This window comes from Lygodium microphyllum, chromosome 6, assembly GCF_053477565.2.
Source record: "Lygodium microphyllum isolate KBCC chromosome 6, Lygodium_microphyllum_v1.1.10, whole genome shotgun sequence".
In the NCBI taxonomy this organism is placed as follows: Eukaryota; Viridiplantae; Streptophyta; class Polypodiopsida; order Schizaeales; family Lygodiaceae; genus Lygodium; species Lygodium microphyllum.
The window spans coordinates 58,704,461-58,776,549 of record NC_141140.1 but is presented as its reverse complement, the minus strand read 5'-3'; the positions used below and the strand labels follow the sequence as shown (position 1 = coordinate 58,776,549).

General features: G+C 37.3%; 1 protein-coding gene across 1 annotated transcript; it reads left to right on the top strand.

Annotated features, from left to right (window-relative positions):
• The first annotated feature begins 20,195 nt into the window (after positions 1 to 20,195).
• LOC148034607 (protein neprosin-like) lies at positions 20,196 to 52,148 on the top strand. Its single transcript, XM_087680686.1, has 3 exons — positions 20,196 to 20,402; positions 50,914 to 51,078; positions 51,768 to 52,148. Exons 1-3 carry the CDS (start codon positions 20,196 to 20,198, stop codon positions 52,146 to 52,148), a joined length of 753 nt encoding a protein of 250 aa, XP_087536812.1.
• Positions 52,149 to 72,089: the final 19,941 nt, after the last annotated feature.

The following is a 72,089-nucleotide window of genomic DNA, read 5'->3' as shown; positions in this document are numbered from 1 at the left end:
AGCGAGATTGGGGTCCCCAATTTCTATCTAGTTTTTTGAAGAGCCTTTGCAACCTCCTTGGAGTACAGGTTAAGTTATCCATAGCCAATCATCCGTAGATTGATGGTCAAACAGAAGGGGTAAATCAAGTCTTGGAAAAATATCTCAATTGCACCATCAACTACCATTAGAATGATTGGTTTGAGCTCTTGCCCTTTGTAGAGTTTGCTTATAGTAATAGTATCCATATATCTACCAAGCAAACTCCTTTATTTGCAAACTATGGCCAGCATCCAAGCATGGATGTATATCTCTCCAATGAAGTAAAGAATCCTGCTTCTCTTGAGATAAAGCTCAACACCTAGCAGATATATACCAAGAACTCAATCAACAAATCCAAAAGGCTCAGAATTAGTATAAGCACTATGCAGACTAGCATTGTCTCCAACATCCAGCATACAAAGTCAGTGATAATGTATGGTTCCTCAAGCATAATCTCCAAACAACAAGGCCCTCCACCAAGCTAGAACACCACAGATTTGGGCCCTTCACTATCAAAGCCCAGATCAACCCAATTTCTTACCGACTCCAGATCCCTAGCACCATGAAGACCCACCTAGTCTTCCATTTTTCCTTGCTCGAGCCATACCATAGCTCACCAATGAGGGGGGAGACATCTAATCCCCCACCACCTATCTAGATTGAAGATCATGAAGAATTTCAGGTAGTCAAAAGCATGTCTTAGACTCGAAGATCTCCAAAGGTTGATTGGAATAGCTTATTTAGTGAAAAGGATATGACATCAATGATCACACATGGGAACCTGTAGAATATCTCCAAAGAGCACCCCTCAAAGTTAAAGAATTTCACAAGAGGAATCCAATAAAACTTAGACCAAACCACCAAGCCTTTTCTCATGGAACTCGGTGCTAAAGGAGGGGGTGATGCCATGAACATGTCGTGATCAAATATACAGATTGATTCTTGCTCATGCCGTATGAATCCACACCCCATGCGAACACACCCTTACCATGTCATCATAGAACCTTCAAAGAACATATGCCATGCCATTGTGTGCATCATCAATGATATCATCATGGAACATCCTAGAAGATCTTTAGCTACCCTCCAACACCTATAGAAGGAGGGGCTTGCCATAAAGCTTCTTAATCTTGCCAATGCCAGTCTTCGAAGCTCAAGGAGCCGAGACTTCCAAGTAAGTAACTTTGAGTTCTAGTTCTAGTTCTTGGGTAGTCATGGTATATGGATTAATTCTTGCTCATGCCATATAAATTTACACCCTATGTGAGCACACCCTTACCATGTCACCATAGAACCTTCAAAGAACATATGCCATGTCATCGTGTGCATCATTGATGATGCCATCATGGAACATCCTAGAAGATCTTTAACTGTTCTCCAACACCTATAGAAGGAGGGGCTTGCCATAGAGCTCCTTAATCTTGCCAATGCAAGTCTTGGAAGCTCAAGGAGTCGAGACTTCCAAGTAAGTAACTTCGAGTTCTAGTTCTAGTTCTGGTATAGTCATAGTATCCATCATTGTCTTGTCTTCCATTATACTCATGTTGTCTTATCACCTTGTAATCTCATAGTACAAGATCTTGTCTAGTACTATCTTGTATCTTATTTGTCCCCATTGAGGGAGATCTTGTAATTCTAATATCTTGTATTCATGTCTATGGTGTTGGGTTGTTGGATCTTTCATATCCTATCAAACCCTATTGTCTATACATGTGGTCCTAGGTTGTGGGATTTTTCGAATCTTGTTAAGTTATCATTGTATATTGTGCCACTATGTGGAATTATCTTGTAATTAGAATTCTTGTAACAAATCTTGCATCTAGTCTAGTCTTGTGAGCATAGTCTAATGCTCCCATAACAAGGTCTTGATGAAGCAAGTTGAAGAGAACAATCAGAAGAAAGACAATAAAAAAAATTATCAATGAAATTTTGTTGTCTTATGATTAACTTATAATTAATAGCTTTGAATTCATTAAGTAATATGAGAAAAGCTTTAGATTGTTTTGGAATGGCATACTTTTCTTGAGTACGACTAATTAATGGATATAACTCAGTGTCTGTTAGTCCTTTAAGAAAAAACATTTTACCTTTGTGTTAAATATGCATCAAATGCATGTCATAATTAATATTAGGATAAATTGATACTACCAAAGGTATACCTAAAATTACATCTACAGATTGTAACGGTGCTACTAGAAATTTTTATTTTTCTCTAAAAGATCCAATGGAAATTTCTAATCATGTACTTCTTTAGTTTCGTTATATCATCGCCCTAAAAATGCAACCTTAATTTTATAAGTAGATGGAACAATTTTAAGTTACAATTTTCTAACTATCTTTTTTGAAACAAAGTCAAGCATACTTTTCTCATCATGCAAAATAGTGATTTCATAATTAGGTATTTTACATCTCATTTTTAATAAAGCATGGATAGAAATTTTACTAGCAGGTTCATCAATTTTGTTAGAGTTTTCTCCCAAACACAATATTAGTGAGTTTGGGAATCTCCCAATTCCCATTTTTTGAATACTAAAAAGGTGGCACCCAGATAACATGCCCATAAGTTTCTCAAAACCATATGATGTGACCTATCATTGGAAAGCGCTTGAAAAATGGAATCTATTGAGCTATAAAGTGCTTGATTTGGAGTTATAGTGTTCAAGTTATGACAAATCCAAAGATTTGGCCACGTGTCCCAAACTTATGGGAAATTCCCATATTCCCCAATATGGTGTTCCCATAAGTGTGTCTTAATCAAAAGCAAACATCACTTCAAGGTCTTTGGTTTCTTCATGTAAGCTCCAAGATAATTTAAATGTATAGTGGGCTTTTTCAGTCACAAGTGTTACCCATAGGACAATGACTCACAATATGGCAAGAACAATTGCTTTTATAACAATTTACATTCTTAGAATTAGTATTTGAGACACTTGAATTAACATTTTTTGGTTCAAATGACTTAGGCAAAGTAGAAAGCATATGAGAATTATTGGGATTAGGTGAGCTCACATTATTATACAAATTTCTCATTCAAGTCGATAATTAGGATGATTCTTTCCAAATTGAAAGTTAGATGCACCAAAGAGATAGCCTCATTCAATATACTAGGTTTAAATATATTGACTTCAGCTTGAAAAAATAGAAGAAGGCCAAACATATATTTCCTTGGAAAAGTCGATTCAACTCTATAGGCTCAACCATTTGAAGTTGCAGCAAAGTATTTTAGAATCTTTTAGTGTACTAAGGAATGATCTCTCACTTTCGTTGCATAAAGACATCTCATTGTTGTTGCACACGAAGCTCGAATAGGGCAGGAAGAAAATTAGTAAGAACCTTCTATGGAATGCTTCCCACATAAGAGGATGATCACTATTCTTGCATGTGACATCCCACCATAAAGAAGCTTTGTTAATAAAATAATGCGAAGCACACTTGATTTTATCATTTTCAGCATAACTTTCATTATTAAAATATGTCTCGAATTGACTTAGCTAAGAGAGAACCTTACTACTATCTTTAATACCATCATAAGTATTAAATTTAAAAATACTTTTGCTTATCTTTGCCTCTTTGTGGTTGAATTGTGTTTCGAGGGTAGCATTGATGATGTAGACTATAGCATTGTTGTCAAAGAAAATTTGAGAGGATGGACATTGAGAGATTGCAACTCTTGTTTTCAATTGAACTCGATGTTGGCGCTCTTTATCTAGATTCATGGCCAATAAATCCATGCATTGCTCCATGGTTGGTTCAGGGAGCAGTGATGCGAAATCAAAATTTGTAGTGCTGAATAGTCCTTTAGAGACATAATGATTGCGGAAGGCTTGATGAAGATATCTAAATAATAAAGATGCCTTGAACAAACACTTTATCCATAATAATAAAACTTTGGCATGTAAGTATCAAAATAAAGAGTGGCTTCTTGGCAAAATAATAAGACGGAATAGGCAAGAAAGATAGGAATTTTGAATTATATTTTGATGAGGTTCTGTACCCCCGGAGTGACCACTAAAAAATAATCTCTTAGAGATTGAAAATGGTGTGCAGATCGGTCGCAGTATGCTCACTTAGTGAATCCCGGAAGGTCCCCAAGAACAATGAACTCTACCTTTTTGCACAAATTCCAATGTAAAAAGCATGAACGACAAGAGCAAGAGACCAATTGGGTTCAATCTCCCCCCATGCCTTGTGTGAGCGCTTCACAAAGCATGTATTTTATGTATATTTCCATCTTCATGCTCAATAATAGCCCAATTTACAAAAATATGACAAGCTTTTAGCTTTTGAGCTTGCTTTTACAAAAATAGAAAATAAAGCTAATGGATGGTGCCCATAGAGTCTGGCACGCCCAACACAATGTCCCAAATAGAAATAACATATCCGTGCGCATAGGCACATACAAAATAATAATCAATAATCGATGCCTCAATAGACATAACAAAATATAGGCGTGACGCCTATCAAAATATAATCCATAGGTCGAATACTCGCTAGACTCCAATGCTTTCCTCCGCCACTGCTGCTATCTCTACACATCAACTGAAGCATTCATAATCGTTAGTAAAATAATACAATTAAACCGACAAAAGTGAATACCTAGTAGTATTCAGCTACATAAATAAATCAACTGGTTAGAAATAAATCCTTACCTTAATTTATTACGAGTGCGCACTCTAAACTCATAAACGTTTATTAATTTAATATTTATTTTACGGAATCACCCGCTATGGAATCACCCATGTACACACTAAATTAATGAAATGCCCGAAAAGGACAGGCGTCCCCATCAACTTCTCGCACAAAGAATCCACTTTGTGTATGAGCCCCGGTCATCTAAGTTTACGGAATCCACCATAAAACCTCACGGAATCCACCTTGGCACGGAATCCACCGTGAAATATGCCTCCTGGCATCATACCCCCGGGGTGGGATAGCAATTGACCTCAATTGCTATTAGCTCAATGTGGAGCTAACAGAGTGGGGAAAGAATTTAAGTCTCTAGCGTGCATCCATTGTGCTTCCTCTACAGGATGGTTCTTAAATTTTACTAGATATCTAGAATACCTTCGGCCAGTTCTAGTGGTCATAAAGTCAGTGTCTATGATAGCTTCTGGTTCAAGTATTTTAGTCTCTTCCTCTAATAAAGGTGGGTTTTCATAAACAGGATGGACATGTAGTTGGCCTCTAAATGGTCTCAATAAACTAATGTGAAATGTATTGTGAATTTTCCAATGAGATGGCAATTCTAACTTGAATGCATTATCATTAATTTTATGAATGATTCTAAATGGTCCATAGAATCTAGGAGCTAGTTTGACAACTGGATGTCTATCTACACTTTGCAGTCTACGTTTTTCTATTCTCAGCCAAACATAATCATCAACTTTGAAATTCATGGCTTGTCTTTTCTTGTTGGCTTGTTTGGTATATGATTGTTGGGCTTTAGCAATCATATCTTTAACCTCATCAAAAATACTGTTATGCATACTAGTAATATCATCAGCACTCTGAATTCTATTAGACAAAGATGCAACAGGTGTAGATAATCTATATCCATAAATGACTTCAAACGGTGCTCTCTTTGTAGATATGTGCGGTGTATTATTATATGCAAACTGTAATAAATTCAAATGAGTGTTCCATGTCTGAGGTTTAGAGATAGTATATGCACGTAAAAGATCTAGAATAGTGTTGTTTGTGGCTTCTGTTTGTCCATTAGTTTCTGGATGAAATGCAGATGAGAAATCAATCTTTGTGCCTAGATTAGCAAACAGGGTAATCCAAAAATTGTTACAAAATCTAGAATCACGATCTGAAATGATAACTTTGGGCAATCCATGGTTAGTAAAAACAGTTTTCAAAAATAATTGTGCTGCTTGTGATGCTGTTAAAGTTTTCTTACATGGAATGAAATATGCTTGCTTACTAAATCTATCTACAACTGTCCAAATCATATCATGGTTAGATTTAGTATTTGGTAAACCAGTAATGAAATCCATAGAAATTTGTTCCCAAGGTTTAGATGGAATAGACAAAGGTATGAGTAATCCATACTGTTTACCATGATGTCTCTTAACTCTTTGACAAATCAAACATTCAGAAACGAAGTTAGATACATCTGCATCCATATGCGGCCAATAAAAATCTTCAGTTAACATACGTAATGTAGATATGATACCTCTATGACCTTGATATGGGGGACAATGAATTTCATTCAAAACAAAAGATCGGAATGGAATAGTAACACACAGTCTCTTTTCATAAAACATAAATCCATCATTATATGACAATGAATCAACAGGAATGAAATTATTTTGAACTAATTTATTCCAATCAAAATGAAAAGTAATATCTTGGTGATATGTATCTTTCATAGCAATCAAAGAATCAAAAGATATGATAGAAATATTATGAATTGCAGGTCTTCTACTCAATGCATCAGCCACTACATTTTCTTTTTCAGGTTGGTATTGAATGATAGGATGAAAACTTTGAATAAAGGAAGCCCATTTGATATGACGGTCAGAGATTTGGGGTTGGCTAAGTAAATGTCTAATACTTTGCTGGTCGGTCTTTATCATAAATTCTGAACCCATTAAGTAGTGTTTCCACTGTCTTAATGCTTGTACAACTGCTAATAGTTCTTTGTCATATGTGGAATATTTCAGCTCAGAGGGTTTCAGCTTACAACTAGAATATGCTATAGGATGATTGTCTTGCATAAGTACGGCTCCTATTCCTGATCCGCTAGCATCGGTCACTACTAGAAAGAATGGTCTATTAAAGTCAGGCAACTGTAGAACAGGGGCATTGGTTAATGCATGTTTCAATAAGTCAAAGGATTTCTGTTGATTTTCGGTCCATTGATAAACAATTCCTTTCTTGAGAAGTTTTGTTAATGGTAAAGCAAGTAATGAAAAATTACGTACAAACTTCCTATAGAAACTGGCAAGACCAAGGAATGAGCGTAACTCATGCACGTTTTTAGGAACATGCCAATTCAATATTGCATCAATTTTCTTAGGATCAACTTTAATTCCTTCAGATGTTACAATATGACCTAAATACTCAATTTCTGTCTTAAAGAATTCACTATTTTCAGGATTTGCAAAAAGCTGATTTTCTTTCAATAACTGAAAAACTAATGACAAATGCTCATAATGTTCTTTCTCATTTTGACTAAACACCAAAATATCATCAAAGAAAACAATTACACAATACTGATATTTCAAAAAGATACGGTTCATCATTCTACTAAAGGTAGCAGGTGCATTAGTCAATCCGAATGGCATGACCAAAAATTCGTAATGACCAAACTGTGTTCTGAATGCAGTCTTAAATATGTCAGATTTATCTAGCCTCACCTGATGATAACCAGACTTAAGGTCAATTTTACTAAATATGGAAGATCCTTGCAGTTTGTCCATAAGGTCATCAACTCTAGGTATAGGATACATATTCTTTACAGTGATCTTATTTAAAGCTCGGTAGTCAATACACATACGATAGATATTATTTTTTTTCTTGACTAAAAGTACAGGTGTACCGAATGGAGAACTGCTAGGTCGAATTAAACCTCTATTTAGTAATTCTTCAACTTGACTCTGGATTTCTTTTTGCTCTATCTGATTGTGCCTATATAGGGCTTTGCAAGGTGGTTGTGTGGTAGGAATCAAATCTATCTTATGGTCTTCTGGATGCGAAGGAGGTAAACCTGGTGGTAGGTCTTCTACAAAACAGTCCTTAAAATATGCAAGAAATTCCTTATGCCTAGGATGGATATGATTTTCCTTTACTTGCAATTCATTCATCTAAATGAGATATGATTTACTACTCTTGCGTAATGCACGTTTAGCTTGAGTATGCGAAAGCAGTGGAAAAATATTAGATGCATGCATACCATATAATGTAATAGATTTTCCTTGAAAATTAATATTCATAGTGTGTGTGGAATAATCTATATCTGGGTTATGCTGGTGTCGCCAAGGTATTCCTAAAATAATGTCACTCGACTGTAATGGAACAACTAAGAAGTTTCTTCTTTCAGTGTATAAACCAATTTGAATCTCTAAGTCTTGCACTTCTTGTGTACCATTATACCTAGTGCCTAAAAATGCATCTTTTATGCGATAATGCATAGGTACAGTCTGTAATTTCAATTCCTTTACCAATTTTGCTGAAATAAAATCATGAGTACTACCGTCATCATGCAAAATAGTCTTTTTTTTTCCATGCACCAAACATTTCATAGTCAATAATGAATGTAGAGTAGGCATACCTGGTAAAGTATCGGAAATAGTAGTAGTGTCGTCCTCATCTTCAGTGAAGTCAGGCATATCCTCATGTTCGTCTTCGTCCATGGCTCCAAGATAGTTGATATGAGCTGGTGGCTTCTTTGAATGACAATTTGCTGCGAGATGTCCAGGCTGGTGGCATTTATAGCATACTATTCGCTTGGCTTTGGTTACATTATTTGCAATGGCGGGAAGTCTACGTACATTTGGATTTGCTTGTGGAATAGGCTTAGGATTTGGATTGACATTGGATGGTAATGCAGGTGGTTTAGCCCAATTCTTGCGGAAAGATGATGAAGAGAAACGACATGGATTAAATATTCTAAAATTGAAATTGAATTGTTTAGATCCATAATTACTATTGGCTTGGAATTGCTGTGGCCGTCTGTCTCTACTATGTAACTTATCTTCAGTATCGTGAGCTAGTGAAATGGCGTCTTCAAGGGTAGCAGGCTTGAATATGTTCACTTCAGCGTAGTAATGCCCAAGAAGTCTAGACATATACTTCCGCTTATGTGTCGTCTCTGGTACGTCTTCAAGCATGCGTAGCTGTAGGAGTGCATTCCAAAAACGCTCTGTATACTGAGGAATAGGCTTACGATCCCGTTGTTGAAGTAGATCCCATTGCTTGATAGCCTTCTCATGAAATTACGGTGGAAGGAAATTCTGTATGAACTTCTTGAAATCTTCCCAAGTAGTAGGACATTCGATGCTCTTGCGTACTACAGTCCACCAAAGTTATGCTCTGTCTACCAAATGATTAGTAACACACTTGATTTTATCTTTTTGTGGATAGGTTTCCTTATGGAAATAGTCATCAAACTGACTAATGAATGATAAAACAGTCTTTCCTTCTCGTATGCCATTGAAAGTGCGAAATTTGAAACTTCGTTTACTTATCTTTGATTCCTTACGAATGGTTTGAGCTTCAAGAGTGGCGTCGATGGTACGTCGAATCAAATCTTCAGCTTGAGATTCTTCTTTGTCGGTAGACGCTCTTTGTAATTTTGTCAATTGTACTTGTAATGCTTGCCTAGCCCTTCGTTTTTCTTCCAATTGCATCATGATTAGGTCCGCTTTTGCTCCATTGTAGGCTCAGGTAGGTCATCTTCAGCCATAGGATTATCCATATGTGGTTCCGTTTTCCTGTAAAACTCAAAAGACCTTTCTCACTCAAAATCAGGTTAGCGGGATGAGCGTAGCTCAAATTCGGGGTTACAAGGCTATGTGTTTTTGGGTATTTCTTTCTCAATCTTCAGAAAATCTTCGATTTTTCATTCTTCGTATGCTGAAAATACTTCAGCGAACCTGTGTATGGATAGAATACCTTCCAACGAACAACTTTGCAGTTCGGAGTTTCTGCACAGGAACAACCCTTTTAGGAGTTTTGAGCACTAGTCAGTTTTGACTCCAGTTGACTAGTCCGACTTGCAGAGTTGCAGACTTAGGTGACTTGCAGAGTTGCAGACTTGCAGAACTAAGCTGACTTAGTGAACTTGCAGGACTTAGTCACAGTTGACTTGTAAAACTTGATTTCAGGAGTGCAGGACCTGGAGTTGCTGACTTGCTTGTCTTGTCTGACTTGATTAAGCTTAAGGAATTAAGCTTAATAGCTTAAGCTTGATAAGGGGGGCTTAATGAACCAAAAACGGTGCAGATCGTGAAGGGGCGGCAGCCGTTTTTTGACGTCGCGAAATTTTCGGACCTCTTCTTACAGCTCGATGACAGTTTTTTAAGCTTATGAAGCTTCCTTTAAGCTTTTAAGCTTTAATACTAAGCTTTTGAAGAAGTTAGATATGGAGGTTCCTTACTGTATATCCACGACTTGTTTATGGAGATGAGGGAGTGGTCCTCCGCCTGTACAGCTTGGTCCTTCGCGATCTGATAGCAGAAACAGGGGTTTTTGATCGCCAGAAGTCTGCTTGTATCGACGGTTCGCGACGAGATTGACCGTAGAGCCCGATCGTTCCAGGAGCTCCGCCTTCGCACGAGATGGGTAGTGATTGGAAGTTCTTGATCTGAGCTCCGCTCTGATACCACTGGTGCGCAGATCGGTCGTAGTATGCTCATGTAGTGAATCCCGGAAGGTCCCCAAGAACAATGAACTCTACCTTTTTGCACAAATTCCAATGTAAAAAGCATGAACGACAAGAGCAAGAGACCAATTGGGTTCAATCTCCCCCCATGCCTTGTATGAGCGCTTCACAAAGCATGTATTTTATGTATATTTCCATCTTCATGCTCAATAATAGCACAATTTACAAAAATATGACAAGCTTTTAGCTTTTGAATTTGCTTTTACAAAAATAAGAAATAAAGCTAATGGACGGTGCCCATAGAGTCTGGCACGCCCAACACAATGTCCCAAATAGAAATAACATATCCGTGCGCATAGGCGCATACAAAATAATAATCAATAATCGATGCCTCAATAGACATAACAAAATATAGGCGTGACGCCTATCAAAATATAATCCATAGGTCGAGTACTCGCTAGACTCCAATGCTTTCCTTCGCCACTGCTACTATCTCTACACATCAACTGAAGCATTCACAATCGTTAGTAAAATAATACAATTAAACCGACAAAAGTGAATACCTAGCAGTCTTCAGCTACATAAATAAATCAACTGGTTAGAAATAAATCCTAACCTTAATTTATTACGAGTGCGCACTCTAAACTCATAAACGTTTATTAATTTAATATGTATTTTGCGGAATCACCCGCTATGGAATCACCCATGTACACACTAAATTAATGAAACGCCCGAAAAGGACAGGCGTCCCCATCAACTTCTCGCACAAAGAATCCACTTTGTGTATGAGCCCCGGTCATCTAAGTTTACGGAATCCACCGTGGCACGGAATCCACCGTGAAATATGCCTCCTGGCATCAGAAAATCAATGGTAACTTGGATTGATCTGTGTAGTGTGTGAATGACTTGGAGTAAAGAGGCTTGAAGTTAACTAAGTTAAGAAAGAGTAAGCAAGGCTTATAGCCTTTAGCTAAAAACTTGATCTTTTTGGACAAGAATATGACAACAAATTACAGTCAAGGGTAAATACATCCCCTTCCCCTACAAATTGAAAAATCAAGCTTCAATAAGCCTGAAGATTAAACAAAGATTAAATTAAGAGCTTAATTAAGCTTCTATTAACCTCTCTTTTGCTTGAAACTTATAGATTGATGGCATCATGGAAGAGGGGATTGAATTTTTCAATCTTGACATGATTGTAGAATTTCTAAGTAGAGATAGAGTGGTTTGGGGTTTTGAAGCCCTAGGAATCTAGCTCTGTAGTCGGTTTGAGCTAAGACGGATCAAACCATAAAGAGTGATTACTCTAGAGAGCTTGCTTTCGTGCAAGATGATAGGCGATTAGAAGCCCCAAATGTAAGTTGAGCTCTGATACCACTATTGCGTAGATCGGATGTGAGACTTGCACATAGCTAACCAAAGAAGCTCTCCCTTACTCTCTTTTCTTATAAAAATTGAAAGCACTCATAAAACTCAAAATAGACTAAAAGAAGAATCAAGTAAATTTAAGCGATACACTATTGGATGTAATTTTTTCCTATACATAGAGTGGGCATCTCCTCCATATTATATATTTATAATATTAAAGTGAATCTTGCGTTGCCCAAAGATAGACCCTTTACAATCACTCTTTTCAAAAAAGAGTTTGAGTTAATTGAATTGATGGTTACAATTAGTTGTACAACCCACAACTACTATGAGCCATAAAATATTTCTAAAATATCTTCAATATATCTCCTGGAATCTCAAATATCAATAAATATTTACAAAGAGGATGTACACATGCCTTAGAATAAATGGTGGTGCATCTTATTTAATGATGAGGTCTTTGGAATAAATTACGCTTATCACGTGTATCCAATTCATCTTGCTCTACATGTTTGCTGTTAAAAATTACGCTTATCACGTGTATCCAATTCATCTTGCTCTACATGTTTGCTGTTAAAAATTCAGAAAATCATACTAAAAATAATTAACTAGATAAATAGAGCTAGCCATAATAAATAAATTAATCATTGGAATTCTATTAAATAATCAAATCACGTAGATATTAGCACTTGAGATATAAATAGTGTGGTATCACCCACCTATGGCTTCACCTGCGTTCACATCTACAAGTCTCACACCCGAAAAGGATAGGAATCCCCATCAATCTTCCACCCAAGACGAAAAGTAGTCCATTCTTAGGAACATGCCCCAAGCAGTAACAGAGAACCATTCAAGCAACGCATCGTGTTAACGTGCACACAAAAGATAACCATTGAAGGTGTTCATCTCCTCATATAGGTGCCATTTGGCTAATGGCTTGTGTTCAATGTGCCCTATTAAATGTTTTAGGATGAGTAGCCACCTTTAAAAAAGATCATGGTCAATAGATAAGATTCATCTTGAATGTGGAAATCAAAAGCACATTTTTTCAATGCCATCATAGGATGTGAGCCACCTCATCCAAATAGTGACGCAATAGATCCACGACATCCTGAATCTTTGGAACCATGTTCAAAATGCTCTCTTCTGATTCCAACTTTTGAACCTAGTATCGGAATTCCAAAATGCCACGGAACGAGACACTCAACCTCTACTGCTTTCCAGCATGCATTTTTTAATGCAAACCGACTGATAAGGAATACATCGTTAGAAGCCCGACTCTGTGTTCATTATTTTCTTGCGTAGAGACTCCATTAATAGCACCATACTCAATCATGGTATTTGCGACTTTGCCGATCATAACCTTATTGATGGCGGTGATGATGATATTAAGTGTTATGCTGAGGATGCTAACGATGATGATGATGGTGCTATCAGGCAGTTTGGTGCATGAGGCGCATGCTCGCGACGTCCCACTCAATCATACAGTCATTAGCATCAAAGTAAGCTCAGGACATTAAACATGATTGCTAAGTTGTCATAATGCTTTTCGCCCGAAGGCAGAACTACTATCCATCATTCATATATTTAGAGTTTTCGTGCGCGTAGCTAGCTACCAGGGACCTACGGTAACTAGAGGATTGCTTAAGTTAATGACATCACTGTTCGATAAGGTTGGAAATATAATATAATAGAATGCGCTCATCCAGAACTGATCGCTAGTCACTTAGTAAATCACTGATTAGATTGTATTTTGAACTCCACAAATCACTAATACTTGAATGCTAACGAGTTGACTGCTTTGCAGGGTCCGAGTGGACACATCATCGACTGCGTTTTGCGAGAGAAGCAGCCCGCGTTTGACCACCCTCTCCTCCGAAACCACACTTTCCAGGTCGGCGATCGCTCGCTCTCTCTCTCTCTCTCTCTCTCTACTAATGAACTGGGATATTTACAAAAGGCCTTTTGTCAACTAAAGAGGCAACACATGTAGAAAACAACCCATGGAACAAAAAGGCTACAAGAAACATTGGGTTACATAAATAGAAGAAAGGGATCACCAAGCTAACTGAAATCATCCATGGAGCAACCAACTCTCTAAGGATAACACGAGTTGAAACCATTGAACAAACTTGCCATAATAGCAATCCTTGGACACACTCCACATGATCATGGATACATGAGGTCAAGTGGAAAATAAATACATTATATGTCCACCAACTATGCCAAAGATCACTTCCATGGTATCAAAGGATTTAGTGCGAAAGGGTTGAAGACACCAAATCTCAAAAGTATTTTATTGTTCTTTCAGTGACATTTGAATAAAGGGAAGGCAAGTCACACAATGTGATTGTTAGAGTTCCCACATCTTGAGTCTCTCTCTCTTGCTCTCTTTCTCCATCCACCATAGCTCACACCTCTTGCTTCTACTTATTCATGCCTCCACTTGGGCTTCTCTCTTCTTTAGAGCCACCATGTTGGATCTGCAAGTGCTTCTTCTAAGTTGGCTCCTTGACTTCTCTCATAATCTTAGCCATCAAGGCCATATTGACTATGTGAACAGAAGCTCTCCTTTGCTCCTCTATTCTCTAAGACCTCCTTGGTTCATCAGCCTTCTCCTCAATAGATGTCGGCATAGGATTATTATGGTCATAGAGTTGCTTCACCCAACGCGACAATGGCTTTTTCAGTGGGGTGATGTTATGTGGTGAACTTTTTCCTCATCATTTGAAGATGATGCTTCCTCCTCCTTAAGGATAAGGACAGCTCTCGAGACAGGTTCATAGTGGACTACTTCTTCGCTTGATGATAAATTGGAAGAACTTGCCTTCTCCTCCTCCACTGTATGTAGCTGCTCCTTGAACGCCACATCACGGGTCGTGACGATCTTCTTTGCCTCTAATTGGTCATATAATTTGTATGCCTTGATGATAAATTGGAAGAACTTGCCTTCTCCTCCTCCACTGTATGTAGCTGCTCCTTGAACACCACATCACGGGTCATTACGATATTCTTTGCCTCTTGGTCATATAATTTGTATGCCTTTTGCTCATCACTATAACCCAAAAAGATACATTTTCTGCTTTTTGGTTGTAACTTATTTCTCTTCTCATATCGTATATGTGCATAACATTCATATCCAAAAATTCTGAAGTGTGAGACAGATGGTTTATTACCAGTGTAAGCCTCATGAGGTGTTTTTCCTTGGAGAGCCTTTGTGTAGCTCCAATTTAAAATGTAGACTGTAGTATTAACAACTTCAGTCCAAAAATAGTTAGTCAATCCCTTGCCCTTTAGCATGCATCTTGCTATCTTCACAATGGTGCGATTCTTGCGTTCCACAACACCATTCAACTGAGATGTGTGAGGCGTCGTCGATTGATGCTTGATCCCTTTACTCTCGCAAAAGTCTTTAAACTCCTTTGAGTTGAACTCACCACCACTATCTGTTCTAAATCTCTCACACCTTTCCCTATTCCATTCTCAACAAGTTTTAGCCATTCTTTAAACTACCAAAAGCTTGAACCTTATCACAAATAAAGTACACCCACATCTTTCTATTGTATTCGTCGACAATCAACATAAAATAAGAATATCCCTCCAAGGTCCATGTAGGCATCTTACCGCATAAGTCAGCATGCACCAACTCTAGAGAAGCTTGTGCTCTATTCTTGCTTTCCTGTGGAAATGCCTTTCTCTGTTGCTTGCTCATCACACAAGCTTCACATGGTTCCTTCAATTCAGTCATTGCAAGTAGGTGAGCAACCATATCTTGCTTGTGCATCTCCTTCAACACTGCAAATCCGATGTGTCCAAACCTTTCATGCCAAGGCTTACGTATGCCCACTCCAATGGTGGCTGCAAGAGCATTTAGCTCATATAGGTTGTTTCTTATTTCTTCTTTGCCAACAACTTTTCCATCACTATCAAGAATTTCTGCACTTGTTTTCTTGAATCTCACTTCATGACCAAGATCAGTTATGGCAGCAACTCATAACAGACTTCTCCTAATTTTGGGAACATACAACACATTTAGAAGCTTTTTGACATCACCATTTGCAATAAAAAATGAAATAGTACATGTATCCACAGCAGGGCATTTTGCATCATTTCCAATCGTCACAGTGATGGATTCTTGTAGAGGCTGTATAGAATTATATAGACCTTTCTTGTTGGTTATGTGACAAGAGGCCCCACTATCCAACATCCATGAGTTAATGGTAGATTGCAAATATTAGACACACAATGGTCACCTTTTTGCCATCCGATCACATAGACCTCATCTGATATACAAGTCAAGACTCAACCAATATTTGGGCTCACATTTGGCTTCTCCTCATAATGGGGGCCTTACAACTTTGAGGCACCATGGATCATTGGTGGCACCTTATGAGGGTGGGGCATTGAGCATATCTAATAATTGGTTGTAGTCGATCATAATAGCTTTGATACCATGTTGAGATGTAGAGAGAGAATATATGTAGAGACGTGAGACGGAGAGAAGAGACACACCATATACACTCCCAGAGACTACATCATATTGATCACAATCTACATATATATAGGTGAGACCTAGTCTAGATAGGGTGAGCTATATATAGCTCCAATATCATATAGGAGCATAAGCAAAAAATAAAAACATATGATGGCATGATGCTGTTTGTCCACATATCATCGGCTCCAGTAGTTCCCAAGATCTTGTGTAGGCATTGACCTACAACCCTAATCTCCATAGCCACTTCATTCATAAAACATGTGGAGCTAACACACCTACAATTGTATGAACATCCTTCATAAAATATGGTTATCCACCATCAATTCATAGTAAATATACATTTTGGAGAGAATTTTCACATAGTAGATACTTCTCCACTAAAAAATCTTTCTACTACCCTTGAAACGTATTAGGATAGATGAAGATGGTTTGGAAATGAAATTCCTCCACATTTTCTCATAATCATGTCCCATCCAAAGCTTCCAAAGTGATGATGTGCAGCCACACAAATTAGCCATGTAGCCTCCATAATCAACACTACTAGTCCTTCAACTACTACCATCAATTCACAGCCAATAAATATGCCTTTTGAAGATAGGCTCCACATAGCAAATCATCCTTCTCCACTCAAAACATTGGATTTCACCATAGAAACATACTAGGATAGATGAGGATAGTCCAATAAGAAAATTCCTCCACAATCAACTGCAATCGATACTGTATTTTCTCATGACCATGTCCTATCCAAATCAACATATTGGTCCTTTAACTAATACTAGCCTAAAAAACAATAAATTTTCCTCCAATTATATTGAATTTTAGCCCTTTCAGCATCTCCTTCATTTTGTTCTCTATAGCATAATAGTATTGCTATCGATTATGAGCTTTCCCTCTTGGATTTTTTGTCTCCTTTTTAAATCGTTCAATCTCAACAACATAGTTTCTAGAATCCTCATCAGCATCAGATTCTTCATTAGCTTCATCATTTATCCTTGAGAAAGTAGGCATACAATGATAGATGATAGATTATTATTCTTGTCAATTACTTTGATAATAAGCTTTCCTCTCTCTACCCTCTTTTCCCATTTATGAAAAGCAAGCATGCACCATCCCCAAAATGCATGATAGCTTCCATAAGAAAGCATTCCCCTCCTCAATTAGCCATATCTTCCTTATCACCATCCCCTTTTTTACCATTTTAATTAGCTCTAGATATTAAGAATATCATCTTAGCACACTTTTCTTAGTACAATCCACCTCATTATCTCACATATTATGTATGCATGTGCTTTTTGTTTCTATCCATAAGCATACACATTTGCATAAGAATTCAATCACAAGAAAGGACAAAAATATTTTATGTGCTTCAAATACATTATGATCATCCTTTGTTCATCACAAGAGGGCATTCTTATGTATAAGCATTTCCATCTTTTCCGACACTAATTATTGCCTTGACTATTAATCCATATGTCATGCAGTTTCTTAATGTTGAAAGCATGAATGTCAAATAGAGTACATAACTACTCACAAAGATAAGGAATAGAACTTAATGCCTTATCCATAAAGTTGAATGCATGGTAGTGCTAAGAAATAGAAAAAAATTTAGTAGCATGACTTTTTCCCATCCCAAATATATAGCATCATGACATCCATCCCCTCCCAACTTCCACATCCCTTGGATGTGCCACACTATGCAACCCTTCAGGATCAAAACCTGGCTTCTCATCACCCAAAGGATGAGGTGCTCAAACATCCTCCTGCAAGCATCATAAACCCAAATCATGAGCATCCTTAGAAACAGATAACAATCTAAAACACTCTCACTCGTATGATAAGGCACTGATAACTCATGATGTCCAAGTATCATGTAACCCTTTGCAACCAAATCCACGAATTTCTTAGGCCCTCCAAGATCAAATGGTTATCCAAAATCCCATTGAGTATCTCATATCATATAGTTTCCCCTATATAAACCATTTCCATATTTTATTATCTTTCACATTAAAGCATATGATCCCAACTTCAAGTATCCTCAAGGGAACATAATCCATAGTATATATCTCTTAATTTGGTGGTAGAAAATGACTTGCAAATGCATCTTCTCTAGATAATATGGCTGGATCAACCATCTGCATGAAACTCAATGCTCTCTCAAAGAATACATTTCTTTTGTATCCTCAAGTACCATAGTATCTTCCTTCTCTTACATGATAGATATGCATACTTCATCATTCCATCATCAATAGACACTTTTCCAATAACCTTAGTAGTAGTTGATTCACATTATCAATAACAATATGTATAGCACCCTCTACTAGCACTACATCAGTCAATGCATCTGTATCTTGAGCATCAACTAGCATATGAGACAACATAGAAGCATCCTTAGCTAAGATATCTACATTTTTACAACTCTCTAGAACAATTTATACATTTATAATTATAGTTAATACATCTATATTTGTAGCACCAACTTGCATATAATATACTATAGAAGTAGCACAAGTTAAGACCTTTACAACATTTTCACCTTGTAGCAATGCATCTGCCATATCCTTAGCATTTTCTAGAAATGCTTGAGTAGATTGTACATCTACATTAGTGAGTACATTATGCATATCCTCCATAGGCAAGACATCCTCTTCTCCCAATGTTTCAGTTGTACCCTCTATGAGAGCATCTACCAGTAACACAGATAGTACCAGGTAACTCATCATATAAGGTATCTATATAATTTTCATACTAAAACTCTTCCTCAAGGCATGTAAACTTAAATTGTAACTCATAATACTCATGCAAGAGTTCTTAAGCATAATCTTACACATTTTCTATTTGCTATTTTTCTTGAAGTCATGTAAGCTTTAACTACAACTCTTGGATTTTCTATCATAGTGCGTTCGATTTTGATTTGTGAGACCTTATAGATAGTTCATTTAGGTTTCAATCTTGCACTAGATCATGTTGAGAATATTTTTGTTTGAGTTATCTTTCATCAAGCCTAGAAATTTCCTTCTTTATATCTTCCCAATCTATTGTCAACCCTTTCTCTATATTAGCATCTTTCAAAAGATCCAAAAGACTTGATTGCAGTGTCAAATTCACTGCCTAAACAAACAATCTACTTTTTAGTATCTCAAGCATCACTTTATCTCTTCTTGAAAACTACACGTATCTAAGATCAAATTCATGTTATAATTTTGACACTCGTAACCCCTTATTGGATTTATCAACCCATTCCAAGACAGTTACTGTGGTCAACTGCTACATGGCTAAACCTCCACCTTGATTGACCTCACATTGGGTCCACCAATATGTTGGGAAGATTTGCAAGCAATGGCCAAAAAGACATTGGGTCTCTACTTGTGAAAGTTTAGGAAGAGAAGAAATTGAAGATGAAGATGAAGATGAAAACACTCAAACTGAAAGCAACATTTAAATCTCTTAAACTTTTAATGGCTTAAGATACATATTTCATTATGCAACATGAGCCAACACCCTAAACCCAATCCTAATCAATTCTTGGAGAATTTCTCCATCATAGATACAAGTGTAATTTTGTTCATCTTACCTTCTATCTTACATCCATATCCCACATTATCGAGTTGTGACTACCATTTAAAAAAATGGACAGTGTAACTACACAGGGACTCCGGAGAGAGAGCGAACACACCTACCAAACTCTCAGAGAAGAAGGCGTTTGGCAGCCACATGATGCACATCAGAGAATCCAGACTAGAGTTGTAGGCCCACAAGGAGAGGGCTGAGGCGTCCACCAGCGGCATTAGTAGCAATAGCTAGAGCATAGGCCATAGGGCCAGAGCATCCACCAGAGAGGGCGGCGGCGGCCAGGGCGTACGGTGGCAACGCAGGGCGTACGGAGGCGGCACAAGGCACCCAGAGGAGGCATAGGGCACAAAGCGTGGGCCAGTGGCATAGGGCGTAGGGCGGCGGCGGCTATGCTAGCACCCACCAGCGGCGATGACGGCTAGATTACAGGCCATAGGGTGTAGCCAGATCAGAGGGCATAGGCAACGGCCACAACATCCACCAGCCAACGACGTTTTGAAGTACAATAGGTATCATGGACATCGAATGGCACCTGCTTGGGCCCTCGTGCACACTACAGCCCCTTGGGCCTCGGTGCTCACTGTCTGGGCCGCCCTGTACTGCACCTTGCCAGCAACAGTAGTCGAGAGAAGAGCCCAATCTCCAAAAGGCACCAAGTGAGGAGAGAAGAAGAAGAAGTCATCTAAAGGTTGAAGAGACAGCAAGGCATAGAAACATACCAGGATAGACCTCCAATATCTACTAAACTCAATACCATATTTTCTCATAAGCATATACTATCCAAAGCTCCTAAAGTGATGATGTGTAGTCATGGAAATCAACCATGTAACCTCCATAATCAGCATACTGAAACTTCATCTACTACTAACCTTGAGAATAGTGTCTTTCCCTCCAATTATACTTACTCTTGACCCTCTCAACATCTCCATATTTCTCTAAAGAATAATAGTATTGTTGTTGACTATGAGCCTTCCTTCCTTTATTTGTGGTTATCTTTTCAAACCATTTAGTCTAGAAACATAGTTGGTAGACTCATCATCAACATTCTTGAGAAGGTAGGCATACTATGATAAATGACTATTTTTGTCAATTGATCTAATCATAAGCTTTCTCTCTTTATCCTCTTTTTCCATTTATGAAAAGCAAGCATGCACCATCCCTAAAATGGATGATATATTCCATAAGAAAGCAATCCGCTCCTCAATTAGCCCTAGCTTCCTATCCGCATCCCCTTTTTTATCATTTTAATCAAGTCTAGATATTAATACTATCATCTTAACACACTTATCTCAGTACAGGTCTCCTCATTATCTCACATATTATGTATGCATATGCTTTTTGTTTCTATCCATAAGCATATGCATTTGGATAAGAGTGCAATCATATGAAAGGACACAAATATTTTATGTGCTTCAAATACATTGCGATCTCTCTTTGTTCTTCACAAGAAGGCATTCTCATGTATAAGCATTTTTGGCCTTTCCAACACTAATTCCTATCTTGACCGCTAAGCCACATGTCATGTGCTTTCCCGATGTTGAAACAATAAATGTAAAATAGAGTACATATCTACTCAAAGACAAGGAAAAGCTATTTGAGTCCCCATAACATTGAATATATATGTGATAGTGCTAAGATATAGCAAAAAATTTAGTAGCATGACTTTTTCCCATTATAGGTGCATAGCATCATGAGAATGTGGATACTGGTCATTCTATGTTTTTTTAAGATCCTCCTCTTGGCTAAAAGTATTTCTTCCATGTTGTTAAGAGACTTTGCATGTATGGCTAGGAACATCATGTCTTAGAGTTCGAGAGTTCTATGGACAAAGAGATCGATTTCATATTGAGAAGAAGAGAAGATGAGTTGATTCAATAGAGTAGAAAAATTATTGAAGCATGTATTTACAATCCATTGAAGAGAATAAATCTAACAAAAATGAGCATGACTTTCAATATTAAAGGCTCAACAATAGTAAAACTAAGCTTTGATAAGTTATGCTTGATTATGAAAAAGCTATAATATTTGCATGCAATCAATATCTACTTTATATGAGAAGAGTTTGGCTCTTCTTTATATTAATTTGACATTTTTTAATGTTATATTAGCCCTTTATATTTAGCATAAAATATCCATAACATGGAGATTTGAAGCATCCATGTTCTATGTATCAAATCAGCCCTCTTATGCCTCTCAAATCTAGGATAGCAATGTATAACTTGATCATAATCTTAAACTTGAGAGCTTTATGGATGTGGATGCACTCATACTCATGACATGCCACGTGTAATGGATATCAGCCATAGTCCACTTGAGTGGTTATGTCCTTCCACATGATGTCCACCCCCTCTAAGCCTAGACATCCTTTAAATGTACCATACCTTTTAGTCTTTAGCAATAGTGGAGCTCCTCATCTTCATTGTCTTCTTCATCTTCTAGGTTATTATAAATATGTTATATGTCTTTCTCTTATTCTTCCTAGGAATCATTGGCATCTCTTCTCTTGAATAACTTTAAAATCCTTTTGTAGCAATGGGAACCTTCAACTTCTTACCATCAAGTTCAAGTTGAGTTATGTAGCATTATTATGTATGTGCTTCATAGTGTATGGGCCAAACCACCTCTTTGAAACCTTCTTGATAGTGCTATGTTGATTGTCAAGACTACTTCCATAAATTAGCACCCAATCTCCTTCTTCCACTAAACCCATGCTCCTTCTCAAACCTATCCTTGTTTTCAACTTGTCTTCTCTCAATCCCATCATTGTAAGTTCAATATCTTCAAGCCTTCTTTCTAAGTGCCGAATACATGGTGCAAGAAAATTTTCCATGATCATATCTTCTTCAAAAGGGAATATATTCCAAGTGGTAGCAATATCCTCAAAGGGCATGATCGGGTTTTGACAATTCATTAATTTAGGAGGCAGATATCCATTGGTTGCACTATGTGTAGTATGATTAGCCTATAAAGCATACAAAAGTAACTGAGCCTGTCACTTGCAAATATTTCCTCGATGTGATTTACCCAAATATTTAATAACAAATAAGTGGCCTCTTTAACTGTTTGTATTCCCTTTAGGATTGCAAGCTATGGTGAGAGCAAGATTTTTTCCCAACCTTGAGAGAAATTCCATAGCTTCTTTTGCATCCAATTCATTATGTCTACTCTATTTTTTGCAACACAACCATAGCATCATATTACATCCTCCAAAATAAATTTGAATACTATATGAGTAACACTCACTCTTAAATCTTGTCATTATACTTGATTTGTAACATCTTCTCTTACAAGAGTACTATATTGCATTTTCCAACAATCCATAGGAATAATCACTATGTCAATCACCCAATTATAACACATAGCCAATAGATATGTTGGATCCACCATTACTTTACACCTATAAAAAAATAACATGTCCCTTTAGAAAAAAGTCTTTGCAAATTTAAATTCAATTATTTAACTTTAAAACCCTCATACGGATTCACATGTATATCAAATTATCAATGTTCACTAAAATAGGTATAGTTACTCAATCAATCCAACGTATCACAACCCCTTAGAGCTAAGCAAGATATAAAATTATAGGCTACATTTGGGTGAGGAAGTCTCTTTTTCAACCCCACCCTCAAGCATAGACATTATTATACCATGATTAGAGGGTGTGCTCTCATCGTTCTGAGCTCAATCTAAAGATGGCCAAAATAAAGCTAATGCCATAATTGCAAAGAGACAAGTTGCAAGATAGAACCTGAAACCATCTCCCCTTTTGTTAACTACACATGCCAACAATGCAACACAAATTTAGCATGTAACATCATCAAAAAATAAAACCATCTAATCTTAAAGGCATACTTAGTTAATAAATTCAATGTATCACAATTATTCAGAGCCAATCAGAGTATAAATTTATTAGTTATCTTTGGTCGCAAAACAATGTATTTACACCCCTTTCTCAAGCCTAGGCTCCACAATGTCTCATTTCTAGGTATTATACTCTCATCCATGGGTCTATTATTGTGAGCACACCTACCAACAAGACAACATAAATTTACGATGTAACATGTAATGACCTAGATCCTTCTAACCCTTGGACAACACACTAAAACCAAAATGTGCTAGGGTACAAGATGTGAAAAGTGTAAGTTATCAATGAATATATCACATTTATGAGCTCATCACTTCATCTTCCATTACTGCATTGACTAGTTCTCCTTGAGCTCATGAGCCTTTGAGGTCTTTTATTAGTAGTCTTATTGCTTAACCTAGGTGCTTATTCCTATACCTAATATAATAGTTTCAAGAGTAACGAGTTCGACTTGGTATAAAACATTATGGCATGCTTAACATCAATGAATTGTGATTCAAATAATATATTTGAAAGATAATGTAACAAGAAAGGGTTAGTTTAGAAAACAAGGGTTCTCTAATTTACAAATAATACCCTCTAGCAAGTTAGCATAAACATAATGGGTTAAGCATTTTTTAGTAATTCTATTTTTTGGTGGCTACCACATCTCCAATATTTGACTCACATTGCACATGTAACTAGGTATCAACATCTCAATGGATGTAGTCTGCTCTTGGGCACGTATCTACATGTAGCATGCAATCTCATTCTTCCATACAATGAGTGCACCATGCATGGGCCCTTGCTATCTCATTCCACCACTCATTGCTTGGTCGCAATCTCAAGCTATGAACATGTCACATCAATCCATTTGCATGTAGGACTTGATATGTCTACATAAATTCTTGCTACTAAGCATTAATATTTCAATACATGTAGTCTTGTTGCTAGGCATGGACACAATGAGAGAAATGGTTAATGTTTTTCAAATTCCCATTTTCCTAATCTCAATCTTCTTCTATTGTTGGGAAGCCATAAAGCTAAAAGAGAGAAACTCAAAGCAAGAGAGATGTGGAATAAGGGGAGTGCTTTTACATGAAAATACATACATACAACTCTAAAATCTATAGTAGTTCACAACATGGGGTATAACATCACAAATTTTCTATGGACATTAGTGGTACATGATGTATGGAGGCTATATGTATTTTAGAGATAGGATTTCATGGCTTTAATCACTCTCACACCAAGAATATAACTCCTAGGCATAGACAACACATTGGGAACAATAAACACACAAAAAAATCTCAACATCATATATAAGTGCACCTTTGTATTTAATATTTTTCAAGGAACACCAAGCTTTCACCCTAGTTCACAAACCAAGAGCATCAGCACCATTACCCCTTGCAACTCCATTGTACGTAGATAAGTAGAACTCCTTGGATCACATTCAAGGTCTTTACTCCAACCAACAAGAAATTACTCTCTATAAGTAGACTATGCTCCTCCATGACATCCTCGCGGACTTTTGTTGCAAGCTTCAATGGGAGAAACCTCAAATTTAATACCTTCAACCCCCCAAATGGGGATTTAATGCCTTGCTTGTATCCATAAGTGACATTGATAACAACACCTCTATTTACATAGAACAGTTCCATAGTAGTAGCACCATCTTCTCCAAGAAGATGGTAGCCACAAAAACACTACCTCTCCATCTCAATATTCGTAATAGAGAGTAGCACAAGTAGATACTCTAAGCCTCTCTACACTAGGAAGTCCACAATATCAACATCAATAGTAGGGCCTCTTGCCCCTATATCGTGCTTTTCACATAGCATATATATCATCCTTGATACGTTCTTTCCCATCTGTTATAAAATACGAGATACACACTCGACTTTCTTATATACTTAAAATATATATGGCGAATATTATGTTGGCATAGAGGGAGAATAGATGAGAGAAAAGAAAGATGTAGAGAGAGAGGTAGAGAAATTGGCAACACACTAGGGACTGGAAGATGGGCCAGTCCCCCCCCTTGTGGAGTTATATTATTGACAAGGAGCAAGCTCCTCCATTACACATAAGCTAGTTCTTACTTGTAGATCTTGGAAACAAGATCACGGTTCCTTTCATGGTATACAACCGGCTAACACATGCACAACTTGGAAGTTGGCACCTTTTGATCCTTCTTAAGTCTCCTTCTCTTCTACACAATATGTGTAGGGCTCTCCTCTTGGTGCTTGATATCAGCAGAGCTTCCATAGCACTTCCACCTTCTCTTCTCCTCTTGGAACTTTATTTTAGCAGGGCTTTCACAGCACTTGATTTCAGTAGGGCTTCCGCAGCACTTGCACCTTCTGTTCTTCTCTTGGATACATGAAAAGTGATGCTTCCTTCTACCTCTCCCTTACACCCAAAGAGAGCCTCCTCTTTTATAGGCTTTCAAGAGCTTCTCTTCTTGGAGAGAGAGTTGAGTTGTTCTTCATGCAAGATGTGGTTGTTCCACTCTGCAGCACTAATTTCGAGATATCTCTTTGTGCATTGTTTGGATGAAAAAACATCCAACACAAAAGTTGTAGATCTCCTTGTTTCCGATAACCCTCGTGGCCCATTTTTAGAGATCATTTTTCTATTGCAAGATATTTTAAAAATGGATTCTCCAAAAAATAGCTTTTTAAACTGTACTCTTAACTTGTGGTCCATGCAACCACTTTGAGTCATAGATAAGGAGAGTTCATTAGATGGCCTTGGGCCTTAACCTTAAGATTGAATTCCACACAAAATCTCGTGTCATTTTAGACCTTAGAAAGAGAAAATCACTTCTCTCCTCACTTCCAAAGGATCACGTTCTCTCGTCTTTCTTAGTGAGAGAATTCCCTCTCTCGTCTTTCTTAATGAAAGAAAAGACCTTAAATCTTGACTTGTAGGTGAGAGGGTGACCCCAAATGAATGCAATGCTCGCTACACACAATTAAAACATTCCCAGGCGTCCCTGGATGCACACATAAATACATAACACAATGCTAATGCACTTCCTCTTCTTAGAACTCAATCCATCTTCATTTATGTGTAACTCCCTGGTTCTTGTGTACACTCTTACACTTGGCAGACACTTCTTTCCCCCTTGATAACTTGTACTGACTGTACCAGATATCTCTGTCACAGTGGTTTGATCACCCCATTAAGTGATACACTAGGAATACTGGTCTCTAAATGGTCTCATGGCCATGCTAGATCATCATTAACACTTAAAGAAAAGTGAGTCATTAATTTAGTGACATGAATTTACTAAATAGAGAATGCGTAATAAGAAATCAATTTAATGACATCCCTTTGGCTTCTAAACAGTTGACCTCAACTGTAGAGGGGATACATAGTCTTTAAGAAGATCTAGAAAGTCTTATAGTTCTCTCTCTGTCATAAAATGAGCGTGCAATGGGGGATAATTCTTAAACTTAACCAGATACTTTCTTAATACCTTACCTGACCTTAGAGTATTGTCCTGATGGTGTAAAATTCTTTCAGGCACAAGGAACTCTTCTGTTTCTTCTATGTCAGCTAAATCTTCCTTGATTGGTTCCATTGGAGGTTCTCCAATATAGGGATGTAGCAAACTTATATGGAAAGCATTATGGATGTTCCAATGACTTGGTAGATCCAAACAAAAAGTCACATCATTTATCTTATCTGTGATCTTGAAAGGGCCATACTAGCGATTAGAAAGCTTAACCACTTTACCCTTTTGACCTTTCGTCTTCTTCAAGTGAGCCTTCTCAAACTTAAGAAGAACATACTGTCCCAACTTGAGATCTAACTTACGACGATGCTTATTTGCTTCGCATATATGCTTCTCTTGTGTCCTTTGGATAGCAGCTTTTACTTGAGTGAAAGTTGTATCAATGTCTCTAACAAAATCATATGCTGCAAAGATCTTATCCTTCATAAGAAGAATGGGTGGTAAATGAGGCTTACCATAGATGATCTCAAAGGGTGCCTTACCAGTACTACAGTGCACCGTATTATTGTATGCAAACTCTACTAAAGACAAATACTTTTCCCAGTCTCTTTGATTATTAGAGACATAGGAATTCAAAAGGTCCAAAACAATATAATTAGCACTTTCACTCTGCCCATCCGTTTGAGGATGATAAGAGGATGAAAACTTTAACTTTGTCCCGAGGTTCTCGAAGAGAGCTTTCCAAAAGAGATTGGTCATGCGGGGATCTCAATCACTTATAATGGACCTAGGCATGCCATGATACTTGAAAATATGAGGAATGAATAGCTTAGCCATATGATCGGTTTTAATTGTCTTTCGCACAAGTATAAAGTGAGCTTGCTTACTGAATCTATCAATGATAGTCCAGATTGCATCATTACCTACTTGTGTGCAAGGAAGCTCCATGATAAAGTCCATGGCTATACTTTCCCAAGGATCATTGGGAATAGGTAATGGCTTCTATAGACCAGGTGGTTTATGTATGTCATTCTTTACTTTTTGGCATATCTTGCACTCGCAGACATATCTTTTAATGTCATCTCTAAGAGTGGGCCAAAATAAATATATTTCCAATGCTTGAGTAGTGGGTAGAATACCCCTATGTCCAGCATAAGGAGATTCATGTGCTTCATCCATTACCTTGTGTCGCAATGGTAATGCTACACAAATTGCTTGATGATGATACAAATAACCATCTCAATCGAGTAAGGTGTAATCGATTGACCTGAGTGAAGCTGATCCCATATCGTTGAGAAGCCAGAATCAGTTGCATACATTTTGGGTAAATCCATGAACTCGTTATGGTAAACAGTTGTGATTGCATTCAGTCGAGGTCACTGTGATAAAGCATCTGCTACCACATTCTTAGTTCCAGATGTGTGAAGGATTTAAAAATGAAACATAGATAAGAAATTTTCCCAACACATATGTTTCTCTGAGAGCTTCTTGTGAGTGATGAAGTATCTTGGACTTTGGTGATCTGTTTTAATAACAAAATCTGCACCTAGTAAATAGTTTTTCCATACTTGAAGAGGATGTACCACCGCCATAAGCTCTTTCTCATATACTAGAGCATGTAGCTCATGGTCCTTGAGGTGTCGGCTCTCAAATGCTACTGCATGATGCTCTTGGTTAAGCACAGCTCCAATGCAATCCCTAGAAGCATCGCAGTGAACTTCAAAAGGTTTTTGAAGATTCGGAACTATGAGAACTGGTTCTTGAGTCACAAGAAACTTAATTCTTTCAAAGGCTTGTAGTTACCTTGATCCCCAACAAAAAGGTATTCGCTTCTTAGTAAGGTCATGTAGAGGAGATGCAACATACGCAAAACCTCATATGAACCTCCTATAGTATGAACATAGGGCAAAGAAACTTCTAACTTCATGTACATAAGTAGGTGTAGGCCATTCAACAATGGCTCGAATCTTCTCAGGATCCATTCTCACCAAATTTTGAGAAACAATATGGCCTAAGTAATGAATTTCCGAAATAAAAAATTCACTCTTCTTAGCATTGACCTGTAGTCTATGCTTGCAAAGCTCTTAAAAAACAATGGATATATGTTTTCTATGCTCTTCTTCAGATTGTGAAAATATTAGAATGTCATCAAAGATGACACGTGAACTTTGAGTGAGGTCTGAAAATTCTCTCCATCATTCAATTGAATGTGGCGGGCGCATTACTCAAACCAAATGGCATGACGAAGAACTCGTATAGTCCAAATGTTGTACGAAAAGTCGTCTTATGAACATCTTCAGGTGCTATCCGTATTTGGTGATAGCCGCTCTTGAGATCAATGCGACTAAAGATACTAGCCCCTTACAACTTATCCAAGATATCATCTATCCTTGGGATAGGAAAACGATTCTTGATTGTGAACTTGTTCAAAGATCTGTAGTCTATGCACATACGAAAAGAACTGTCTTTTTTTTGAACAAGTAAGACTGGAGAGCAGTATGGAGAAGAGCTAGGTTGAACTAACCCTTTTTCCAACAATTCGTTTACTTATGTTAGGATCTCCTCTTGCTGACTTGCACTTACTCGATAAGGCGGTTGGTTAGGTGGTGAATTGCCTGGGATAAGATCAATTGTGTGATCTTTCGGGCGCTTAGGAGGTAACTCTCCTGGGAGTGAATCACTAAAACAATCTTCATATTGTTTAACAAAATCATGTCTAGCTTGGTCAATTAAAGAGAGAGGTTCTTTTAAAGTCTAAGACTTAGAAGCTAACATGACTCTCTCACAAAAATCATAAACACAAAAATAGCTTTCTTCATTTCTTTAGAAATGCTAACATGACTAACCATTGGCATAGGCCAATCTCCAGCATTAGCAATGCATACTATGTTCAGAACCTTGAATTGAAATGAAAGGGTCTTCTTAACAAATTCGGGAAGAGGTCTAATCTTGTAATGCCAAGGCATGCCTAAGATAACATCACAGTTACCTATTGGTGCAAGTAGAAAAGATTCTTGGTCGTGGTAATCCCCAATTCTAAGATTCAACTTCCCTTGAATAGGATTAGAACTGGTTGTAAGTACTTAAAATGCCGAACCTGATCCAATTGGTGTTCCCAATCGATCCGGTGGAATTTGTAGCCTTTCAATAGTATCTACTGACACAAAATTATCTGTGAACCCTGGATCAAGGCGTATCAAAACTCATTGATTGTTGAGTGTACATCAACCCTTTCAGAGTTGTCTTTTCTTCTCATTTGAATAAGTGTTAGCTTGCACATCTGGAATAGAATTTGAGGATGGCGGAGGAGGATCTTTAGCCACATTTGCTTCCTTCCTTTTGTGAGGAAAATTAGGTTTCATATGCCCTAACTCACCACAAAGAAAGCAACTTCCTTCCTCTTTGTACTTTTGTATCTCTGAGGGTGAGAGATACTTGTGCTTCTTCTGGTTACCCTCTGGCTTTGAATATTGGTAATGGGTAAAGGTAGGTCTTCTTCGATTAGTCCTGTCTCTTGGTTGATCATAGAGCTGCTCTTGTCTAGCTCTATAAGAACTCATCTCCAACTTTTGAGGTGTACTAGGTGTATGCAAACGTTCAGCTATGATGGAAGACTCCATCATGCGAGATAAGGTTTCATGGTGGATACACCTTCATGGTTTTGTGTAAATGAGGGAGTAGGCCAGTTTCAAACTTCCTTTTCTTCTCTTCATCATTGATCTCCATGAAAGGAGTAACCTTGAGAAGAGTAGACCAAAACTTGTCCACATAACTAGTGACCTTTTCATGCTCTTTCTGGCCTAGCCAATCCCACTCCTCCTTGACATCATTCTCAAAATCCAGAGGCAAGAACTGAGCATAAAACGTCTTTTTGAACTTTTCCCAAGTCGTAGGTTTCCTTCCCTCCAAAATGAGAGTCAACCACCAATTGCTAGCGGTGTCTTTCAAGTGCATGTCTACATGCCTTAGCTTGGACTTTTTTGAAAAAATTACCATTAGAAAAAGCAACTTCAAATTTCCTAACAAAGGTTGATGCCTTGGCAGGATCTCTCTTATCGGAGTAAGAGTCAAACTTTATGTCCTTATCCCCAGACTTGAAAGTCTTAATCTTCTTAAGCTTGCTCCTCTTATGGTCCCTCTTTGTCCGTTTGCGGATTGTATGAGACTTAAAACCAAGAGAGTAGAAACTAGAAGATGAGGAGGAGGAGGAGGAACTTGAGTGATCATGGGAGTAGCTGGTTGCTAAGGAAGATTACTCCCTCCTTATCTGTCTCACTGGAGGTGAGGTCTTTTTACTCTTCTTGACCTGAGAGTCCTTCTTCCTTGTAGGAAGCTTCTCAATAATTGGATGCTTTGCACCTTCACCATCAATTGGTGCAATGGTGTTTCTTCCAGTATCACCATCTTATGGAGGATTCGGTCCTTCATAAGTAGCTTCTTCCCTTTCCCTTAAGCTGTCAATAAATTGACGTACTTCGGAAATTTCCAACAAGCTACGATACTCTGTCAATTGAGCATGTAATTGCTCACTTATAGACACTTCATTAGTTGCCATCTTTACACTCTTCTTGCAAGTATAACCTTTACTTTGAGAAAAGCAAAGAGACCTGCTCTGATACCACCGTTATAAAATCCAAAATACATACTCGACTTTCTTATATACCTAAAATATATATGGTGAATATGATGTTGCCACAGAGTGAGAATAGATGAGAGAAAAGAAAGATGTAGAGAGAGAGGTAGAGAAATTGGCAACATACTAGGGACTCGAAGATGGGCCAGTCCCCCCCCTTGTGGAGTTATATTATTGACAAGGAGCAAGCTCCTCCATTACACATAAGCCTGTTCTTACTTGTGGATCTTGGAAACAAGATCACGGTTCCTTGCACGATATAGAATCAGCTAACACTTGCACAACTTGGAAGTTGGCACCTTTTGATCCTTCTTGAGTCTCCTTCTCTCCTACACAATATGTGTAGGGCTCTCCTCTTGGCGCTTTATTTCAACAGAGCTTCCGCAGCATTTGCACTTTCTCTTCTCCTATTGGAACTTGATTTCAGTAGGGCTTCCACAACAGTTGCACCTTCTCTTCTCCTCTTGGAACTTGATTTCAGTAGGGCTTCCGCAACACTTGATTTCAGCGGGGCTTCCATAGAACTTGCACCTTCTCTTCTCCTCTTGGATACATGCAAAATGATGCTTCCTTCTACCTCTCCCTTACACCCAAAGAGAGCCTTCTCTTTTATAGGCTTTCAAGAGGTTCTTTTCTTGGAGAGAGAGTTGAGTTGTTCTTCATGCAAGATGTGGTTGTTCCACTCTACAACACTAATTTTGAGATATCTCTTTGTACGTTGTTTGGATGAAAAAAAGTCCAACACGAAATTGTAGATCTCGTTGTTTCCGATAACCCACATGGCCCATTTTTAGAGATTGTTTTTCTATTGCAAGATATTTTAAAAATGGATTTTCCAAAAAATAGCTTTTTAAATTATACTCTTAACTTGTGGTCCATGCAACCACTTTGAGTCATAGATAAGGAGAGTTCATTAGGTGGCCTTGGGCCTCAACTTAAGATTGAATTCCACACAAAATCTTGTGTCATTTTAGACCTTAGAAAGAGAAAATCACCTCTCTCCCCACTTCTAGAGTATCACGTTCTCTCATCTTTCTTAGTGAGAGAATGCTCTCTCTCGTCTTTCTTAATGAAAGAAAAGACCTTAAACCTTGACTTTTAGGGGAGAGGATGACCCCAAATGAATGCAATGCTCATTACACACAATTAAAACATTCCCAGGCGTCCTTGGATGTGCACATAAATACATAACACAATGCTAATGCACTTCCTCTTCTTAGAACTCAATCCATCTTCATTTATGTGTAACTCCCTGGTTCTTGTGTACACTCTTACACTTGGCAGACACTTCTTTCCCCCTTGATAACTTGTACTTCCTGTACCAGATATCTCTGTCACAGTGGTTTGATCACCCCATTAAGTGATACACTAGGAATACTGGTCTCTAAATGGTCTCATGGCCATGCTAGATCATCATCAACACTTAAAGAAAAGTGATTCATTAATTTATTGACATGAATTTATTAAATAAAGAAGGCGTAATGAGTAATAAATTATTGACACCATTAATAAAAACATTTACTTTTTTTTAGTAGCCACCATGCTTCCATTATGGCACCTCCATACACATTAAGGCAACCCATTATGGTGGTAGATAAAAAGCTGCCAAATCTTTTTACAAAAAGTAAAAATTTTCTATCTTTTAATATTTTATTAAAATATAAAAAGATAAACTCTAAGGTCATAGCTTTGATGGCCTCTAGTGCTCACATTCTACAAGATTACAACTCATTCTATCATGTTCAACTTCATGATGTTACTTGTATCCTTGAACTCATTATATCGTGTTCAACTTCATGACGTTACTTATATCCTTGAACTCAAAATGATGGAATTCCAAGTCTTGCAATTACCAAAGTATTGTCTTATCCATAAAAACCAATATAGATACATATGATTCCAAGAAAAAACCTACTAGCCATGGGAGGAAACCAAGAACACTCTCCTAGAAAGTCACAAGAAAATTTGTTGCTTGACCATTGTTAATTTGGTTTGCTAAAAGGCTCAAAATGAGCTCAAAACCATCTTCACATTGTCTATTGGTCTCCTAGCCATAGTCTTGTTTAGGACTTCAAAAAATGCAAGGCATTTTTTATGGATTTAGCTCAACAAACTATACTATGATGAGATCATACATAACTACAACCATGAAAAACTCCATGTGATCGGTAAGAATGAGACATGTATATAAATAGACAAATAGAGGTGAAGATGTTGCAAAATATTGCAACATCTCCTTTTGGAGTGTGCATCACCATTGATTTGAAAGTATTACAATTTCTATGCCTCTGGAAGTCTCTTTTTTGAGTGGGTATCTACATCAATTTGAATACATTACACTTTCTATGCCACATTTAATTCAAACTGACCCTTAGTTACTCCTTACACTAGTGCTACAATTTGGCCATTGAGATGCATACAATTCCTTTTTATCACTAAATCCATTACTTTTGGGTCTTCCTCCCCATGGCCAATTGTGGGTAGAAGATATGGAAAATAATCAAGAGCATAGTACTTAGGCTGATCTAGAATTTTAGGAACAAGATTATGCATGATAGGTGACCAATAAGGCTCTACTAGAGGTATTTCAAGTATTCAAGAAGGAATCACTAGCTATTATGCAAAATCATAGTGCTAAGAGAAAAAGTGAGAAAGCCATGTATAAGAGGTTGAAGAGTTTGTAATTTTGCCATTTTTATTTTCCAAAAGCATTATTCATTTGGTAAATTTCTATGTAATCCGTATTACTATTTTTTCATTTTCAATTGGTGTTTGAGAATTTATGAGATCTACTCAAAAGATTACAATTGCTCTGGTTAGTCATCATAATTCAAGCCATGCCTCTATAATTTAACTTTTTTTTGTCTTTTCATTCTCTTATTAGGAATCTCCAACATCCTTTCCTATTGATGTCAATAGCCCACTATCATACAAGAAGCTATCTCCTTTGACAAATAGGAGTTTCTATCATCGAGATTATGTAAATCATACCATATGCCCTAAGGGTACAATTCCCATATCTAGACATCATTTTTTAGATTCTATCCATACGAAGAGAAAGTATGATCTACTACTTAATGAGAGCAGCAAGAACAACAACGATCTCGAGACACATGAGGTAACTAGTTTCTTTTACTCCATTTTCTTGGGATACATAGTTCAAATTTAAGATAAGGTTATTCATTCACATTTTAGTTGTAGGGAAATAAGTTCAAACTTTAGCTCCTAATGGAAGACAAAGAGTGAAAATGAAGACATAGCTAGCACTTTTATGTGGGATATCTCCTATATATTTTCATTTGTTTTATTTGTGATTTTTTGGTATAAGACTTGTCCTAAAGTGAATAGAAGATTTTAGAACATGTTCAATTTGAGTATTCTTAATATCGGTGGCTGCAAAAAATAGGAGTGGGTTGTATCTGTGTGTGTGTGTGGGCATGCATGCATTTATCCATGTATATATTTGTGTGTAGACATATTTATATTCATATATATACAAAGGTTTCTTGTACTATGGTTTCAAAGATATTATATAAAAACTCACTGAACAGGAATTATATAGAGCTTACTTCTAGCTAACTTATCAGATAATGTTGAGGGATATGTGTTAAGCCACAAACCACAAGAATTCAAGAAAACAATAAACACAAATGGAAGACAAAAAGATTACAATAGACTTTGTGTATTACTCTTGAATGAATTTCCACAACTGTAGCTACACCCTAGGCTTACAAACATTATGTCTAAGTCAATTTGTCAGACTAAACTCTTTGAAGCCAATAGTTTGGACACTCTATGCACCCAATAGAAATCTACTATAATAGTATGATAAGTGACCATGTCAGTTTGATAGCCCAAAGCATTCACCAATAGTAGGCAAGTAGATGCCTTACTCAACGAGCCTTGTAAGGAATGGAATATGATCAAAACCTTGAGGACAATAGTCCTCTCTTAAACTGGTTGCAACTTGTTTTTTCCCTAACTTTCTCTTCAAAACTCAAAATATGGTAATCCAACTACTCTAATCAAATGGAGGAGATCTAGTTGATATTAAGTCAATATGGGTAGAATTCTCAAAATACTCCCATAATAGTCGAATATGTATCTTTTTAAGAAACACAATGCTTTTTTGTATTTTCAGATGTGGATGACTTATAGCACTCAAGATAACTCATTGCATGTGTCTGGACCCACCTCAAGTTATCATTAGGTTAATAGAACTTCATAATAGATATTTAGACTATTTTAGAGACTATTTCTGAACCTAGAAAGACTTATTCACATCCTATTTAAATCTTATGTAAGAATATATCTAAAGTGCTTGTATAGATGTCTTTTCCTTGCTTTTCATTCATTGAATGTGTAGACACATGACACCAGATGAAGAGGCACTTGGACTATAAGTGATTAATTGCAAAACTGAAAGACATGCATTAAGGTTTTAATTATAGGTATGCAAGATAATCAAAGGGGAATATAATTGGTAAAGTAAACATAACTTGGAGTTGTCTACTAATGGTTCTCTTGCACCACTATTCTCGAATAAAAGAATGATGACTTGCACTGATCAAGAGGCTTCTCCTTGATTGAGAAGAGGATTGTTTTTTGAGTATATGGTCTGGATAAGTGTTAGATTGTTCTCATACATAAGCACAATCATTGTTATTCCATAAAAGCATTGTTTGTTGTCCAAACACTTGTATGATGATTGCTTATTTCACTTCAGGTTGATCATAGCTAGATTTATGTTGAAAAAGGTCTCTAAAACTTATGTATATATTTTACATTATTGGGTAGGTTATTTTATGTAAACACCATATTAGAGAATTTGGGAATCTCCCAAGTCCCACTTTCAAATAAGTGGTAAAGATTTGGCCATGTATCTAAATCTTAACCCATGCTTCAAAGTGGGACTTCCAAAGACAATCTATATAGTAATTAGGGTGGACTACACTTTCAAACAAGGAAACAAGATTTGATCATGTGACCAAATATTAACTATATTGGGAATTCCCAGACTATATGAGAATTTCCCAAACCTAATATAATGTTTGTAGCACAAGAGGATGCAAACAAGATTTGACCTATTTATCCACCGTATATGTAAGTTTTCTATTCATTTGTTCTTTCCTCATCTTTGAACTCTGAAACCCATCTCTTTCTAGGTTGAACTCTTTTAAATTGACAATAAATGTCTTCTAGCTCATACACAATAAATTTCTTGACATATATTTTAAGTGAAATTGACGTAAAAGGCCCAGGGTGAGAGTTTAGTATCATGGATGATTATTTAGAAGAGTGATTTATATGATGAGATGATTTGAAGTAGATTACGCAAATGTATGGGATGTATAAGCATAAAGAAGCTATTAGAAATTATATTGAGTCAATTGTGGGGGCCAAACTAAAGTAGTTTGAAGGACGCAATATATCTAAGTCCTTGAGGCTCTATGCATATAAATTGAAATTTGTTGGGATTCCAATAAATTAGATGAATTGATACTTTCTTTGGATTGTAATCCTAGATATTAGATTGCATATACATGATATTCATGTAGATCATACTTCAAGCTAGGATGAGTTTTCAAAAGCACTCAAGGATGAACATTTCACAGAGGATGTAGAAAGGGTGATGAAAAAAACTATCTTATAGTGGGTTGTTAAGCCCAACAAGGGGTTAATAGCAACAATATTGCTACAAGAATTTGAGTGCAGATATCGATAGTGAATGGAATAGAGTAATTGAATCTAGAGATGGAGAAGATAGAATTGTTTCTTCATGTTGTAGATTCTTTATTGGTGCTGCCAAGTCTTGAAAAGCTTTTAAAATATGACATCAGAGAACAAGAGCTAAAGATTGATTGGAAAATTATACAAGATGCAAATCTAAGCTTGCAAAAATATAGAGATAAACAGATAAATTGGATGTTGCAGAAGTTGCTCTAGTTCTATAAAATACATAGTAAGTAAAGAGCTAGTTGTAGTTGCAACATCAACTCCAAGCAAACATGATATGATGGAACAATCAATGAAAGGGATCTGGAATTTGTAATCGAAGTCTTCCAATTTAGCAAACAAAATGTGGTTCTTTAAGATCTTCAAGATCTAAATCTCCAAACTATGAAGGGTTTATGCATAGATGTATATGGTGTGATAGTATAGAGCATGCCTAAGAAGATTGTGATACCTATCTACGAGGATGCCTTGAGCAAGGATCTTATTTTCATCAAAGGTAGTAACATTCATTTATGTGAAACAAGTTTGTTTCTTGGTATCAATTTTAAAATATTTAGTATGAGGAAGTTATGTGGAAGATTATGTGTGTGAGACACAAATTTTTTATTGCTGAAGCTACTACTTTTGGTTTGAAGTTTAAAAAAGTTAGAAAGAGGAATGCCAAAAGAGGAGACATGACTGAAAAGAAAAATGAGCTTTGACCTTATCCAATATAGACAAATGAAAAATAGAGATTTCTAGGTATGAGCTACATCGGGTAGAAAATTTCATCCACAAATGATTGTGGCACTAACCTTTTGGAGTGTTTTTTCTATGTATGTATATATTGCTAAAAGTCAAAACATTGAAATTGTTATTGAAGATAAGCATAACTAGAATGATGATAATGAAGGGACATCAAAATATATAACCAAAGGAAGTGGAAAGATTGTTTCCATACCTCATGAAAGCTCTTCATATATTTATCCATGGAAGATGTATCAAAGGGAAAGAAACAATATCAAAGCAAAGGTAATGCTAAGCATTTTGCTTATAAATTGCACTTTGATATTCTAACAACTAGATGTTTGAAGAAGGTTTTCAAAGAAATGATTTTAAATAGTAAAGTGGAATTTATCTTGGGCAAGATTCTTTAGATTTCTAAGCAATAATTTCATGAAGATATCATAGATATTATCAAGAGAAATCATCAATGGGTGATATCAATCATGATAGTGCCATTTTGTAGGGAGAAGAAGAACTATTTTTACAAGGTATATAAGATACATAAGAAACATAGATGCATATGATGTACGAGCAACAATAAGGATAACAAAAAAATGCAGTAGCTTGCAATCAAAATTTTTGAGGGGTAAAATAGGTTTTCTTCATAAAAGAAGAAGTATTAGAGGTTATTTCAAAAGGTCACTATGCTAGAAATAATTTGGCTAGAGCTACTACAAACATTGTCATAAACACGGATGATCTTCAATATCCATGTATTGATAATCTTGGATTTGGGATAAATGTTTTGACAAAGATTTTTCATCAACATGGAAGATGGTACATTGATATGGATCACTGTTGGATGCACTAGGAGATTTTCATGCTACATGTGCAAATGTTAAAGTCACTATAGGAGATGTTCAGGACAAGAAACATTTCTTTGTGTATGTTGTATATGCATTGCCTTACGATTCTTGGGAAACCATATATTATTACTATTCATATGGAATATAAGGTGTTGGATGATGATTTTGCCTATGCCAATATTACAAGCCATGATGGTAAGCATGTTGTTTATTTTCTCACGGTATGCATTAATCATGGAAGAAGTGAGTAACCTTTACCCCCAAATTCTAAAAAATTCAAAGAGTTTTGAGGTAAGATGGGGTTTGAACATATGCTATTATAAAGCGAGAATATGATGGTATGAAAAGGAAAAGTCTCTAGCCTTTTTGAGTAGGTATAGATGTTTTTTTTGTTGGATTTACAACATTTTCAACATATAGTTTAGTTTGTTTTCAAAATCTTGAAAACATGCATAGGAGAGGAAGGAAATATATTTGCAAGGCTCAATAAGATCTAAAGAAGAATGTTTTGCTTGAGTTTGAGGAATGTATTTCAAGGATTTCTAATTAGGTGTCTTATATTGACACTCTGGCAAAACTTGCAACTATAGTTTGTTGTAAGGAGGACACTCAAAGTGAAATGGTCAAAGGATGCGCTATTTACATGTATAGAGTGATTGAGGATTTTGAAAGCTAAGAATGTATAAATAATTTATAAGAGGGATGGGTTGAAACAAAGTACAAAACTATGGCTAAGAAGATAAAACTTGTTGTTCTGCCATTATCTTTGAATGGTAGGAAAAGATAAAGCAAGCTTCTCAATAGCCAAATCTCAAAGATCATATAGAACTTGGGCATAAGTTTATTGTAGAAACTTTGAAAGAGTTGAAAGTGACTGTTAGAGGTAAAAATGGTGATAGAAAGAATGACAATGGAAATGTCCGTGGTAGAGACTCGCAAAAGTCTAGGTCTAAGTCGTGTGGTAACTCACGTAGCAAGTATCGTGGGAGAATTGCTAATGTGACATGTCATCATTCCAGCGAGAAGGGTCATATACGCCCATAGTGTCATGAGTTGCGCAATGAGAAGCGCAAAGAGAATGGGAAAGATAAAGTACAAGAAAATTCATTTTATCGCAATATGGTACATGCGAAATCCAATGTGAAAATCGAGGAGATAAATGTCATGTAGACTAATGACTTCAATGGGGAGTACATACTTGTAGCTAGTTCCTGTGATGCTACACTGTTGACCAAGGTTCAATCTATGTTTGCGTAGTGTTGGATTTTGGATTCTTGTGCTTCATTTCATGTTACAACATGATGTGAGTGGTTCCATTCCTACCGCACTATCTCTGGTTCAGTTCACTTGGGTGATGATAGATCACTTGCTATTGTTGGCATTCAGGATGCAGTTCTCTACTAGCAGTACTTTTCTGTTACAGGATGTACATCATGTACTTGTGCTTACACATAGTTTTATATCTGAAAAGGGTAGCTTGATAATGATGGGTTTCATGTCTCTTTTGGGAATTCTGCTTAGAACATCGCACGTGGCAAACTTGTGTTTGCTAGAGGTGCCAAGGCTGGTAGTCTCTATCCTCTCGTAGTTGATGGATCCCCTGTTGATCATGTTTTGTTAGTGGGTTCCATCCCACATGTATCTCTTTGGCATGCTCATTTGGGCCATATGTCTTTGAAGGGAATGATATGTTTGTTAGTACAGCTATGCATATCATAAATAGATCACCTTCTAGTGGTTTGGATTTCCAAGTTGCAAAGGAGGTATGGACTAGGAAACCTCCATCTTATGCACATCTATGTGTCTTCGGATGTGAGGCATACTGCCACATGCCCAAGGACAAGTGTAATAAGTTGGATCCTAAGAGTGTCAAATGCATTTTCCTTGGCTATGGAGATGGAGGTGAGATGGGTTACTGCCTCTGGGATCCGTAGGCGTGGAAATTCATCCATAGCCGTTATATTCCAAGAGGAGCCACGTGCGCCAGTACAACTTGCAAAGCCAGATAGTCAAGCCTACAGAGCAATTGTGGTACACATGGCCAGGGGGTTGGACATGTAGTAGAGCTTGTTATGAGATGGCCTATTAGAGATAGACGTCCACCTCATAGATTTGAGCCCTCGATGCATTATATCTTGGTTACATATGCAGGAGAGCCTCTCACATATGATGAGGCTATGCATAGGAGCGATAGTCACTCCTAGGAGAGGGCTATGTAGTCTGAGATTGACTCCTTGTATAAGAATATGACTTGGGATTTGGTTTCCTTGCCTGTTGGCAAGAAGGCTATGCCATGTAAGTGGGTGTACAAGTTGAAAAGTAGCCCTTGACACCCCAAGCATGCTTATAAGGCAAGACTTGTTACTAAGGGTTTTAAACAGGAGCATGGAGTTGAATTTGATGAAATATTTTCTCCTTTGGGCAAGATGACCACTCGACGCTTGGTTTTGGCCTTAGTTGCGCAACTTGACTTAGCATGTATTAGATGAATGTCAAGACTGCATTCTTGCATGGGGATTTGCAGGATGAGATTTACATGGAGCAACCCAAGGGCTTTGCTGAACTTAGCAGGGAGCACCTAGTGTGCAAGTTGAATAAAAGCCTTTATGGCTTGAAGCAGACACCTAGGGAGTGGTATCATAAGTTTGATGTCTTTATGCAATCACATGGCTACAACAGGAGTGCTATGGATCCATGTCTTTACAGGAAGAAAGCTCGTGATGGCTCATTGCTTATTTTGGTACTTTATGTGGATGATATGCTCATAGCAGAGAAAGCTAATGATGAGTTGAATGCCCTTAAATATCAGCTAAAGAAGAGCTTTGAGATGAAGGATTTGGGACATGCCTCTCATATTCTTTGTATGTGCATTAAGCATGACAAGCATCAGGGACTACTCTACCTCTGATAGGGGAGGTATATTCATAAAGTCCTTGATCATTTTCGCATGCAAGACGTGAAGCCTAATGGTTGTCCATTGCCTTTCTATGTGAAGTTCTCACATGCTGATTGTCCACAAACAAATGAACAAAGGGCCAAGATGGCGAGGATCCCTTATGCATCAACCATGGGCAGTTTGATGTATGCCATGATAGCCAGTCATCCAGATATTGCCTTTGCAGTTGGTGTTGTGGCATGCTATATGGCTACACCTAGCAAGAAGCATTGGATGCCGTGAAGGGTATCATGAGATACGTGAAGGGCACATTAGACATGCATATTTTCTATGGTAGCCATGATATAGGAGTTGTGGGGTACACAGACTCTGATTATGAAAGACATGTAAATAGTGGGAAGTCCACTTTTGGCTATGTATTCACCTACGTTGGAGGTGTTGTCTCTTGGATGTCCAAGGTTCAAAAGGGCATGGCTCTCTCTACCACTGAGACCGAGTATGTTGCAGCCACTAAGGCTTGCAAGGGGGCTATATGGTTGGGCAGTTTGGTTCATGACCTTGGGATTGATACTATATCTATGTTGCATTTGGATTCTATGAGTGCTATTCAACTAGCCAAGAATCCGATCTTTCATGCGAAGACAAAACACATTGAGATTAGGTATCACTTCGCATATGGGGTCATGGAGGATAGGACTATTGACCTTGTCAAGATCTCCACTGATGAAAATCCGACAGATCTACTCATGAAAAGCCTCACTATGAGCACTTTGCCTTCCTCAAGAGATTGATGGGCATTGAATGAGATGACATTTTTCCTCATCCTGTTTTACATGTGTACATTGTAATGTCTTTTTTTTTCCATTTCACTCCTCATTGGGACAAATTCGCCTTTAAGTGGGAGGTTGTTGTGGGTAAAGGCCCCTCCACCTAGCCGTGCATGTATTACTACATTGATAGTATCCACCACTTGATAGTGTAGGTGGCAGGCACCCATCACCATCACCTTATTATTTATTCTTTTAGTGAGAGTTTGAATAAAGGAAGTCTTCGTCACACATTGTGACTGTTAGAGTTCCCATTTTGTGTCTCTCTCTTTCTTGCTCTTGCTCTCCCACCATAGCTCTTCCAAGCAAGCTTCGATCCTTCTCACCTTTTAGTATGTGACAAAGAGACATAACAGTAGATTATCAAAGGCTTTCATGAAAGTCATTGGGCTTCTCATAAAGATTTTTGTGTTGCCATTGTAAAAATTAAAGAAAGATATTGGTGAAAAGGCATGCACAAAGATGTACTATAGTTTGTGGATACTTGTACTAATTACCAAGTGTATTCATCAATGCGATATCATGATGAGATGCATCATGAAATCATGATGGGATGCATCCTATGTATCCCCTAGCTATGCATTTAAAGTGGGATTGACTTGCTGACAATGCCTATGTGTCTTTGGTAGATGTTGTACATTGCCCTTACACAAGAAGATCTTACACATCAAGTAGAAGAACAAGTTCTAAGAGTGAAGACTACAAGTATTGTATTTAAATTAATTTTGAAATATGTAATATATCACTATAATTGTGTTGAAAAATTGACAGTAGATAGAGAAATATTGGATGTAGATGAAGGTAGGAAATTCTTCTCAAGGATAGGGATAAAGCTTGCTTGCACTATAGCTTAGTCCTAAAGGAAATGGTAAAAGTGAGAGAGGGCACCTACCTATTGTCAAAGCCTTTGGTAAAGCCTTGGGGGAGTCACCTCCAAAAATGTAAGTGTGCCACATGCAATCAACAAAAAGTGTTATTTTGTTTAGTAAAAATTATAGGATTATATTTACAAAAGGGTTTTTTGTTTTACAATTTGAAAAAAATTCATAAGTTTCTTAAAGGAAAAGGAGTCATTTTATTACATTATGGCATGTAAGGAAAGGGTGTTTTCTAATATCCTTTGAATGAACATGATATAAAGGGTTTGCATATAATGACCTACCCCCCCTTTCCCTGAGGCTAAGGTGTATAGGGAGAGATTCGTGAGTAGCTCACATTACTTTTGCCTTATGGGATAATCATACTACACATAGTGCAACCACTAGATATATGAGTGCTAAGTTAGTGTTTAGTCATGAGTTTAAGCTTCGTGGATTATTTACAATCTTATGATGGAAGCTTGGACTCATGAACACTAACTTAGTCACGAATCTCCCCCTAATATAAGTTTAGGCTAAGATATATAAGTTTTTTCTACTAAATGTGTAAATAAGTTAGTGTTCATGAGTGTAAGCTTCCATCTTGGAACGTAATTCACTTGTGTGACAATCATTGTCTCTAAGTCAATGTTATCATGAGTCCTCTCTTTCTCTTCTATCTGCCATAGCCATGCTCTAGATCCATGCATTCTAACATGGTATCAAAGCCATGGTGAGCATGGATCAGCTCCAAAATCTCTTCTCTTTGCTCCTCTTAATCTCTTTCCAGCTCAGCCCAAGTGGTTGACTTCATCTCCAACTTCATCTTTGCACTCCCTACCTTCATGGCAACCATAGCCAACCTGCACCTACCCTGCTTGGAGCTTTCATATCTCTCAAACCAGGGCATATTTCACTGAAATTTCTTTTGTGGATCTCTTTCTCCATTGGGGAAACTTCCTATCACTTCAAACATCAACATTGCCTTGCTCTAATCCCAACATTGCACAAATTTGTCATCGTTACTACCTATTCTCCATCTGCGCTAATTCATATGGCCTGCTCTCCCTAACGCAGTGCACTTCCCCTTGAGATCATAGGGATTTGGAACCTCTATATCTAAGCTCTCTCACACTCAAAGGGTTTTTAAAAATTTCATCTCTGTGAGCTACAATAAGTGAAAAATCACGCCCCATTCCTGGAACCCTAGATAGGAAGCCATAGCCATTTGGGTTCAAGCTCATAAAACACTACATTTTCTCACTCCTACCACTTGAATCAAGTTTGTGCCATTCTAATAAGTTGATTTAGTAAGTTTCTAGCAAGATTCTCCCACCATCAAACGAGCAAGGAGGAAAAGATCTATGAATATTTGAAGGATTTAAGCTCATCAATTCAATTCAAATAGTATCTCTTGATACTACTCATCACTACCATTGCTCTTGTGTCTCTTGACACAACCAAACTCAACTTATTTCTGAGAAATTTGGTGCTATTTTTTTCTTGTTCCAGTCAATCCAACATGGACAAAGATTCTCCGACATGTCACTTCAAAGAAGTCAGTTATCATACTTGGCAAACACGCATAAAGATTATCCTGATGAAAAAGGGACCTATGGGCCATCACTAGTGGACAAGAGAAGAAGCCTCGATAAGCAACTCTTGCAGATGCATGGCAAAAAAGTGATGATATGGCTCAAGCCATCATGAAGCTTGAACTTGATGATAGTTATATCCACCATGTGGATACTTGTGACACGTCCCATGTCCCTTGGAAAAGATTGGATACTCTGTTTGGTGCATAGTCAAATTCTTCAAAGTATGGGTTATTAATTGAATTTTTCAGACTAGACATGAAACCTAACACATCTCTTGCAACACATCTGAATTACATGGAAAGTCTCTTAACCTAGCTTGTAAGGATCATCATTAACATGGATGAAGATGTATGGATTGGTGTTTTGTTAAAAAATTATGATAATGTCTCCACTACTTTAATCAACATGCCAAATCCTAAACTTGTTGACAGTCAAGCCTCTTTGTTAGAATAAGAAAGGAAGATCCAAAATAAAGAAGAGCCAGGTACCTCTAAGGATGAACAAGTGTTGTATGTCAGTAACAAGTACAAAGGAAAAACGGACCAACTGGTTTGTGGTTTTTCCAAAAGGATTGAACATAGTGAAAAGTTCTATCATGCCAAAAAAAAGGCATTATAATGCCTATCTTGTAGTTGTGAAAGAAGAAGAGGACCATGGACATGAAGAATCAAAAGAAGAAGAAGACCATCAAGAGCAGAAGGATAAGCCTCACCAGTCCTTGTATTCACACTACTCTGATAGACTTTTTTGAAGCCTTTTATAACCTTTTCCTAATGTTCCTCTCATAAGCATGTAAACTCCTTATGTAACCTAGCACTATAACCTTTGTACTTTTTGAAGCCCATGTTAGAACGTCTGGACGTCCACCATATTTCTGGTATCCACATTTAGCTTTGTTTGTGACAGCCTTTGGATGATTACCATGTTTGTGCATGCCTAGAATTTGAAGGTGGTCGCTCGAGGACTCATGATAACATTGACTTAGAGACAATGATTGTCATACAAGTGAATTAGTTTCCATGATGGAAGCTTCAACTCATAAACACAATCTTGTGTGTGTAGACAATGACACTGGTTGAAGGGACAAAAAGTATAATGACATTCCATCCAAATGATAGGAAATTACAATCCTTTATAGTCTTTTGGTAGGTAGCACTTTTCACCACTGTGCTTATGGGATTTAGTCCCTCCTCCTAGAGATTGCTTGCATTTCCCTTGCCCCACTCCATACAAAGAGGCTAAACTAGGTGTGATTGCCTAATTCTTGCCTAATTCTCAACACCCCTCCTCAATTACAAACAAAAAGGCACAAAGTGTGTAGAGGCTCTTTCTCTTCCATTTGCCATAGCTATGCTCTAGATCCATGCATTCTAACACAACTAAGGAACAATACTATCAAAGGGAAATCTATTCATCATTATCCATCACCAAGAGAGAAGGGGGACTAAAATATACTAAGATTTACTCATAAAAACAAAAATATATAGGGCTTATGTAGGCCATCAATCTCCTGAATCTTCCTATTGTTATGTATGTATTGCTATCTTAATTTAGAAGGAATATGTGGATTTTTTTAATATGAATTTGGTTCATTGCTATCTTTAGTACAACATATGATGGTTACATCAATAAAATTTAATGTGCAAAAATACACAAATTTGTTTTGAGATGTTGAGCTCCAACATCAAAATAGGCATTGGTTAAAGCTTAGTAAAGGCTATGGAGGTAGGTAGGCTAATAATAGTATCAATATAAGCATCGAAATATGCATCAAAATTTTGATCCATTGATGTACACTCCGGTGGCTATACCAACACAATAGAGAGAATTATTTCAGAAGACACTTATACCAATGTGAGAAGGAAAATATATTTGATGAATATATTGATGCATGTAGAGAAAAAAAATTAGTAGGGACTTTGCCCATTTCTAGGCCAAATCCCTATTTTTGTCCATTTCCACTACCTTATTAGACATGGATGATATATTATATATATATACATGTTATGAAATTTTATGGAAATTTTGAAATTAGAATATTAGTTAGTACTTAAGTTAGTCACAACGTTATTATATGTGTGATACGAATGTGAATTACATTATTCAATGTCTCTAGGTGATACACAAGGAACTCATTCTCTAAGAAGTGGCGAGTATCATAGCATATGAAGATCTCCACATGAAGGTGCACACATGGTACATGGGATGACAAGAAGCCCTTCTAAGTTAGGATTTCCATTCTCAATAGCACTTTATAGGAATTGACTTGAAAGTGTGACACTAGTGCAACTATCAAAATCACACCAATGAAAATATATGCAATCATATGATTGTATATATCAATGTATAATTACATACCTAATATATACACATCTATTTATTTATTTTCCTTTCTCCCTAGATCTCTCTCCTTTTCTCTCTTATCTTTCACTCTTAATGTAGTCTCAATATCTCTCTTTCTCTTCCTCTCTTAATGTTTAACTTTCTCTAGATGGCTCCCCCTTTCACTCTCTTAATCTTGACCTCTCTTTCCCTTATTTTTCTCTTTCTCTCATTCATTCTTTCATTTTCTCTTGATATATACCTTTCTCTTATTATTTCCTTATTCTAATTTAACCTCTCTCTTTTTCTTATTCTCTTTCTTTTTTTACTTTCCTCTCTCTCATTCTTCCTTTTCTACATCTCCATCCCTCCCTCATTCTCTCTTAAGTCCTCTCTTTCTCTCAAGCTTTCTCTCCATATTCCTCTCTTCCTCCTATTTTTTTCCAGATCCCTTTGTCACTTTCTCTTCCTCTCTTTCCTTCTCTCTTCAATTTCTTTTACTCTTGATGTATTCACCTCCCTCTTTCTTTCTCTTGATCTCCCCCCTCTCTCTCTCTCTCTCTCTACCTCTTTCTCTCTGAAATTTCTCTCTCCCTCTAAATACTCCAACTTTTGACCTCTCTCTTTCTCTTATTATTTATGTTTATCTAGCTTTGTCTATTTCTTTTTTCTTCTCTATGTCTCCATTTCTCCCCCTTTCTCTCTTAACTTCTCTCTTAATTTTTCTTTCTCTCCCTTAAGCTCTCTAGCTCCCTCTTTATCTCTTTTCTCTTCTCCCTATTTCTGTTTTTAATTCTTTCTTCTCTCTATTCCCACCTCTTGTTCTTTATCACTTAAGTTATGTCCCTCTTTCTCTCTTTATTCTCTTCTTCCCCCTCTCATTCTCTAGCTTCTCTTTCCCATTTTCTCCCACTCTTACTTTCTCTCTTCCCCCTCTTTCACTCTTAGTCTCTTTCTCTAGCTACCTCTTTCCCTTTCTCTCCATCTCTTTCCTTCTCTCTTCTCTCTTTTTCACATTTAGTCTCCCTCTTTCTTTCCCTCTCTTTAGTTCTCTTTTTCTCTCGATCTTCCCTCTTTCCCTCTCTTTCCCTTTCTCTATTAACATTTGACTTTCTTTCCTACTCTCTATTTTCTCTCTTTCTTACTCAAATTCTCTCGCTCATCGGTCTCCCTCTCTCTAGCTCTCTCTCTTCTCTCCTTCATTCTCCCTTAACCTATCTCTTTTTCATATTCTATTTTTTTCTTCTCTCTATCTCTATCCCTCCCTCTCTCTCTCTCTCTCTCTCTCTCTCTCTCTCTCTCTCTCTCTCTCTCTCTGTGTGTGTGTATGCTTTCTAGCTCTCCCTCCCTCCCTCTCTCCCTCCCTCCTCTCTTTCTCTCACTCCCCCTTCTCTTTTTAGCGCTCCCTCTTTCTCTCTTTCCTCTCTCTTATCCCTCTCTTTCACTCTTTATCTATTATCTAGATCTATCTTACCCTTTTTCTCCCTCTCTTTCTTTTTCTTTTCCCTCTCTTTCACTCATGATCTCTTAATCTTCCTCTCTCTCCCTCTTTCTAGGTTTCTCTTTATTTTCCTCTCTTTCCCTCTTTCTCTCTTAATTTCTCTCTCCCTCTCTTTCTCTTTTCTATCTCTCTTTCTAGCTCTCCCTTTCTCTTTCGCACTTCCTCCTTCCTCTCTCTCTCTCTCTCACTATAGCAAAGAGACTATACAAATTAGAAATAAAAAATCAGAAAGGATACTCAACAAATATAGTCAAGAAAAACTCTATCCATCTCTTATATCTCTCTTCTACTGCTCTTTGTCTTCCATCTATTTAGTATATACTTACAATTATTCCAACTTAAGAAAGAAATCCTAATCTCCTTTTTGTTTTATAGACTACAAAAGAAACTTTAAAAAAAGGTAAAAGAATAGGAAGAAATATGAATGAGGGGTTTGAAGCTTACATCTTGGCTTGAATATAACACATCTCCTTGAGGCCTTGTGTATATCAATATCCCAAAACATAATAAGGAGAAGGGAAAAACATAGCAAAAAATGAAGGAGAAGGAGCTATGGAGTTGCCTTCATTTGAACAAAGATGCAGCAAAATGAGTACCAAAAAGATAAGTAGCTCTTAGGTATTTCTTAGTATTGATATTTTTTAATTGCATTGGTATATTCACTAATTAAAATATTACTAGTATTGGGCTCTTGTTCCACTGTATATACCAACACCTCAATTTTTTTTTTCAAGTAAAAAATAAACATCAATATTCTCAACATCCCTTGTAGTGATTGGAATAAAAGAGCAACGTGTTGGGCTCATCAAGAGGCTTATTCTTAATAAAAAACGTGGTATATTATGAATCTATGGGCTAAATAAATATGGAGCCATTTCGAATCATTCTCATACATATACAAGATTGTTCTTATTCCAGTAAAGTATTTTTAATTATCCAGACACTTGTATGGTTTCTTATATTCATTCAAGGTTGCTAATCATAGCCAGCTCTATAAAAAAGAAAGATCTCTAAAACCGATGTATATATATATATATATATATTACATGTATTGGGTGTTTATTTTTATGGAATATGAGAGGATGGAGACAAGATTTACATAAATTGGGTGTTTGCTTTTATGAAAGATAAGAGTATACATACAATAACCTATTTGTTACTATATTTGTAAGCTTTCTATCCATCTCTTCTTTTCTCATCTTCAAACTCTAAAACCCATATCTTCTTAAGCTAAAATCTTTCATCTTGAGATCCAGTGTCCACTTGCCATACACAAAAAAAATCTTGACACTATGCATGTGCATATGTATATATGCATGTATCTATGGGTGTATCTAAGGATAATTTCTTTTGACTATTTATGCATAAATGTGTGCATGAATGTATATGCTTGCATGTGTATATGCGTATAGGTATTGATATATCTATGTACATATTCATACATAGTTTCATGCATCTAAAAATGCATATAAGTAGGCAACACATCTATATATGCATGCATATAAGTAGAATTTCTTTGTGACTATTTGATAAATGTATCATAGCCTAGTCATAAATAGACTATGCACTAAGAGATAATTTATGAGATAGAGAAGTTAGAGAAAGAGGGAAAGAGGTAGGTACACACACACACGCGCGTGTGTACATACATACATACATACATACATATACATACATGTATATATATATGTATGTATATATATGTATATATGTATGTATGTATGTATGTATGTATGTATGTATGTATATATATATATATATATATATATATATAGATATATATATATATATATAGAGAGAGAGAGGGTATATCATATCAAGAAATAATAGATATTACTTTATATTCTAACAAGTGTTTTTCTTTGGTTGGAATTGTAGTATGCCGTCTTAAGGATACCAAAAGGTGGTGAGTACTATGGGATATCAGTTAAGCTTAGTGTTTGGAAACCATTCGTTCGAGAAGGGCTTCAAGAATTCAGTTTGTCACAAGTATGGGTTGCAAGTGTAGGCTCTAACATAGAGACAATTGAAGCTGGATGGATGGTAATGTTAATTGTAATCAAATTTTGATTGTAATCCCATCACTTGATTAATCTCCACATGCTAACCATTCTTGCACTCTCCCTCTCATCATTTGGACACAGGTCTATCCAGACCATTATGATGGGAGTGAATTGCCATATTTCTTCATATATTGGACGGTACATTCTCTTATTTGAGCAGGAATGGAGTGTATGAGACTATTTTGCAATTTTTGGCTCTTTTTCATTTGGTAGCTTATTATTGACTCACTAAGCTAAACTTGGACACTTATCTAATTTGTTGAATTATTAATTTGGGAGATTTACTCGTTTATGCTATATCTTGCTAATTTACTTTACTTGGTTTATGTAAGGCTGACACGTATCATACCACGGGGTGTTACAATCTAGATTGTCCTGGGTTCATATTAACTTCTCAAGAGGTTGCTCCTGGGGAGCCATTGGAACATTATTCCACCCGGCTAGGCTTACCATATGAACTCAACCCGCTTCAGATTTGGAAGGTTTATTTTTATATCTCATTTTTGTCAATAGTGCAACATGTTTTTTCTATTCAAGAAATAACGAAAAATACAAATATCCCTAAACTGTGTAAACTAGTTATTTAATATATGTCAACATAGTATTGACATGATCGTAAAAGAGAAACAATTTGTTTTACCTAAAGGTGAAGACTCGGAAATAATGCAGGATAGTGATACGGGAGATTGGTGGCTACGCGTGGAGAATCATCTTGTGGGCTATTGGCCAGCAGAATTGTTCAGCAAACTTTCAGAGTCTGCGAATGCTATCGACGTGGGAGGAGAGATTGTGAATATGAAGGCGGATGGCAAGCACACTCCGACCCAAATGGGGAGTGGCCGCTTTCCAATACAAGGCTTAGGGTATGCCAGCTATGTTCGAACTGTGCGAGTGGTGAATGCCACAGGTCATACGAATCCTCTAGGCCTGCACGACGTTGAAACGAAGGTAACCCATCCGAATTGTTACGACGGCCTGCTTGTCCCCGATAACGAGTGGGAAAACACTTTCTTCTTCGGCGGTCCTGGACAGAGCTTTCAATGCCCTTGAAAGGATCCAACCTTTGGTCTACAATTTGTCTATTTTTATAATCTTCACAATTATTTGTATTCTAACATTGCCTCTCTCACAAGGTTTAAATGAAATCATCATTGCCCACATTTAGATTGTTATTTTTTAATGTTGTTTTTATGTCTTCACTTTAGAACTAATTATTATTATAGAGTGCAAAATATGTCATTTAAATGCTCATAGAGCTAGTTGTTATTATAGAGTGCAAAATATGTCAAATGAATCCTAATAGTTGGTTCTATACTTAAAATACCTTAAACTTTCTTAGACTCATGATAATGACTTCTAAGGTTTGTTCTATTTCAAGAAAATTTGGTTTGATCTTGAAAATGTGGATGGCATTCCTTCTAAGTAAAATATTTTTAAATATTTTGCAAACTTGCATAATCTCCATTTCTTTTCTAATCATTGAGACTTCTAATGGCTCTCTCTCTCTCTCTGTCTCTCTCTCTCTCTCTCTCTCAAGAGCACTGCTATGGTTCATGGAAGTTCCTTCTCCCCCCCCTATTGCAACTAGAGGGGTTGCATGGACGTGCATCCTTCTCCCTATCCCAATTCTCGACAAGCGTAATATCATGGAGGGATGTTAGGGTTTGAGGATAACTGAGACAACTGACTAGCATTTTGATCTTCAAGCTCCATCGAAATATTCCATATGTTTTTGGAAGCATAGACTTAAAATTCACATAATCACTTCAAATGAGGTCAAAGTGAACATCTCATTGATAATGTGTTTTTGTCGAAATTTAAAATTGATATATTTAACTTATAGCAAATATTGGCTAACAATATTTAAAAAAAGTAAAGTTTCTATTGTTTTTAATGCTGATTAATGCTTTGAAAAAATGTAATTTTTTTGAGTGATTATGAAAAAATCTAATCCTTGGTTGAAAGGCTACATCAAACACTTGCAAGCTACGAAACACATGCATGATATGGAAGATGCAACAAGACAGATCAATTGTAGTTCCATGTGTATGGCTATAGTTTTCTAAAGGGTATGCATGTTATTGGTAGATGTATCCACAACACTTACTATTTGCTAAGTCTTTTTGAAAAGACAACATTTTTTTTGGAAAACATATAATGTAATCTTGATTGAAGAGTGCCTTAACAAGGCCAACTAAAATGGAATATGGCAGGTAAGGTCCAAAATCAAGAGGGAAAAAGCTCGAATTGTGTACTAAGGTCCTTAAGCCATCACTTATTGGAAAAGAAAGTAGTCAAGCATTCAAAATCAAGAAGTGGGCTCGGAAGAAATCACCTTTTAAAGATAATGCAATAGCTATTGATCTAGATTCATAATACAAACGATGTAACAAGGCTTAAGCGATTCACCAAAGCAAAAAGACCTAAAATAACTCTAAGACTTTTTGGAGTGTTTCCTTGATCTAATTCTAACTCTCCTAAGGTAGATAAAATACATTATCACATAAGTGGCTACTTGCATGAATGGTGCAAAATACCTTGCTATCTCTCACATGGACTCTTTCCATTTGAATTCATTAGCACATAAGTAGAAACTACATGAATGGCATAATGTCTACATTGCTATCTTCAATATTGACTCTTTGAAATTGAATTCTTCATGATGTAGAGTACAACTGCTTGAGGGGGAAACCCCACATACTTTCACTATACATTTATAATGGCATGCCCGATTGAATGTGTAGGATGGCTCAAATATAATATCATATGATGTTATAACCACTATTAAAATATCATCCTTCTGTTGTTGTATACCTACTTATTGTTGCTAAACATGAAGCACCAAAAGACAGGTAGTTTATCTAGGGTGGATGTATCATATTTAAAGGTAACATAGGTCTGTGAAGGTAAGCTCAAGCCATTGTTTAGATGGCTTGCGAATGTAATGGCATACATTTGCCTCACTATAAGACTTACCTATTGAATAAGGATGAAAGTAAGATATAGGGATTGAGTAGTATTATGTGGAAGGGATCTCCCCTAATGGATTGAAGGTATGCTTGGGATAACAAGTTCATGATTGCAAAGAGAACTTATTGACTAGATCAATTATTGGCAGCTTGTTGTCAACTCATCACATCCTAAGGTTTCATAAGGTTTGAAGGGTTTGGTTGTTTGTTGACGAGAATGATATGTGAGTTGGGTTTAGAGCATTGTGAGAGAATAAGGTTCCTATCTACAATTGGTTTGTTGAGAACTATGAGAGGTAACTTACCCTAGCATGAGAGGATTGGGTTGGGTCAATAATAGTATTTCGATTGTTATATCAATTCGAATAGCCTTAGGTAGATCAGTTGGTGAGGAAGAACTACTAAAAGGAAAAAATCAACAAATCCTTCTTTATATAGGTTTCGTTATTCGGTGAAAGACTGTCACTTTGATTAGAATCCTTGCAATGATGCAACACATTTTTCTACTAATTAATTATTTGCATTAAAAGAAAAACCAATCAATTAAAAGAGTATTTTTACTAACAAATATTACCATATAGAACGGATAAAAGGCATAAATGATCCCTACTATTCAGCCATTAGTATGTGAGTGCCTCAACATTACCTAGTCTGTATTGTTTCATACATAGTGTGTTGCAAAATTTCCATAGATTGTCTCAATTTCCTACTTAACAAGACCTTGACCTTTAGGTAAGCACCTTTTCCTAAGAACTCTTTTTTAGTTGTGTCAAAGAGAGAACCAGGGAGAGAGAAAGAGGAGAGAGAAGACTGCAAAAGAGAGAGAAAGACTGCAAGAAGAGAGAGAAGAAGAGTGATGAGGAGAGAGAAAGACTAGATTTAGAGAGAGAAAGACAGGAGAGAGGGAGAAGCCATAGAAGCTGTGAGCAAGATGGGAGAGAAAGACTGTAATTGTATTAATGTGTCAAAAAGACGTGAAAATTTACATCTCCTCTCCTTTTATACCAATGTCAGTGTGACATGGCATAATATCAATGTTATTTACACTAATTTGTTATTCCTAGCTTCTTACAATCCATCCCTTCCCAAAAGTTTTTGTCCTAAAAAACAAACCTGGAAACAACTAGAAAAAGATGGATAGAATAGAGTACTACTCTGTTTTTACAGCTTTACAAATGGGAAATGAATGAAGTATGACCAACTACATGAGCTGAAATTGAAGAACGGAAGTAAGCCCCAACTATATACATGATTTGGAATACTTCAAAAGCATATGGAGCCATAAAAATGCAATATTAGTGAGTTTGGGAATCTCCCAATTCCCATTTTTTGAATACTAAAAAGGTGGCACCCGGATAACATGCCCATAAGTTTCTTGAAACCATATGATGTGACCTATCATTGGAAAGCGCTTGAAAAATGGAATCTATTGAGCTATAGAGCACTCAATTTGGAGTTATATTGTTCAAGTTATGACAAATCCAGAGATTTGACCACGTGTCCCAAACTTATGGAAAATTCCCATATTCTTCAATATGGTGTTTAAACTCTTCAACAAATAATCTGGAAAGAAAGTAGACAGCTTGCTGTGTAAACAAACCCCGCTGGACCAAATCTACCATAACTTCTAGTAGAAGTGTCCAAATGGGACGTACCATATATCAAAACAAAGCTCTTAAAGAGTACTTTAAGGCCATGTAGATATCTTAATTCTGAAAATTAGACACGATAAAAACTACTCTAAAACAGCGTGCTGTCCTGAACCAGTCTGCATCATTATTAGCTCCATAAGCAATAGGCTTCAGCCATCAATGTATCCCTCAAGTAAGGATACTCATCCAATATAGAATCAGGTCTCCAAGAAGCTTCTTCAGGTGGTAAACCTCTCCATTTGATCAAACATTCCACAATAGAACGTGATCAAAGCTTATTTTTACGCTGACCTATAACAGCCTCTAGGATGTACTGAATAAGACCGTCTTCATCAATAGGTGGTAGCTCATCAACTATATTCACTGGATCACCATAATAGGGCTTGAGTTGACTAACATGGAAGACATTATGAATCTTTGTAGAAGAGGGAAGCTCTAGCCTATATGCCAAATCTCCAATTCGCTTAAGGATTCAGTAAGGGCCATAAAACCCGTGGGCAAGCTTATTACTAGATCCATCTTTTAATGTAGAGTACATGGATTTGGGCACCTTCAAAAAAACCTTCTTTGAACTCTAAGGGCCTCCTCTTCTCATCAGCATACATCTTCATTTGATCTTGAGCCTTCCTTAGATTCACCTTACATTGCTGAAGAAGGGTTTGCATTCTTTCCAACTCTTCCTTCCCATGAGGATTGATATTTTCATTAAAGATGACTGTGGGTAAGGGCACCTTGTAACCATGCAAAGCCTCAAAGGGTGAAACTCCTATGCTCGCATGAGTAGAATTATTATAAGCAAACTCAGCCAAGTGTAACCAAGAATCCCATGAGGTTTGGACATCATAGCAAAAATGGCGAAGATAAGTCTCCAACCATTTATTAACTCTCTCTGTCTGTCCATCAGTTTGAGGACGATAAGCCGTAGATGGAGCCAATTTAGTGCCCATATATGTAAATACCGCCTGCCAAAAGTTACTCATAAACTTTGATTCTCTATCATGGACAATCACCTGCGGTAATCCATGTAGTCTAAAAATTTTCTCCATAAACTAGCTGGCCACTTGAGAAGCAGTAAACTAAATCTTGGTTGGAATAAAATGGGCTGTCTTGGTGAGTCTGTCTACCACCACATAAATACTATTCCATCCCTTCTTGGTAGTAGGTAAGCCAGTAATGAAATCCATAGTAATATGAGTCCATTTACCTGTAGGAATAGGCAATGGCTATAACAAACCTCCTGGCTTATGGGTGCTATCCTTATTTTGCTGACAAGGCATACACTTCATAACAAAGTCCTTGACATCTTTCCACAGCCCTTTCCAATAAAAGCTTTTACTGATCCTGTCATAGGTCTTGAAAACTCCTAAATGTGTAGCTAGAGGCGAAGAATGTAACTCCTCCATAATTTTCCGCTTAAAAGAAGAAGTAGAGGGAATAACAATCTTTACTTTCAACCAAATAAGACCATTTTTAAGCTGGTAATGCGAGTTTTCTTCCATAAGACCTTGCTGTAATTTCTGAAAGATTTGGCTGAATTCCTCATCTAGAAGATAGGCCTCCTGTATTTCTTCAATCCAATCATTATGTAATTCTGTCATAGCTGAAACTTTGCAGGCCCACATACAAGAAAGATAATTAGCCACTATGTTATCTTTTCCCCTTGTATGAGTGATGTCAAAATCATAATTCTGTAATGTAGCTACCCAACGACGTTGCTTTGGAGTAAGATAGACTGAGTAAGGAAACACTTAAGTACCCTGTGATCACTATGTACTCTGAATCGACTGCCATATAAGTAATGGTTCCACTTCTTGATTGCATGCAAGATAGCCAACATCTCTTGGTCATAAACATTCATGGCCATTTCTTTATCTGTAAGCTTACGGCTCTCAAATGCAATTACTCCATGCTTCTGAAGCAAAACAACCCCAATGCCATGGCCAGTAGCATCACATTGTATAGTAAATTCTTTGGAGAAGTCCGGGCATACTAAGATAGGAGCAGAGGTAAGGAGTACCTTTAACTGGTTGAAGCTGCTATCTACAAGAGCATCCCAAGAGAAAGCCTCCTTCTTCAACTTGTCAGTCAAAGGAGCTGCAATTGCCGCATAATGCTTAATAAATCGGCGATAGAATGAAGATAAACCAAGGAATCCTCTAAGAGGGGTAGTAGTAGTAGGCATTGGCCAATCTCTTATGCATTGCACCTTCTTGGGATCAGCCTATATTCCTTTTTCACTGACAATATGTCCCAAGTATTCCACTTCAGTCTGCATGAAAGAACACTTTTTCTAGTTAGAAAAAAGCCTATGATGTCTCAATACACCAAAAACCCTCCTCATATGTACCAAGTGATCCTGTAAAGTCTTGCTATAGATCAAGATGTCGTCAAAGAACACCAAGACAAACTGAAAGAGGAAAGGTTGTAAAATATTATTCATTAGGCTTTGGAAGGTAGCTGGAGTGTTTGTAAGCCCAAATGGCATCAGTAAGAAATGATAGAGCCCACGATCAGTCCTGAAAGCAGTCTTGACTTCATCACCCTCTTGCATGCGAATCTGATGATACCCTGACCTCAAATCAATCTTCGTAAAAAATCGAGCCCCCTTAAGCTCATCAAGCAAATCATCAATCCTGGGTATAGGATACCTGTTCTTCACTCTGATCTTATTGAGATCCCTGTAGTCAATGCACATTCTGAAAGATCCATCTTTCTTTTTGACAAACAGGACTTGGGATGCATAAGGTGAAGAACTTGGCTCAATGAATCCCATTTTAAGAAGTTTCTTGATTTGCTTGGCTACTTTCTCTCATTCACATTTTGATAATCTGTAAGGTGGCTTATTGATTGTCTTTGAGTTGGGCTCCAAATCAATGGGGTGATCCATTGCTCTCTTAGGAGGCAATGAAGTAGGTACTTCAAACAGATCTCTATATTACTCCTCAAGAAGAGCTGTCAAGGCTGGATGGTTTGCTGAATTATTGGGCTGATCTTGTGTTTCTTTATTCAAATGAAAAACAAATATTTTTGAGCGCTTCTTGTACTCTCTTTTGAGTTGTTAAATGGTGATAAGCTGAAAATCTGATCTACTAGGAATTCCCTGTAAATGGATACGCTGTCCATTGGAGACAAACTCCATATACAACTGTGAGAAATCCATAGTGATCCTACCTAGTGTTATCAACTAATCACAACCGAGTACAATATCTATAGGCCCCATTTCCAGAGTGATCAGGTTTACCTTGGCTTCAAAATTTTCAACCAATTGTAAAGAAACCTGTGGGAAAATCTGTGTACTGATTTTCTCTTCACCATTAGCCACTTGAACTCTAATGGGCTGATGTAAATCTGTGGGAATGCAATTTAGCTTGTCCATGATGGACTTATTCACAAAACTATGAGTACCGCCACTGTCTACCAGGATGAACATTGGCTTTATACATATGCTTCCCTTCATACGGAGTGTATTAGGGCTCTTAGATCCTGTCCAAGTATCCATAGAGATAGAACAATTAGTGGCAGTAAGTGACTCATCACAAGTTCCATCTGGGTCAAACGGAACACTTCTACCTAGATCAAAAGGAAAAGAGTCGGCTCGATCATAAAAATACTCTTGTCCAACTTCCTCCTCAAGATCTTCATTTTCAGCATTAAGTGCCATTGCATTAGCTTCATCTATGTCATCTTCAAAATCCTCAAAAACCAACATACTCTGAAGCTTGGGTTTGACATTTTTGTATACACACTTTGAGGCATGATCAGGTGTATACTTTTTCCCACACTTGAAACATAAGTCTTTTTCCTTCCTTTCTTTATAAAGATCCATAGGAATAGATTTAGGATTTGTAGGTGGACTTAGGCTTGCTGTCCCCCTGTTTGAAATCAACTCTTGGACTGTTTGCTATCCTGAAATTACTTTGAGGCCTAGAAGCATTGAATGGAGGATAAGTTGGTACCTGTAAGCTCCCATTTGGTTCATGATTACTGCCATAAGTGTTACCAACTTGCCCCTTCTTTAAAACAGTCCTTGGCTGTCCGAAACTAGGTTGAAATGAAGATTATTTTCTATACTTTCTTCCATAGTGCTCCGCAAGTTCAATAGCCTTAAAGAGTGAAGTAGGATTTTGTGCCATAACATCAGCTGATAAATATGGCTCCAAACCATACATAAACTTGTGAAGCTTAGCCTCATCTTTGATGCTTTCCACATACATGGTCAGGTTGAGGAATTGGTTAGTGTACTCTCTTACACCTAGGCCCCTTTGTTCCAAACCATACCATCTCCGTGCTAATTTCTCTTTCTCAAGAGGAGAAACAAATACTTCAGCCATGAGTGCCTTGAAAGATTCCCAATTCTCTACAAGTATGTTTTTCTTTTTAATATACCACCACCAAGTATGGGAAAATCCCTCCAAATGCAAGGAAGCAAAGTGAATCTTCATGTCATCAGTTTTAGGGAATATGTCAAAGTAGGACTCCATCTTAGAGGTCCACTCCTCTAAATCAGATGGTGAAGATGACTGACCATTAAATTTGGCTAGAACAATTTTGTCCTTAAGCTCTCCTTCATGAAAGGGTTGCTATCCCAAAATTGGCTAATTATGATTACCAAGTACAGAACCTCCAAATTGAGGTGGAAATCTTCCAACACGTGGTTGAGAATTACTATGCCACCACAACATATAGACCCAATAGCGACGTTTAAAGCGACAGAATTATTCATGGAAAAAATTACCCCCGTCATTGCTATTCGTGTCGCTATTAGCGACGCGATCGATTTGTCGCTATTTGTGTCGCTATATGTGTCGCTAATTGGGTTAGCGACCCAAATAGCGATGCATATAGTGATGCTAGTAGTGATAGTTGCAGAGTAAATTTGCGATGCAAATAGTAACCGTTACAGAGGGGAAAAAAAGAGGTAGAAGGGCATGTAGCCCTACCACCCTTCTAGCTATATGCACTAAATATTCTTGCATAATTCATTCGCCAATGTCAGCTATATCTAATGTCTAAAAATTGTGTATCAGATTATTTAAAAAAAACTGAATCCTTTGATTGCAAAAGCAAGATATAATTAATTCGAAAAGGTATTTCGTAAGGAGCTTTTTCATCACTTGCTTAGGCCTGAGAAGAAAAAGAGATTGTGATTACAAAAGCTAGATATAATCAATTCAAAAAAGTATTACTCAAGGAGCTTTTTTATCACTTGTTAGGCCCAAGAAGAAGAGCTTCACTTCAAGCTTTCATTATAGTCAGGACCTTGAGGTATGAATAAGTCCCATTGATCTTCTGCTCACTCCAGCTTATTCCAGAATTGTTCAACTATTTTTGGGGGAGAATTTGGACATCTGTAAGAGTTATACCATGGTGTTGGAGCCAGAAACCCTTATATAGGGAGTGGTAGTGTCTCTAACCTCTACTTCTTCCTTTTTGTTTTTACCTACGTCTAAGTCATCTTCTATCTCTTCTTTCTTGTCTTCACCCTCAATCTCAATGGATGGAGGTGTTTTAAGAACAAAAGAATCAAGCTCATCCTCTCCCTTCTCAAACTCCATTTCTTGAGGTCAGATTAGTTACTATACTCCAAGTAGATCCATGAAACAAACAAATTTCTCTTTACCAAGTGATTTCCCCAAGGGCGATATTGCCTAGTTTCCATCTCCTCTTCTTCTCTGGTGGTCATTGTGCTCTATGGGGAGCACCTATTGGTGCACTAGAGGAGGCTCCACCTTGTACTCCAGGTGGCGGGCTTTGGCATAAGGCCTCTCCATGGCCGAGAAACGGGGACATGCTTGCTTGGTGCCTGCCATGCAAGCCTGAGGAGGGCAAGATGGAGAAGAGACAAAGGTTGGGGGTTCCCTCCTTCTCCTTTGTAGTTGTCCCCTCTCTTTTAGTGGATGTGGTGATAATGATAGTGGCAATGGCAGCTTCTCTCTCTCTCTCTCTCCCTCTCTCTCAATCTCCCTTGTGTTGATCTGTCTCCCTTCTTCTCTCTATACATCTCTATATCAACAAAAAGAAAAGGAGAAGTAAATAAACGAGAAAAACAAAGAGAGAAGATATAATACATTTACCTCAAAGCTTGAAGAAGAATCCTTTCGTGCTTCTCTCCTTCTTCTTCTTCTCCTTCACGGGTTCCCTCATTCTTCTTTGCAGTTGTCCCCTCTATGTTTCTGGTGGATTGGCGGTGGCAGTGACCTCTCTCTCTCTCTCTCTCTCTCTCTCCCTTGCACACGTTGATCTCTCTCACTTGTTCTCTCTATACACTCTTCATCAACAAAAAGAAAGAGAGAAGTAAAGAAAAGAGAAAAATAAAGAGAGAAGAGATAATGCACTTACCTCAAAGCTTGAAGAAGAATCCCTTCATGCTTCTTTCCTTCTTCTTCTTCTCCTTCATGGGTTCCCTCCTTCTTCTTTGTTGTTGTCCCCTCTCTTTTTGTGGTGGATTGGCAATGGCAGTGACCTCTCTCTCTCTCTCTCTCTCAATCTCCCTTGCGCATGTTGATCTCTCTCACTTCTTCTCTCTATACACTCTTCATTAACAAAAAGAAAGAGAGAAGTAAAGAAAAGAGAAAAATAAAGAGAGAAGAGATAATGCACTTACCTCAAAGTTTGAAGAAGAATCCATTCACGCTTCTCTCCTTCTTCTTCTTCTCCTTCACGGGTTCCCTCTTTCTTCTTTGCAGTTGTCCCCTCTCTTTTTGTGGTGGATTGGCCCTTGCGCACGTTGAACTCTCTCACTTCTTCTCTCTATACACTCTTCATCAACAAAAAGAAAGAGAGAAGTAAAGAAAATAGAAAAATAAAGAGAGAAGAGATAATGCACTTACCTTAAAGCTTGAAGAAGAATCCATTCGCGCTTCTCTCCTTCTTCTTCTTCTCCTTCACGGGTTCCCTCCTTCTTCTTTGCAGTTGTCCCCTCTCTTTTTGTGGTGGATTGGCAGTGGCAGCGACCTCTCTCTCTCTCTCTCTCAATCTCCCTTGCGCATGTTGATCTCTCTCACTTCTTCTCTCTATACACTCTTCATCAATAAGAAGAAAGAGAGAAGTAAAGAAAAGAGAAAAACAAAGAGAGAAGAGATAATGCTTTTACCTCAAAGCTTGAAGAAGAATACCTTCACGCTTCTCTCCTTCTTTTTCTTCTCCTTCACGGGTTCCCTCCTTCTTCTTTGCAGTTGTCCCCTCTCTTTTTGTGGTGGATTGGCGGTGGCAGCGATCTCTCTCTCTCTCTCTCTCTCAATCTCCCTTGCACATGTTGATCTCTCTCACTTCTTCTTCAATGCACTCTTCATCAACAAAAAGAAAGAGAGAAGTAAAGAAAAGAGAAAAACAAAGAGAGAAGAGATAATGCACTTACCTCAAAGCTTGAAGAAGAATCCCTTCGTACTTCTCTCATTTTTTTCTCCTTTGGGAGTTCCTTCCTTCTCCTTTACACTTGTCTCCTCCCTCTTTGTGGATGGCGGCAGTGGTGATGGCCTCTCTCTCTCTCTCTTGCTTGTTTACAAACCTGTAAAATGCCATGCTCGGGTTTTGACAAATTTTTGTGAAGCCCCTCTCTCTCCTGTTTTTTATTTCTCTCCATCTCTCTCTTCCTTCCCCTCCCTTCTTCTCTCTATTTCTCTCCCTCCTTCCCTCCCCACTCTCACTCAACTCATCTCATTGCAAAGACAATAAAAGATAGAAAATAAAAAGCTTAAGAAACAAAGATATTGAAAGAAATGTCACCCCACCTCTCTTTATCTCTCTCTCCCCCCTCTCCCTTTACTTTTCTTTATTAACCTTCTCTCTCATTCTCTCATTGTTTTCCTATTTCTCTCTCCCTCTCTCTCGCTCTCTATTTTTTCTCTCTATCTCTCTTTCTCCCTCTCTCTCTCTCTTCTTTTCACTCTTCTTCCTCTCTTTACCTCACCCTTCTTTTCTACGTCCTCCTCCTCTCTTCCTTCCCTCTCCCTCTCTCTATTTCTCTCCCTCTCCCCTCTTCCTCTCTCTATTTCTCTCCCTCTCTCTTTATCTCTTTATTTCCCTTTCTTTCTTTTCTCTCTCTTTGTTTTTTCCCCCCTCTCTCTCATTGTTTCTATCACTCATCCTCTCTCTCTCCCTGCATCTCTCATTTCTCTCTTCCTTTTTCTCTTTATTTCCCTTCTCTCGCTTTTTCTCTCTTTCTCTCCCTTCATTCTTCTCCCTTCATTCCTCCCTCCCTCTCTTTCCATGTATCTCTTTGCAAAGAAAAACAAAAAAAGAAAACAAGAGAACACAAAAATAAAGCAAGAAGAGGCAATGTACCTACCTTAAAGGCCTGAAGATGAAACCCTTTGTACCTTCTCTTTGCACCTTCCCTCCCTTCTCCGTTGCACACTTCTCTTTTTTCTTCATGTATAGCGGTTGCTAATAGTTTTTGCTAGACAGAAGTTATAGCGGCGGCGCCAGTGATAATGGTGATGAGCTCTCTCTCTCTCTCTCTCTCTCTCTCTCTCCCTCTCAAAACTTTAAGCTCTCTCGCTCTCTCTTTCATTCTTTCTCGCAAATGTTTTCTCGGCAAATGTTACGCTCGAGTTTTTGAAAATTTTTCCCCAGACCGGCGTCACTACGCTTTTAGCGACACCGCTTTTTTGCGTCGCAAATGGCCGTCGCTATTGCCCCATTCCCTTGTAGTGCGCAATCTTTCTGTTGGTAGAGCACCCCTAGAATTTTGAGTATTCACTCCAAAAGCTTGAGGATTGGCTCCATTCAAACTGCCCAAATAGTCATCATGCCACTGTGAAGCCTCTCCTACTTCATATTGACTATTTGGAATGCCTCTTCTTTCAATAATCCCATATCCATGACCATTTTGGTTAGATGGCTGAAGTGGGACTGAAGGGCCATTGTTTGAACAAGCCTTCTCATTAGCTTCTCTTGATCCCATTTGCAACTGCATGAATTGAGAAAATTGTGCCATAAGTTTAGCATTAGATTCCACCAACTTATCAATAGAAGCATTGGTTTGAGTAATTGAATTCACCAACTTATCAATGGAAGACTTCGTTTGATTAGTAGATAAAACCATCTGCTCCATTCTTGACAAAATGGCCTCATGTCGTTCCCTATGTCTTTGTTCATGGGCACACAAGGTATCATTGAGTGTACTGACTTCTCCTTGTTTTTGAAGCCCTTCAGGCTCTCTTGAAGTGTATTATCTAGCATGGAATCCCTGATTTGCAAAGCATAATCTTCCTGGCTCTTATTTTTTCCTTTATGTCCTGCCATAATAGTGTAGTCCTACAGTACCCCCTGTTAGAAAAACGACTATAACTTTTTCTAGGGAACTCCGACTTCAGAACTTTTTAGTTCAAATCGAAGCTAAGAACGCCCTCTTTGAGATGAGCTATAACATGCTATAACAGGTTTAGGACAAAAAATTCTGTAGCTGGATTTCTAAGTCTGAACTGTCCAGTCCTGCATCCTGTCTAGACCTGTAATGGCCTTGTTTTGACCCTGTAGTGCAAGATAGTAACCCCAAATGGTTACCAAACCATGTAAAAGGGCGTATAGGACCTGTGGGTACCTTGTAGTATCTGCACCTGTACTTTAGTAATGAAGGGTGTACCTGTAACCACCTATAAGTACCCTGTAAGTGCCCTATAAATTCCCTGTTTTACCCTGTTTTGAACCTGTAGGTACTTGAGCCTTTGGAAAGTCTTCAATCTTCAATTCTCCACTCGCTGTACCTGTGTGAGGGATAAACGGTATTACAGGCTCCCTACACGGGCTCCGAATCACCGAGAGGTGGGCAAAGTTCCCCCCAGGTTGGTTGGTTGCACCCCTTCGGGATCTTTGATAGTGAGGGAGGGTCACCTCTCTTTTGTCCCACTATCTCCCCTGGCATCCACCTTTTTCCTCGGTGGGAATATCAACATGGCAAAGGCTAGTATTCTAATCAATTAGCATGAGATGTATTTCTGAAATATTCATTCAGCCTTTCATGAGATGCAATTGAATGAAATTTTGAAAGTTTGGATAGGAGAAGGGTCTTACCAATGGAATTCAGTGACTCACTGATTGCTAGTACTTACCCTTTTACAATATTTCAGCTTGGGTAAAAGAAATTCAACCACAACAAATCAAGGTTATGCATCAAGCTGATCAAATGATATCTATGATGAAGTAATGATTAAATCAGTTTGGAATTCAATGGAATAGGCTGAAATCAATGAACATTAACACTAATCTCTGATCTATTGATCAATTCAATGAATTAATTGATCAATAATCTCCCATCAATAAGTGGAAAAGCAATAGCAAATGGATTATTGAGAGATTTCAGAGATTAATAAAAGGAATACCTCAATTAAGCTTGAAGAATATGGTGGATGTCAGCTTCAATCCCATTGATGTAAAAGTTCTTCATGATCATCATAAATCTGTCATAAAGCTTGAAATCTGCATAGAATCAGTCCATACAAGCTCCAATATGATGAAATCCGTGAAGAATCAATGCCCCAACCTTGCTTGAGCACTTGAATATCAAAGATTCAAGCCTCTTGAAGAAAATCCCCAAAATAATCCTTCCATTTGAGCTCCAATGTCATGCACGGGCTGAAATCTCCTCAATGTCTTCAATCTTGTAGTCTATCCGACTTATACATAGCATTAGAGAAGCCATGAAGGTCGGGAAAGTTCAAAATTTGAAGAAATTTGAGCTTCCAGATCTATGGCTATGGTTGTCTGGCTGTGTTTTAGGGTTTTGAGCAAAGGAATGGCTGATCAAAGTTCTTCTCTAGCTGAAGATTGTTGTAAACAAGTGTTGATGAAGCCTTTCAAAATATGTGATCAATGAGCTGAAGATTTGGAGCAGATTGAGCAGGGAATAGGAGCAAGAAAATCAGCGCATTTTTTGGCACATTTTTCGAGCTGTTCTCTGGCTCATGACCTGCATCATACTTCAACCATGGTACTCCTCCTGAAGCTCATGCAATAAGGAACCTTTGCCCTATGCTTTGGCAGTGAGAAATGATCAGTAGAGAAAGGTATTTGAGAATTTGTTGGTAGCCACCATGGAAGCTTCAGCCAAAAGCTTGAAAGAGATAGAAGAGAAGCTCTCTTTTGAAAAGTAACTGTAGTTTAGCCTCTAACTAAGCTTGGTTAACTATCCTTTGCCCTAGTTACCTCCATTTTTGCATGAAGTTTGAGTGACGACCTGCCATTTAAGCCATTCTCCGCTATATCTGACCTTGGATATCTCCAAATGTAGTCTCTTACTAACTGTAGATGATCTGCAGCACTCCACTAGTCATTGTCTTGTACAATTTTTGTCTGAAATTGATTTTGATAGAGGAAAATAGGACTGAAAATAGAAGAAAAGAATGGATCAAAGACCAAGGCTCTGATACCACTTGTCAAAGAGAGAACTAGGGAGCGAGAAAGAGGAGAGAGAAGACTGCAAAAGAGAGAGAAAGACTCTGATACCACTTGTCAGAGAGAGAACTAGGGAGCGAGAAAGAGGAGAGAGAAGACTGCAAAAGACCAAGGCTCTGATACCACTTGTCAGAGAGAGAACTAGGGAGCGAGAAAGAGGAGAGAGAAGACTGCAAAAGAGAGAGAAAGACTGCAGGAAGAGAGAGAAGAGGAGTGATGAGAAGAGAGAAATACTAGATTTAGAGAGAGAAAGACAGGAAAGAGGGAGAAGCCATAGAAGCTGTGAGAAATATGGGAGAGAAAGATTGTAATTGTATTAATGTGTCAAAAAGATGTGAAAAATTACATCTCCTCTCCTTTTATACCAATGTCAGTGTGACATGGCAAAATATCAATGCTATTTACACTAATTTGTTATTCCCAGCTTCTTACAAGTTGGAACCTTTGAGGTTTCAGATTTATGAAGATTATGTCTTATTATTTTGGACAACCTTTGCTATTGGCCAAAGGGTTTGCGAAACACAATATAAAGTGTTTTTATAGATATAGGGCATTTCTCATTTGAGTTCATGGGTTTTTTAAAGGGTGGGAGTGTCTTCCTTTTGAAACAAATGTATTTTTTTTTAAAAAAATAAAATTTCTTTTTCTTATCAAATAAATAACGTCTTCTTTTCCTAGACACCATCGTGAAACCAGAAATGTGAATGAAAGAATTTCTTGATTACATGCTTAGTTTTAGTACTCCTTTTGATAAATTGTATTTCATGTGCTTCTTATCATTTTTTTGGAATCTAAACAACCTATCATAGAAACCATTACATATTTCTTATTAGTTTTAAATAAGTTACATTTTCAGTTCTTGTTATGTAAAGATTGCTATGTCGATTTCCTTAGGGATGTCTGATGCTTTTTGGAACTTCTTTGGTGACCACAAAATTGTTGAAACAATTGTTGATTAGGAAGATTTCTAGATGATGCCTCTATTTCACTATGAGATGGAATTAGATTACTTTATTCATAAGATAACTTACCTTGTTAAGGAACTATATCATATCATTAACAAATCTAGCTAATTAGATACGGGTTGTCTTTGATATATGCAAGTTTTTGAGACAAAGGTGAGGTGGAAAAACCATAGATGATTTGACAAAGGTTTATTGCTAGCCTTGCCCAAGGCCTTTAAGGCCATGGAAAAAATGTCATTTTTTGTATATGCAAGACATGGGAGTGCAACTATTTAGATGATAAAATTCATGAGTTATTTAAATAATGTAGCATAGTGCAAGTGCATGAATGTGTGAATCTCAAGAAAGTATTTGATAAAACTAGTGATTCATGCATTTGCTTAGTAGGTATGTAAGGCAAAAGGTCTATACTATCTATTCTGAATCAAAAACCTTACGATATAAGCAAGGTTTCTTTTGTGACTCAAATGTTTTAATGAGCTTGGCTTGGTAGAGCAAGTGCATTAAAAAAATACTTTGTCTACAAGCTTGGAAATGAGTTTTGGGCCCCCCATTATTGTAGGCAACTAGAGACATTTGATTATATGGAGAGAAGCTTGCATGAATGTAGTGGCTTGTATTGTCTTATAGAATTGAAAGAGAGCTATTGGCTTCCCTTCTAAACCCTTGTCTAGAAAAGGAATCATCTATTCAAAGAAAATGAGTCAAGTCATTTGGTCAATGAAACTATTCATTTTATTTTGGGTTTTTGAAAGGCTAAGCATTTGCCTTATTTCCAAGCTAATTTGGTTAGCATAGGGGATAGATTCTTATATTAAATAAATATTCACCACACTACATTGCATGATCATATAATCTTTATACACAAAATGTTTGGTAAAAGTTAGCCTTATTTGGTTTATAGTAGATATCCATTAAGTCAAGTTCCATTTTCTTGGTTTGCTTTCTATTCTATTAGCTTGAGGTTCATCCTTATTATATCTATCACTACAAGTCTCCTTTAACCATTTTCTTATAAATCAAATTGAAGAGATGGAAGAAAAAGCTTAGATTAGGTTGAAACAAAATCTTACCAAACGAATGAATTGGGGAATGAAGTAAAGATATAGCTTGGATGTCCTGACCTAGTTGGGTCTATTGAAAACTCATGAGTTGATATTGTTTCAGGTCCAAGGAAGGATATATATTTGTAGCTAAGTTGACAATAAGTAGTGCTAGTTCTATGGGTAGAGCTTGGGTAAGTTACTCATGAATATATATGTGCATCATGTGGGTTCAAATGAGGAGCATCTTTTGAGCTCTCTTGTTATAAATGTAGCCAACCAAACCTGGCGTGAGATAGCACCCCACCATTAGCAAAAGCCTACCCAATTATCTTAAAAGTCCTTCCAATAATTGTGGTCGAAATGGAAACTATTCAGCTCATCCAAATCATGGCCAACATGGCATTAATGGATAGCGTAGCTTTGTGGGAAAATTCCTGTATAACATTCATAGGTAGCGTGGCTTTAATGGATAGCATGGTGTACATGTGTGGCATGGCTTTTATAGGTAGCATGGCATAAATAGGCATCATGCCTTTAATGGGTAGCATGGTATATATGCACAACATGGCTTTAAATGGTAGCATACAAAGCATCATTTTATTGGGTAGCCTAATATGTATGGTAAATAAGGATTGAATAAGCAACAATGCACTAATGACCTCTATGAAAAGATCATTATCACCAAGTGTAATGGATAGTCACCATCCCCATTGGACTTTGAAGAATGGATCTCTATGCTAGAATCATACTTTAATATCTACATGCACCGTGATGATCATATGATCATCTTTTCTTCTCTTCATTTGGAAGTTTTTCTCACACATAAGTGATTGCAATGATTTTCAAATCCATATGGTTCAATTATTTGTGTGGAAAAAGATTAGTTGGTAAGGTAATAGTACCAACTAGACCAATATAACCTCACAATAAGAGAGTGCACAAATCAATTCATGAATTGAATAATATATGTTGAAAGTATAAGTGATGATGCTAGTTTCACAAATACATCTATGGGTAGAGCCAAGCCTCTTTGCTAATGTAATCACTAAAAAACTATCCAATTTGTTTGATGCATTATTCCCCAAATTACCATAAGAGTGATGATTTATAGCAAGGTTTTGGATAGCAAAGTACCCCCATAAGGCACTACCAATATGGTAGTATTTAAATAGGAAATAGCATGCCTACTATTAGCCTCAAAATCTCCACTTGCCCCTCTTTTAATGCTAAAAGAAGACAATGCAATTTTGGATAGCATTTAGCTCAAGGGGAGATGGTAATCTTATGCCAAAAGCATACAAGAAATGCCTCACTCATGGGTGATCAATGTGGTCAAAAGTTTATTCCACCAATTGTAGTGAAAGAAAAAAAAGAAAGGGGTTTATGTTTCAAGTAAAGAAAAAAGCACAACATAGATTATGCCTCTAAATTCCCTTACAAAATAGCCAAGGTTGAGGTTCATATTATCCATGTAAGCAAGAAAGGATGGAATAGCATATATATGGTAGTAGACAAAAGCTCACCAAATATACCCACTTCATCTCTACTAAGTCTCAATATATAGCATCTCAATCAGTCACTCAATTTATAGAGCATGTATTTAAATTTCATAGATTATGGTAGGTCATAGTGCATGATAGAAATGCTAAGTTTATGAGCAACTTTTACCATGCATTTTTTAGCTCTATGGGCACCAAACTAGGTCCATCGAAGGCATACCACCCCCAAAACAATTGACGAGATAGAGTGGGTTAATAAATGGCTTGAGACCTATTTGCGGCACTTCTATCATGATTTACAATAAAGTTGGGATTTGTGGCTCCATTTGGTTGAGGTTGCATATAACAACTCCACTCACTTTAGCATTGAAGTCCCTCCTTTTCAAGCATTATATAGATATAAGGTTACCCTTCCTATGGTCCTATTCAACGATAAGATAAACCCTCATAGAAAAGGGAACTTGTAGTGCATGCATGTCCTACTTCAATAATGTAAGGTGAGCATTCTGAAAGCCCAAGATCATATGAAGCTCTATAGTGATGAGAGGAGAAGGCACATGGAGTTCCAAGAGGGAGAGTCAGTTATTTTGAAAGTGCCAACTCATGTTACTCCACTCTCAAACATGACATGACTAATAAGCTAGTCCACATATTCTATGGCCCATATAGGATCATAAAGAGAGTCATTTATTTTGAAAGTGCCAACTCAAGTTACTCCATTCTCAAAGATGGCATGACTAATAAGCCAGTCCACATATTCTATGGCCCATATAGGATCATAAAGAGAGTCTGTGACTTAGCTTATCACTTAGAGCTCCCCTCCTCAACCAAGTCTCACAATGTCTTTTATGTGAAGTAGGTAGAGCCCTTCATTGGCATCTTAGTAAACTATGTGGAAGGAGTTACCCCTAGTAGATGAAGAAAGCATCATCCAACACACCCATGAGGCAATAAGTGGATAGCATAATAAGCATTTTAGGTCTAGATCCATGAAAGAATATCTCATCAAATGGCAAGGCTCAATGTGTTGAAGACTAGCTAGACTTTATGTAGATAACACTTTGTTTTAAAAGAGTTTTGAATCTACCTTGATTTAACACAATTCTCATACCTAGCTAAAAGTAGTTGCCATGAATTCATTTTGGCATGGGCATTCCCCATTATTCAAAGGAGCCCATTAAAGGTTATGACAAATTTACCCCAATAGGCACGTGGTAGACAATATGCTATCCATAGTCTTCAAGACCACATTTTTGAAGAATTCGTTGCCAATCTTACCATGTAATGATGCCCATTTAATGTCCACATTTTATATATACACCCTAGTTTCACTTGGATATGAGCTCTCTCATCCAAATTTTCTCTCGTTGTTATGCTCAACAAAGTAATACTCTATAGTCCCACTCCTAAGCCACTCCAGTAAGTCCCTTTATTTTTGGCTTTTTGGGAAAAAACATTTGGCTTCT

Bases quoted from the DNA above. Each gene is read 5' to 3' on its own strand.
- LOC148034607 (XM_087680686.1), top strand. From the start codon at position 20,196: ATGACGGCTAGATTACAGGCCATAGGGTGTAGCCAGATCAGAGGGCAT. The intron at 20,403-50,913 runs GTAGTCGAGAGA...TTGGAATTGTAG, and splicing joins ACTGCACCTTGCCAGCAACA to TATGCCGTCTTAAGGATACC. The intron at 51,079-51,767 runs GTAATGTTAATT...GAAATAATGCAG, and splicing joins CAATTGAAGCTGGATGGATG to GATAGTGATACGGGAGATTG.